The sequence below is a fragment of the Aegilops tauschii genome, chromosome 2, assembly GCF_002575655.3.
Source record: "Aegilops tauschii subsp. strangulata cultivar AL8/78 chromosome 2, Aet v6.0, whole genome shotgun sequence".
NCBI classification, from domain to species: Eukaryota; Viridiplantae; Streptophyta; class Magnoliopsida; order Poales; family Poaceae; genus Aegilops; species Aegilops tauschii.
Genome location: NC_053036.3, coordinates 12364064 through 12435042, shown reverse-complemented (window position 1 = coordinate 12435042; position 70979 = coordinate 12364064). Strand labels below are relative to the sequence as shown.

Here is a 70979-nt window from a genome sequence, read left to right as displayed (position 1 = left end):
TTTTTTGGAAAATATTAAAAATGTGTTAAAAAGCCGAAGAAAGAAGCAGAAAAAACCAAAAAAAACTATACAAAAGACGAAGAAAACCAATGTGAAACAGTGAAAACCCAATAAAAAGAACTACAGAAGAAAACTGGATGAGGGGCGGTTGAGGATATACCACAGCTTGGTGTCGATGAGGATGAGGGGGTGATTTCTCTTTTTTTTGGTGGGGGTGGGGGGGGGGGGGGGGGGGCATCAGCATTTTATTAATTATAAGCAACAAAGTTACATTGAGTCTCCTCGATACAATCCGGAGCAGAATGTAAAACACAAAGGTTAGTAGTATTCATGCATGATTTAGCTAAGACATGAGCTACACCGTTACGATGCAGTTGATTTCTCTAATGCAACATTCTATTTCTTTTTCCATGACAGTAGAAGCCATAACATGGACTTTGGTTGCATTTATTGAAAGAATTACAAATGGTTGATGGACATGGACTTTGGATGATTTGTGTGTAAGACCACAATCTTGAATTTACGCAAGTATCCGTACTTCCCCTACTCTGATTGTACACATCCAGTAGTTCTTTTGCCTACAAGTTTTGCAATGCATTTTTGGAATTAAATAAAAGCACTCCTGACATCAAATTTCGCATAAAACGAATATATCCAAGTAAATTTACCAGAAAGATCAATAAAACTGATAAAAAAAACATTTATCCTTCAACAGACTCGGTTTCAGAATACAAATTCTTTAGGCTGCGCTTTGATGGAGTGTAATCTAATACAGTCGTATCAATTTTACAAGTGTATCTTACCGGATTAGAGTGATTTCCGGCCGGAAACGATACAGACGTGCAGGGGCGTGTTTTTTTTTACAGGTGTATCCGAAGGAAACACGATAATCCAAGCACGGCCTTAGGTGACTTCATAATAGTACATGAGTAGAAATGGGGCAAACAGAGTCCTTCGCCAGTTGGCCTGCACAACCCCGACAGAAGCATCTGTCAAGCTGCATGGTGGAGATTTATTCAGAAACTGAATCGACTGGACAGCCTGAGAAGAGGGGTGTCCAGGGCGCCTGCGCCGCACCTCCTTATGTCGAACCTTACCAATTGTACTCATATGTTGGGCTGCTCAACGTCTGATGAATGCTATGGAGAGAGTCCAGTTTCACATCTAATGCGGTAAATTCTGTATCTTCGACATCTGAGGCCCTTGACAAGATAACAAAGATGGAATTCAGAAAATAGAAATATGATATTCTTCAGTCATGCAGAACATGAATAACGTTATTGAGAACTAAACCAACGACCGGCAACAATATGAGAAATGTGCAAACCTGGTCCACTGCAAACTTCAACTTGATCAAACAGAAAGCGAGGTGCTGGAGATTGCACGCGGGGAGCTGTGACTTGACAAGACCTCTGCAACCTCGTTTGCGGAGTGTCGGTGTAACAATTGTTGTAGACTTTGCGGGAGGCAACATATTTCCCCGACATAGTTTTTGTTGGATCAACCACCTTTTTTAGCAAGATAACCCTTGGCCTCTTGGGGTGCTTCCTCACTTCATTTTCCCAGAGCTGTATGGTTTGTTGATTGAGCATAGAATCCAGAGCGACTTCCTCAAGAGCTTCAAACCATTCCACTTTTATGTCATCACAAAGACCCACTAGATCTTTACAGAGCAACTGGAGTGAAACAAGACGCGGCAAAGCTCCATGCTCAATTATAGGGAACCTAGGTTTTTCCACCACAAGGCATAGCCGTTGCAGGCTTGGGAAATCCCCAATTTTTATATCTAAATCGGCGAGATCGACTTCAACCAGCTTGAGACAAACCAAGAGCTTTAGGTTGCCCAGACCTGCTAGAAGTTCAGCCCCCTTCAGATTAGTATATGTAAGGCACAACTCCTTCAGACCACGCAGGTACATAACAAACTGGGGGGACTGATTCAGGCTGCCTCGCAGTTTCAGTGAGCTAAGATAACCATGTTTTCTTGATGCTGCTATTGTGTTGTCGCCTTGATGGTGATGAAGCAAACCTTTGGAAAAATCATTCAGATGAAGTGATAGGGAACGGGCGCCTACTGCAGTAGCCATACCAGCCTGAGCAAACTTGTGAATGGCCTTTGAAAGTACGGCGTAATTGCTATCTGTGCTAGGGATCTCACACCATATCTTGACCTTTGTCAGTTTCTTCATATGAACCATCACTTCCGGGAATCCAGAGTTGCTGTCTACAACAACTCCTGCCAGAGTCTGCAAATTAGTTTTTCCTTGCAGGAATCCCGTAAGCTTCTTGCCACTAATCTTTTTTAGCTTAATCTTTCCATAAAGGTGTGCAAGGTGGGGCAGAGTAATGACTTCCATAGGCAGTGTCTCTATCTTTGTCTTCCTCAAGTCAAGTGTCTCTAAACAATGAAGCCTTTCCATTTCAACTGAAACATTGCTAACAGAGCATCCCAGTGTGAGATATTTGAGATGCAACAGCTTGTATATCTGCCCCAGATGTTCTTCACTCAGAACACTACATTCTTTTAGATCCAACACCCTCAGCAGCTCAAAACTCGTCAAGTCTGGAACAGCTTCTTCAACACTCCCAAAGACGGTTAGAGATCGGGGGCGCAACTGCTTGCTGGCCGATCCTGAAAATAAGTTATCAACCTTTTCTTTCAAAGAAGAAAATATGTTGTGCTGGCGGTCGCGGCCACGTCCAGCTGGACCGGTACCATGTCCCATGTTGCCTGTTGTACCATTTGTACGGTTATCAATAATGAGGTGACGGAAGTTACTTCGGTTCTTAGCACCAAAAGATGTATCAATGAAATTCGAAGCCATGGACTTGTGCAGCATGAACTGGTGCATGATACCGTGAGGTTCACATGTCTTGGCTTTCCCATTGTTGCTTGGATCGACAGGCCGAATGATATTCCTGTCGATTAGCTCATCCAATTTCTTATTGGCGATCTCTTGGTCACCATCAATGTATCCTTCTGCTAACCATCGGCTTGTAAGAGTTTTCCTGCTGACTGGGCGATCATTTGGGAATGCACTTGAGTATAGTAAGCAGGTCTTGAGAGAATTGCCAGGTAGACTGCTGTAATTATTCATAAGAACTTGCGCTAGTTTTGTGAAGTGACCATTCTCATTCTCGTCCATACGAAAACATAGGTTGTGGATCATTTTTTCACAGAGATCCCCTGTCAACTTGTGACCCTGTAAAGCTTTGGCAACACTAACAAGAGCAAGTGGGTGACCATCACATCCGTTCACGATTGCAGTTGAACCCTTATCCAAGTCAGGTGAGCATCCATTGACGAAAACCTTCTTGTCTAGATAATCCTTGGACTGTTCCGGGGTAAGAGATCTCATACTGTGAACATAACCGTCAGGCAAGCTGCAGGCATTAGCTACCGAGTTCACAGTTGTTGTCACAAGTATTCTGCTCTCTGTTTCATTTGGGAAGATAGGTTTTATTGTGTCCCAGATCTCCATCTTGATGTTATCAAGTACAATTAAACACCTGTTAGCCAAATTGACAAATGCAAAGTTAATATGCCTGTCATTTGGAATTGGTTTTGTTGTCAAGTAAGTCCCCTGTTTTGGTTTAAAAAGTCCCCTGTTTTGGTCCAAATTACCAAGCCAACCACTCAACATGAGGGTAACAGGAGAACAACAGAGTGGTTCAAGCATGGCTGCCTCTGGGTGACTACACCTACTGAGTTCTTGAGAGGATAAGTATCTTTGTTATGCAAGTACTCTACTGTAAAAAATGAACCAAAAACTTGATTGGCTAAGAATGTCTCATATTTGCAGGAAAATTCTTACTTATCATAATTTTTTTTAGCTTTTACTCCCTCTGTAAAGAAATATAAGAGCGTTTAGATCGCTAAATATATTTATTTAAAGAGGGAGTACAATTTATTAATTGTAGTACAACCAATTGAAAACTCTACGAATGTTAAGAGTTCTCTATTTTTAGTAAATTCCTTTGCAGATTATTTCGAAATTAATTTCCAGGGAAACTCATTGCGACCAATGCCGCCAGAAATAGCCCAAGGACAACGTCAATCAAGACGATTGATGGGTTTGATATTAGATAGAGTGATACTGCCAGTGAAAAACTGATACTTGTACACTTGCAAGACAAAAGGTACTGTACATGCTTAATCAGGAGCAAGATACAAACTGAATCTTAGAGTTGAGCAAATGTACCACACATTTTTAGGTGTACTGATTAGTTCATGAAGCTACTTTTAACTAGCTGATGCATTGGTTTTTGATTTGAGGCGGATAGTTGATGCATTCAACTTATGATACCATGGCCAAAAGATTCTTAAATTTATAAGATTTCGCAAAACCGGTGGGAAAATATCAGCAATAGTGATGATACTCAAATTACTGGCACAGTATGAAAACTACAAATGCATAATTGACGAATACATCCGTATCTAGAAAAATCTAAGACAAGTAATTTGGGACAGAGGGAGTATAATTGATGGATACAAATACCATCGCTGGGAACATTCGGATCGGCGCTCACCTCTTTGTCCGGAGAAGAAGACTGACATGCTGCTGGAGCTGTCGGAGTTTCAGTGGCACGGACTCCCGTGCTTCATCTCCGAGAAGCCCCTCAAGTATGGCCTTCAAGAGCGCCTCCTTGGCAGCGACATCGTGTTTGTGCTTGGACGCCAGAGTCACCCAGGCACGGCGACTGAATTGCTCGGCCACTTGAGGGCAGTTGTACACCTCCCATGCCAGTGCCGTTTTGCCGGAGCCCCCAAATCCGACGACGGAGACCACCTTCAGCTTCCTGCGGCTAGCTTGGCCACTGCCGCCGCCGCCGCCGCCGTCAACTAAGGACTTGCAAAGCTCCTGCTTTGCTTCCTCGATGCCCACCGCAGGAGAAGCCCCGTAGGCGCCCGGATTCTCTTGGTCAACGGGGTTGTCATCCAAGTTCGATTCGGCTGCGGCGGAGCAAAAGTCTGCATTGTATCTGACCTTTCGCTCATGCGCCGCATCCAGCTCCCGCTTGAGTCTCGCGATCTCATGGCAGAACTTTCTTGGATCGCGGATCTGGAGCTCCCCCTCGCACGCGGCGCAGGGAAGGAACCGGTCCAGGCAGTCCTCGATGTTATGTGCCAGAGCGCGGAACTCGTCCATGGACAAGATCTCTACCGCGCTGGGCTGCCCCTTGTGCGAGATCTGAACCTCCATGGATCCGCAGATCATGGCGAGCTCCCGATGCAAGAAACCGATGTCGCCCTCCAGGTCCTTCAACTCCTTGTATCTCTTCTCCATGACTGTGAGCTTCGACACCACGCTTTTCGTCACAGCGCTCACTACCGCCACCGCCACCTCCATGCCTAAGCTCGCCGGTGATCCGCTCGCTCCTCCAAACTTGTGGTGTGGTGACTATATGGCTCTGATTGTGGTGTGCTCACCAGGTTGATGCAGTGGCCACACAGGCACACCAAGTAGAGCCAAACCACTTCCACCCACCAACCCTCTCTCAAAATTGACCGCGCCTACTCAGGTCTTAAAATCGGAATTAGAGCATCTCTAGCATACCCCGATCAAACCCGTAAGAAAAAAGATGTTTACAGTTTCAATAAAAAAACGGCACCTCTATTGTCCCACACTGCCGAACGCCTCCACACCATGGCCAGCGCTGATCACCTCGTAAGGAGTCGCATCTTCCCCTTCGACATAAGTTCATCAATTCCCCATTGCAGGATCCGGTTGTGAATGATGCAACATGCAAGAATAAGCTTGAACTGGCTAGGGTAAGGGTGGAATGGCTTCTGACCCAGGATTTTAAACCTGTTCTTCAGAGCTTCAAAGGTCCTCTCAACAGTAACTCTAAGGCTGGAGTGTCTGAAATTGAACAGTTCTTTGGGAGTCCTAGGATAGTTCCTACTAGAGAACTCGTTCAGATGGTACCTGATTTTCCTGAAGGGTGGAAGAACACCTGGCCGACATGCATAGCCAGCATCTCCTAGGTGGAACTTGCCATCAAGGATGTTGATGCCATCATGACGACTCATGCTGTTACTGAGAATGCTAGCATCATGTGTTGATCCCTCCCAGCCAGCCAGCGCGTATGTGAACTTTAGATCAAAGTCAAGAACAACTAGCACATTCTGACTTACGTAGTGCTTCCTCCCTCTATATGCTGCAGCTTGTGACCTCGGCACTCTAGCAGTGACATGAGTACTATCTATTGTTCAAATGCAATCCTAGAATGGCATTACAAGATGCTGTTATGGCCACAATAAAACAATAACAACATATTACGGCATGAACTTCATATTGTTAGTGTTCACCTTGAAGTATAGATACCATCTCACTACTAGGGAAAACCCTAGCAGTAGCGCGTGTTTAAAGCCTATCAGTAGCGCGGGGAACAACGCTACTAGTAAGGCGCTACAGCTAAAGGTTAGTAGTAGCGTGGGTTGGACCACGCTACTGCTATATCGACTTAGTAGCAGCGCTTTCTACTATGAGCGCTACTGGTAATTAGTAGTAGCGCTTCTCCTAGCACGCGCTACTACTATTATTCCGTATTTCTTTTTTATTTCATGTTGTATTCATACACCTTTATACAAGTTTTCATACCACAACAATTTAGAGAATGTTTTTACATCATAATGAGTTATTACATCACTGGGAGAAAGAACCGTGGACTAGTTTCAAGTGGATGGACATCCACTTGAAACTAATCCGCGGTTTTTCACCCAATGATATAATAAATATCATCATCATCATATCATTGACAACTTATCATCATAATACATCATTGTCATATAACACCTCCTCATGATCATCGTTTTCATCAATGAGACATCACATACAAGTTGGTCACTATACATAATCACAACTACTCCTCATCATCAACTCTCATAAACATATTGTACCTCATAGGACCTACTACATTCTCTTAGGGCCTACTATATTATCTTAGGTAAAATAGCATAAAACAAGATAGTTGTCGGTGTCAAAACCGGCGGATCTCGGGTAGGGGGTCCCGAACTGTGCGTCTAAGGCTAATGATAACAATAGGCGGGGGACACGATGTTTACCCAGGTTCGGGCCCTCTCGATGGAGGTAATACCCTACTTCCTGCTTGATTGATCTTGATGATATGAGTATTATAAGAGTAGATCTACCACGAGATCGTAGAGGCTAAACCCTAGAAGCTAGCCTATGGTTATGATTGTTGTTGTCCTACGGACTAAACCCTCCGGTTTATATAGACACCGGAGGGGGCTAGGGTTACACAGAGTCGGTTACAGAGAAAGGAATCTTCATATCCGAATCGCCAAGCTTGCCTTCCACGCAAAGGAGAGTCCCATCCGGATACGGGACGAAGTCTTCTATCTTGTATCTTCATAGTCCCACAGTCCGGCATTCGCATATAGTCCTGCTGTCCGAGGACCCCTTAATCCAGGACTCCCTCAGTAGCCCCTGAACCAGGCTTCAATGACGACGAGTCCGGCGCGCAAATTGTCTTCGGCATTGCAAGGCGGGTTCCTTCTCCGAATACTTCAAAGTAGATCTTGAACATAAGAATCGTGTCCGGCTCTGCAAAACAAACCCCACATACCACTGTAGAGAGTATAACATCCCACGAGTCTAATCTGCTGAAATATCATAGCGTGACATCACGCCACGGCCCGATCTTTATTCGAACCGTGCCGCTTTGTCCCGACCGTGTGGTGGTCGGTTTTATCCTGCCCCTTCGTATTTCGAGGCGCGGTTTCATTGGCACGTCTTGTCGAAGTAGAGATCGTGTCCCCTTATCACGGGATTCTCATCAATACAGGCATGGGTAACCCAACCGTGCCATCAGCACGGCGCTTGGGAAATAAGCGAGTTTTAGGGCGAACGGGGAGGCGCACGATTTTTACTGCCTTTATAAAGGGATAAGGATTCCCCTCTTTCACCCACGCCCTCTTCTTCCTCTGCTCATTCATCCTCGAGCTCCAGCGCCCAAGCTCCCATCTCTTCCGCGCAAAAAAGCACTCCACTCATGTCCGGATCTGGAGCTGGAGGCAAGTGGATGGCCTCCTCCATCAAGAAGGAGGACATCAAGAAGCTCCGGGAGGCCGGGTATTTGTCAAAAGACATCGCTCATCGTCTTCTGGCGAAGGGGCAGATCATCCCCACCCCAGAGCCCCAAGAAAGGGTGGTATTTCTCTCCCACTTCGTCCGCGGGCTGGGGTTCCCCCTCCACCTGTTCGTCCGCGGACTGATGTTCTACTACGGGCTGGACTTCCACGACTTGGCGCCCAACTCCATCCTCAACATTTTGGCATTGATTGTTGTGTGTGAGGCCTTTCTCCGCATCCCACCTCACTTCGGCTTATGGCTGAAGACCTTCAATGTGAAGCCCAAGGTGGTGAGCGGCGAACAAGCGGAGTGCGGAGGCGCTATGGTGGGCAAAATGCCCAATGTCACCTGGCCCGAAGGCTCATTTGAGGAGACCGTAAAGGGGTGGCAATCGGGGTGGTTCTACATCACCGAGCCGCGCGGCGCCAACTGGGCGGCGACCCCCGAATTCCGATCCGGAGTCCCCATGCGGCTCAGCTCCTGGGGAGAGAAGGGTTTAGCCTGGGGCTCAGCGGAGGAAGTGACCGGGCTCCAGACATGCGTCCAGAACATGATTGACAAGAAAATCAAGCTTGTCAACGTGGTCCAGGTCATGCTCTTCCGCCGGATTCTTCCGTGCCAGATCCGGACTTGTAACCTATGGGAGTTCGACCCGGCCAAGCACCAGACGCTGCTGGAGCTCTTCGATACGACACACGAAGGCATCTGGAAGGTGCTTTTTAAGACCGGGGAGGTACCACCGCCCACGTCGGAAGATCGCGGGCTTAGCGTGAAACGCCGGGCTAATCCGGTAAGTTCCTTTATGTTTTGCAAGGCATATCCTTCGCCGGCATATCTGCGGGAGGAACCTAAGGCCCTATGCCAATCTTTCAAGCCTGGGTAGCGATGGTGGAGGAGATTGAATGTCCGGCTCCGATACCTGAAGATCCAGAAACGCCTCTTCTGACGAAGATGCTTTTTCCGGCACCTTATGAAGTGCCAGAGAAGAAAACCAAGAAGGCGGCCAAGGGGACCAGAGGTGGTCTCCGCCGTAAGGGCGCTTTCGGACATGACGTCTGAAGACGCCGAGACACACTCCTCCGCCGAAGACGAGGAGGAGGAGGAGGAGAAGGAGGAGGAGACCCGTTCCCCTCCCACTGGGGAGAAGAAGAAGAGGAAGGCCTCCACACATGGGGAGGCCAAGGCGCCCAAGAAGGGGAAAATCTCCCTTCCGGACTACTCCGCCGCAGCCACCAACAGCAGCGGGGAGTGGGGGCCCAGGGTCAAGCCCCTGGCCAAATCGTAAGTATCCGGACGTGGTAATATTTCCGGTTTTTTCACTTTATCGCTTCTTGATTTCTACCTTCGTCGATTTCAGCATCACGAAGAGCTTGGGAATCATTTCTGTTATCCCTTGCATATTATAGTTCATCACGAAGTTCTAGTAACTTGGTGATAGTGACTAGAGAACTCTGTCAATCACTATCTTATCTGGAAGATTAACTCCCACTTGATTCAAGTGATTGTAGTACTCAGACATTCTGAGCACATGCTCACTAGCTGAGTTATTCTCCTCCATCTTGTAGGCAAAGTACTTGTGAAAGGTCTCATACCTTTTGACACGGGAATGAGTATGAAATACCAATTTCAACTCTTGGAACATCTTATACGCTCCGTAGCATTCAAAACATTTTTGAAGTCCCGGTTCTAAGCCGTAAAGCATGGTGCACTAAACTATCAAGTAGTCTACCGAGCTTTGTCAAACGTTCATAACGTCTGCATCTGCTTCTACAATAGGTCTGTCACCTAGCGGTGCATCAAGGATGTAATTCTTCTGTGCAGCAATGAGGATAATCCTCAGATCACGGATCTAATCCGCATCATTGCTACTAACATCTTTCAACATAGTTTTTCTCTAGGAACATATCAAAATAAAACAGGGGAGCTAAACGCGAGCTATTGATCTACAACATAGATATGCTAATACTATCAGGACTAAGTTCATGATAAATTAAAGTTCAATTAATCATATTACTTAAGAACTCCCACTTAGATAGACATCTCTCTAATCATCTAAGTGATCACGTGATCCAAATCAACTAAACCATGTCCGATCATCACGTGAGATGGAGTAGTTTTCAATGGTGAACATCACTATGTTGATCATATCTACTATATGCTTCATGCTCGACCTTTCGGTCTCAGTGTTCCGAGGCCATATCTGCATATGCTAGGCTCGTCAAGTTTAACCTGAGTATTCCGCGTGTGCAAAACTGACTTGCAACCGTTGTATTTGAACGTAGAGCCTATCACACCCGATCATCACGTGGTGTCTCAGCACGAAGAACTTTCGCAACGGTGCATACTCAGGGAGAACACTTATACCTTGAAATTTAGTGAGAGATCATCTTATAATGCTACCGTCGATCTAAGCAAAATAAGATGCATAAAAGATAAACATCACATGCAATCAATATAAGTTAAAGCTGAATAAAACTGTTGCTTATTATTGATTTGGTGCGGCATACAAGAGTATATAAGAGGGTACAAACCGACTTGGGGTAGGGGTACAAAACTGACTTGGACTAGAAGTCGTATACCATAATGACTACTCTAACATCCCCCCGCAGTATCAACGGCAGGCTCGACGATGTTGAGACTGAAACAGATATCTTGAAACGGCTTAGTAGGCAGTGCCTTGGTGAAAATATCAGCAAACTGAGCCGTAGAGGGAACATGAAGCACCCGAACCTGACCAAGAGCAACCTTTTCACGAACAAAATGAATATCAATCTCAATATGCTTTGTGCGTCGGTGTTGAACTGGATTGCTGGTCATGTAGACTGCTGATATGTTGTCACAGTAGACAATAGTGGCCTACTCAATAGGCCTATGTAGATCGGAGAGTAACTGCCGAATCCAGATTGTATCTGCAACGGCATGTGCCACAGCGTGATACTCGGCCTCGGCCGACGAACGTGAGACTGTAACCTGTCTTTTCGAAGACCAAGAAATCAAATTGTTACCAAGAAAAACACAAAAACTGGAAGTGGACCTTCGAGTGTCAGGACAACCAGCCCAGTCTGCATCAGAGTATGCGGTAAGTGAGTTTGGAGAAGAATTATTGAGGTGGAGACCATGATTGAGAGTTCCTTTTAAATACCGAAGAATGCGTTTAACATGATTATAGTGAGGAACCCGGGGATCATGCATATAGAGACATGCTTGTTGAACAGCAAAAGAGATTTCAGGACGAGTAATGGTGAGATATTGGAGAGCACCTGTTAGGCTACGATAGAGAGTAGGATCGGAAAAGGGTTCACCGGTAGCCGAAAGTTTAAAACTAGTATCGACAGGAGTGCGAGATGATTGACAGTCAAGCATACCAGCACGATTAAGAAGATCAAGAATATACTGGCGTTGGGAAAGAAAAAGGCTGGAGGAATCTCGAACAACAGCAATGCCTAAGAAATGATGAAGGAGTCCTAGGTCAGTCATAGAAAATTCAGATCTAAGAAGAGAGACAATATGATCTAAGAACTTTTGAGAGGAGGCGGTAAGAATGATATCATCTACATAGAGAAGTAAATAGGCAGTGTCAGAAGTTTGATGATACACAAAAAGAGAGGTGTCGGAGAGAGATGGAGTGAAGCCTATTGTTCGAATGAAGGAGGAGAAGCGTTGAAACCAAGCTCGTGGGGCCTGTTTAAGACCGTAGAGAGATTTCTGAAGAAGACATACATGAGTTGGAAAGGATGGATTTTCAAAACCCAGAGGTTGCTGGCAGTAGACAGTTTCTTGAAGGGAACCATGGAGGAAAGCATTTTTCACATCAAGTTGGTGAATGGGCCATGAAGAGGAGACAACAACACTAAGAACGGTGCGAATGGTGCTAGGTTTAACAACAGGAGAGAAGGTTTCTTTGTAATCAATTCCTTGTTGCTGAGAAAAGCCACGACAAACCCACCTGGCTTTATATCGTGAGAGGCTCCCATCGGAGTGGAACTTTTGGCGAAAAATCCATTTGCCAGAAACAATATTTGTATTGGGAGGACGAGGAACAAGTTGCCAGGTGTTGTTTTGAAGTAAAGCATTATATTCTTCTTGCATGGCAGCGGCCCAATTGGGATCAAGTAGAGCAGTTTTGTAATTCTTTGGAAGAGAAGTGAAAGATACGGAGGTATGAAGGTTTAGGCGGTCTTGGGGTTGATGAAATCCTGATTTGGCCCTAGTACGCATGCGATGATCATTAATCGGGGCTGCTGTAGGAATAGCACGAGGGGGTAAGGTGGGTATTGGTGAGTCCGGCGCAGCGGAAGAGTCGGACGAAGGAGTAGGGCTGGGTGGTGGAGTGGGAGCAGGGTTGGGTGGTGGAGTGGGAGGAGGGGCCGGGAGTGTTGGGGAGGGAGCAGGGGTCGGGGGTGTTGGGGACGTCTCGGGTGGGGTGAGTGTATGGTTGGGATTGGCTATGGTGGGTGTTAATGGTGGTGGTGATAAGTTGTGTTCGGTAGGTAGGGGAGTATATAGTTGGAAAGGACGGGGAGAGGGGGTGTCTGCGGAGCTAGGGGTGTTGGATGGTGTAGTAGTGCGTTGTGAGAAAGGAAAAATGTGCTCAGCAAACGTGACATGACGAGAGACATGAACGTGTCCGGTGTGAAGGTCGAGACAGCGATAGCCTTTGTGCTCGTCAGAGAAGCCGAGAAAAGCACATGGGATAGAGCGTGGTGACAATTTATTTGCAGAAGTGGCGTAGGCATTGGGAAAACAGAGACAGCCGAAAACACGAACCGCGGAGTAGTCGGGGTGGGAAAGAAAGAGGGAATAATAGGGAGTAGTGTTGGGTTTAGTTTTAGAAGGTCGAATATTTAGAAGGAAGGTGGCCATGTGTAGGGCTTCAGCCCAAAACTTGGGAGGCATAGATGATTGAATGAGGAGAGTGCGAACTATATCATTGAGGGTGCGAAGAGAGCGTTCTGCTTTACCATTTTGAGGGGAGGTGTAGGGACATGAGAACCTAAGCAGGATGCCATGTTGTAAGAAGAAAGTACGATTTTTAATGTTATCAAACTCGCGACCATTGTCACATTGGATAAAGCGAATTGGGAGGAAGAAGTGAACAGACACATAGCGTTGAAAATTAAGGAAAAGAGAATGGACCTCGGATTTGTTGCGTAGAGGAAAAGTCCAGACAAAGTGGGTGAAATCATCTAGGATAACAAGGTAGTATTTAAAACCCGAAACACTTGCAATGGGAGAGGTCCATAAATCACAATGTATTAATTCAAAGGGATAAGTGCTACAAGAACTAGAGGAACTAAAGGGAAGACGCACATGTTTGCCTAATTGACAAGACTCGCAAAACACAGAATTATGAGAGTCCCTATTACATGGTATGGTAAATTCACTAAGCATAGAAGCTAAGACGGCGGGGTTGGGATGGCCCAAGCGACGATGCCAGAGATCGACGGAGGCCAGCATGGATGTTGGAGGGGTGGCGGCAGGAACTCCATTAAGAGAATAAAGATCACCGGAGCTATTGAAGCGAGCGATCTCGGCCTTGGTCAGGTAATCCTTCACAGATAGACCAAAAGGGTCAAATTCAGCCGAAACTAGATTGTCGCAAGTAATTTGGCGAACAGAGATAAGATTTTTAATGAGGGCGGGTGCAACTAGAACATCGCGAAGTAAAAGAGGTTTGGTGGAAGAGGGAAGTTGAGCCTGACCAACACAATATATAGGAATAGATGATCCATCTCCAAGGATAATGGAAGGGAAAGGAGATTTAGTGCAAGAAGATAACCAATTACTAGATGCAGACATATGACTAGAGGCCCCTGAATCAAAGATCCAACCCGTACCTGAGTTTCCTTGTGCAGCAAAGTTATTCATGGCCTGGAGAAAGGCAGCTTGATCCTAGCTCGGCGTCGCAGGTGAGGGTGGCGTCGGAAGCAGTGCCGGCGGATACGATGGTGAAGGCAGTAGGGCCGGCTGGGGAGTGTAGTAGGCATTGGCCGGCTGTGGTGGGGGTGGCGTCGGGAGCAGGGCCGGCTGAGGTGTGTAGTAGGCGCCGCCGTCGGTGCTGTAATGACCATAAGGAGCATACGTCGGGGCGGCGTGATAGGCATTGGCCGGCTGTCGGGGGTTGAGAACCCCGGGAGCACCAGTAGGCGGCCGAAGGCCGGGTTGCCAGGCACCTGAGTATGCCGGCGGAGCACCGAGGGTGGACGGAGCGGACCAGGGCATGGGCCATGCTTGAACAAGCCCCGTCCAAGGATCATGAGGAGGCCGCCATGCAACCGCGGATGGAGCACTGGTGGGTGGTGCAGGACTCGGTGCTGGTGATGTCGTAGGCGGAACCGAACGAGTCGGCGGCGGCCTGTAGATAGGGTTTTTACCGCGGTAGTTCGGACTAGGACGCCAGCCTGGGGGCGGTTCAACAGATGACGATGCGGACGGCCCGGCGGCAGGAGCCGGCCTGGAAGGCGGCGCTGGTGTAGACGACAGAGGAGGACGAGCCGCAGCATGAAAGACCTTGGGGCGAGAGTCCTTGCGAGCTTGTGTGTCCGCCGTGAGTTGTAGCAAGGAACGTACTTCAGCGAAGGTAGGTGGGGGCCGTATCATCGGTATGAACGAGGCTTGCTTGTCAAAGTCTTCGCTGAGGCCGACGATGACGATATTGATTAGCTGTGAGTCGCTAACTGTATCGCCGAGTTCGCGGAGCTCATCGCCAATGGTCTTAACGCGCTTGCAGAACAGGTTCACCGGGGCGTCTCCTTGCACCATATTACGAAGCTCGGTGTGGAGAGCGTTTTTCCGAGCGTCGGTGTTGCTTTGGAAGAGCTGACGGAGGAAGTGCCAGATGTTGGCAGCGGTGGCACCGTCGTGATCAAGCATTTTGAAGATCTCGGTGGTGATGCGGGTGTAGAACCACTGGACGATCGCGAGATCGTCTTTCAACCATTGCGGATCGTCGGGCGGGGAAGACAGTTGGCGGCGACATGCGAGCGCAGGTTGCAGCGGTCGAGGTGGAGATCGAAGAGATGTCTCCAATGGTAGTAGTTGTGGGCGGCGAGATCAAGAACTATGGGGATGTAGGGGCTGACGTCGGAGATTGTGTCAGCAAGAGATATTGGTGCGGCAAGGATGGGTGCAGGGTAGTTTTGTGGAGCTATGGTGAGGGCCGAGAGAGAAGCGGCCGCGGCGTTGGCAGCCTTGGCGATGAGTGCGGCCCGGCGCTCGAAGTAGCCGGGCGGCGGCGGCGGCGGTGGCGTTGGCGGAGCCATACCCTAAACCCTGGGACCGGTATCTGATACCATGAAAGCTGAATAAAACTGTTGCTTATTATTGATTTGGTGCGGCATACAAGAGTATATAAGAGGGTACAAACCGACTTGGGATAGGGGTACAAAACTGACTTGGACTAGAAGTCATATACCATAATGACTACTCTAACAATAAGTGATATGATATGGCCATCATCATCTTGTGCTTGTGATCTCCATCTCCGAAGCACCGTCATGATTACCATCGTCACCGGCGCGACACCTTGATCTCCATCGTAGCATTGTTGTCATCTCGCCAACTATTGCTTCTATGACTATCGCTATCGCTTAGTGATAAAGTAAAGCAATTATAGGGCGATTGCATTGCATACAATAAAGCGACAACCATATGGCTCCTGCCAGTTGCCGATAACTCGGTTACAAAACATGATCATCTCATACAATAAAATATAGCATCATGTCTTGACCATATCACATCACAACATGCCCTGCAAGAACAAGTTAGACGCCCTCTACTTTGTTGTTGCAAGTTTTACATGGCTGCTACGGGCTGAGCAAGAACCGTTCTTACCTACGCATCAAAACCACAACGATAGTTCGTCAAGTTTGTGCTGTTTTAACCTTCTCAAGGACCGGGCGTAGCCACACTCGGTTCAACTAAAGTTGGAGAAACTGACACCCGCCAGCCACCTGTGTGCAAAGCACGTCGGTAGAACCAGTCTCGCGTAAGCGTACGCGTAATGTCGGTCCAGGCCGCTTCATCCAACTGGCTCTGATACCACTGTATGACATGCTGGTAAGCAGTATGACTTGTATCGCCCACAACTCACTTGTGTTCTACTCGTGCATATAACATCTACGCATAAAAACTGGCTCTGATACCACTGTTGGGTAACGTAGTAATTTTAAAAAATTTCCTACGCACACACATGATCATGGTGATGCATAGCAACGAGAGGGGAGAGTGTGTCCACGTACCCTCGTAGACTGAAAGCGGAAGCGTTAGCACAACGCGGTTGATGTAGTCGTACGTCTTCACGATCCGACCGATCCAAGTACCGAACGTACGGCACCTCCGAGTTCAGCACACGTTCAGCTCGATGACGTCCCGCGAACTCCGATCCAGCAGAGCTTCACGGGAGAGTTCCGTCAGCACGACGGCATGGTGACGGTGATGATGTTGCTACCGACGCAGGGCTTCGCCTAAGCACCGCTACGATATGACCGAGGTGGAATATGGTGGAAGGGGCACCGCACACGGCTGGGAGGGATCAACAGATCAACTTGTCTGTCTAGAGGTGCCCCCTGCCCCCGTATATAAAGGATGGAGGAGGGGAGGCCAGCCAGCCCCTAGGGCGCGCCAGAAGTGTGGAGTCCTACTAGGACTCCCTAGTCCTAGTAGGATTCCTCCTCCCACATGGAATATGAAAAAGCGAAGGGAAAAGGAGAAGGAATGAAGGGGGCGCCCCGCTTCCCTAGTCCAATTCGGACCAGACCATGGGGAGGGGTGCGGCCACCTTTTGAGGCCTTTCTCTCCTTTCCCGTATGGCCCATTAAGGCCCAATACGAATTCCCGTAACTCCCCGGTACTCCGAAAATACCCGAATCACTCGGAACCTTTCCGATGTCCGAATATAGTCGTCCAATATATCGATCTTTACATCTCGACCATTTCGAGACTCCTCGTCAAGTCCCTGATCTCATCCGGGACTCCGAACTACCTTCGGTGCATCAAATCACATAATTCATAATACAAATCGTCATCGAACTTTAAGCGTGCGGACCCTACGGGTTCGAGAACTATGTAGACATGACCGAGACACGTCTCCGGTCAATAACCAATAGCGGAACCTGGATGCTCATATTGGCTCCTACATACTCTACGATGATCTTTATCGGTCAAACCGCATAACAACATATGTTGTTCCCTTTGTCATCGGTATGTTACTTGCCCGAGATTCGATCGTCGGTATCTCAATACCTAGTTCAATCTCGTTACCGGCAAGTCTCTTTACTCGTTCTGTAATACATCATCCCGTAACTAACTCATTAGTTACAATGCTTGCAAGGCTTATAGTGATGTGCATTACCGAGTGGGCCCAGAGATACCTCTCCGACAATCGGAGTGACAAATCCTAATCTCGAAATATGCCAACCCAACAAGTACCTTCGGAGACACCTGTAGAGCACCTTTATAATCACCCAGTTACGTTGTGACGTTTGGTAGCACACAAAGTGTTCCTCCGGTAAACGGGAGTTGCATAATCTCATAGTCATAGGAACATGTATAAGTCATGAAGAAAGCAATAGCAACATACTAAACGATCAATTGCTAAGCTAACGGAATGGGTCAAGTCAATCACATCATTCTCTAATGATGTGATGTAACGCCCACGATGCGGCTATATCTCCCACGTGTCGAGGCACGACTTAGAGGCATAACCGCATAGTGGTTTTGTCGCAAGAAGGGTCATCTTATTTTAACCCCCCCCCGGGCCAGTGCTCCTTCGAGTGTTGGTCCGAACTGAGCAGACTGCGGGGCCCCCTCCTGGAAACTCGAGGTCTGGTTTTACTCGTAGGATGTCTCATCCGGTGTGCCCTGAGAACGAGATATGTGCAGCTCCTATCGGGATTTGTCGGCACATTCGGGTGGCTTTGCTGGTCTTGTTTTACCATTGTCGAGATGTCTTGTAAACCGGGATTCCGAGACTGATCGGGTCTTTCCGGGAGAAGGTTTATCCTTCGTTGACCGTGAGAGCTTATGATGGGCTAAGTTGGGACACCCCTGCAGGGTATTATCTTTCGAAAGCCGTGCCCGCGGTTATGAGGCAGATGGGAATTTGTTAATGTCCGGTTGTAGATAACTTGTCACTTGACCCATTTAAAACTCATCGACTGCGTGTGTAGCCGTGATGGTCTCTTCTCGGCGGAGTCCGGGAAGTGAACACGGTCTGTGTTATGAATGACGTAAGTAGGTGTTCAGGATCACTTCTTGATCATTGCTAGATGACGTATGTTCCGTTGCTTCTCTTCTCGCTCTCATTTGCGCAAGTTAGCCACCATATATGCTTTTGCCGCTGCAGCTCCACCTCTTACACCTCCTTGTCCTATAAGCTTAAATAGTCTTGATCTCGCGGGTGTGAGATTGCTGAGTCCCCGTGACTCACAGATTCTACCAAAACAATTGCAGGTGCCGATGATGCCAGTGCAGATGACGGCGTCGATCTCAAGTGGGAGTTCGACGAGGAACGTGGTCGTTACTATGTGTCTTTTCCTGATGATCAGTAGTGGAGCCCAGTTGGGACGATCGGGGATCTAGCATTTGGGGTTGTCTTATTTTCATCTGGATTTTGACCGTAGTCGGTCTATATGTTTGTATTTTGGATGATGGATGATATTTATTTATGTATTGTGTGAAGTGGCGATTGTAAGCCAACTCTTTATCACATTCTTGTTCATTACATGGGATTGTGTGAAGATGACCCTTCTTGCGACAAAACCACTATGCGGTTATGCCTCTAAGTCGTGCCTCGACACGTGGGAGATATAGCCGCATCGTGGGCGTTACAAGTTGGTAATCAGAGCCTTCCCCGACTTAGGAGCCCCCTGCTTGATCGAATCGCTGGCGTTGTTGAGTCTAGAATAAAAATGTTTTGAGTCTTAGGATTATATATATCGGAGAGTAGGATTCTTTTTACTCCTCAGTCCCTTCGTCGCTCTGGTGAGGTCTCCTGACGTAGAAGTTTTGACTATTCTCTCCTCAAATTTCACTAAAAAAAATTTTAGGATCACGCGGGTATCTTGGAATCGTTCCGATCGATTTGTGACGAGAACATTGTTCTTGGTGCCTCCTGTCATTTAGGGGTTGTGGCAGTGTCCCGGGGAGTTGAGCTCCGAGGTGTTGTCGTCATAATTTTATCGTTGCAGTTCTGGAATACCTGAGTTTCGCCGACATCGAAATCTCTTTTATGCAGTTGTTGGTGAGATCACCTCGACGCCACCCAGTACTGGGGCGGGAGTTCGGGAGTATTGCCATAACTTGTATAATGGATGTTTTTCGAAGGTTGAGGTAAACGATTTCCGAAGATTTCTTGGTTATGTGTTGACGGATGGATACAGCTGGATCTAGGGATTGTTAGTTTGGGTGATATATTTTGTGTCCCCTGTATCCCCTACACCAGATTGCATAACCAGAAAGTTTCGGGAGTTTATAAGTGGGAATTCTAGTAGCCTTAGGATTTCTTTCCGACAGATGCATGATTTGAGATTGGGGTTCGACGTCTAGTGGTCCGCCTGTATACGGTTGATTTTACAGTGGTCTCGTTGTGTCTTAAAGAGTCCATGGCTTTGCCGACTCGGGGACGCTTCGTATGTCATGTGCACAGCCTTGTATGATGGTGCTGTACGATTGAGCCCGTGTGGGCCCCACCACGAAAACTTCGGACGAAATATCTATCATATGTTTGTTCCGGCTTATTCTGCAAGCCAATACTTTGTTGTGGTATTCGAGTTACTTCGAATTCATATGTTCATTCCATATCTTTTTCAAGTGGCTTCTCAACTTATGGAAGTGTGATGATTTACTACGGAATTCATTCGTTCATCTTCGTTCGAATGTTTATTGTGAGGACTATATGTTGCAATTTCTATCCGTTGATTCTACTTATCTTTTGTCTATCAAGATGCTAACGGATGTCACCCTCTTCAGGATGGCTCCGCCAACGCGTCAGAATCCGGATCGCAATGAAGGGAGTCAAGCGAACCCTCCGCCACCACCTCCACCTCCGGAGGCATGGCAAGCAATCATGGCAGCCACCAACGCCAATGCTCAGATGATTCTGCAACTCTTGCAAGAACGTACTCAAGGTCAAGGCAATCAAGGCAATCAAGGTCAAGGCAACAATCAGTTTCACTTTGCCACTCTCAACCAGTTTCTCGCAAATCAGCCCAAGTCTTTCAGCTACTGTGCCGAGGCCACGGATGCCGATGATTGGCTCGTGGACATCAACAAGCATTTTGAATGTAGCAATGTCAGGCCTGAGGACTTTGTCAAGTTCGCTTCTTTCCAGCTCAAGGACCAAGCTGCTGATTGGTTTCAGCAATACAAAGATTCCAGAGGAGGTCGTGTGATCACTTGGACTGACTTCTGTCGGGACTTCAAAGCGCACCACATTCCACAAAGTGTTGTTGAGAGCAAGCGTGAGGAAGTCCGCAATCTCAAGCAAGGAAACATGTCTGTGTATCAATACAACATTCAGTTTCAGAAACTTGCTCGCTTCGCTAAACAAGACGTTCCTGATGAAAAGAGCATGATCTATCACTTCAGAGGTGGCCTTAAAGAGGATCTGCAGTTAGCTCTCGTTCTTGTTGAGCCTGCTCAGTTTGATCAATTCTACAATATGGCACTGAAGCAAGAGGCTGCTCAGCTTAAGTGTGAGGCTTCTAAGAAAAGAGTCAGGGACGCAGTTCAGTCTTCTTCTTCCTCACTTGTGACAGCTAAGCAACAGAAGTTCTAGTTGCCTCCTCCTCCTCCGTTTCGTCAGCCTTACCAGCAGAAGAACAAAGGTGGCCATGGTTCTTCAAACTCTTCCAACTCTGGCTATCAGAACAAGTCTCAGAATCAAGCTCCAAAGTCCAATGCTCCTTATCACCGTCCACTCTCAGAGGTGACTTGCAACAAATGTCAGCAGAAAGGTCACTATGCTAACAAGTGCTTCAACCAGAGGCGTCTTCCTCCTCCTCCTCCTGTCAGATCTTCCAGCAATGCAGTGGTCAAGCATAATCCAAAGTTTGCAAAGGTGAACATGTTGAATGCAGCTCAAGCGGAGGAATCTACTGATGTGATAATGGGTAATCTCTCAGTTAATGATATTCCTGCAAAAGTTCTTTCTGATACTGGTGCATCGCATTCTTTCTTGCCATACCCATTTGCATCGAAGCACAATGTTGACACAGAGATTTTATCCAAAGTTATGCAAGTTGTTTCTCCGGGTAAGCTTTTGTCGTCTAGTTTGGTTGCTCCCGATGTTTCCATCAAGATGGGCGACTATAGATTCCAGTCTTCTCCAATTGTTCTTGGTGACTCGGATATTGATCTTATTCTCGGGATGGACTGGCTTTCTAAGCACAAGGCTCAACTTGATTGTGCTGCCAGGGAAATTCAATTGACACACTCGTCTGAGGATGTGATTATTTTTGCTGCTCGTGATGAAACCATTCGGTTTTTCTCTCTCAATGAGAGGGGCGAATTGGATGCCATCTCTCAAATTCCAGTCGTTTGCGAGTATCAAGATGTCTTTCCAGAAGAGCTTCCGGGTATGCCTCCGCACCGGCCAGTTGAGTTCGTTATCGAACTAGAGCCTGATACTGTACCCGTTTGCAAGCGTCCATACAAGCTTGGACCTAACGAGCTGAAGGAATTGAAGAAGCAGCTCGATGAACAAGAACGTCTGGGTTTGATCAGACCGAGTTCTTCTCCATGGGGTTGTGGTGTTCTTTTTGTCAAGAAGAAGGATGGCACGGACCGACTTTGTGTCGACTACCGTCCATTGAACAAGAAGACAATCAAGAACAAGTACCCACTTCCCAACATCAATGAGCTATTTGAGCAACTCAAAGGGGCTAAAGTATTCTTGAAGCTTGACCTTCGTATGGGTTATCATCAGATTCGCATTCGTGAAGAAGATATTCCCAAGACAGCATTCAGAACAAGCTTTGGTTCTTATGAATATATTGTCGTGTCTTTCGGCCTTGTCAATGCTCCTCCGGTGTTCTCTCGGATGATGAATTTCATCTTCAACCCCTATACCAATGAATTCGTTCTTGTGTATCTCGATGATATCTTGGTCTTCTCCAAGAATAAGCAGGATCATGCCAAACATTTGCGATTAGTGCTCGACAAGCTCAGAGAGTATCAATTCTATGCGAAGTTCTCCAAATGTGAGTTTTGGCTCGATGAAGTTCTTTTCCTTGGTAACATCATCTCTGCCAAAGGCATCGCTGTTAACCCCGAGAAGGTGTCCGCAGTTCTGGATTGGGAACCTCCTCAAAATGTCAAGCAGCTTCAAATTTTTCTGGGTCTTGCAAGCTATTGCCGAAGATTCGTTGAGAATTTCTCCAAGATTGCAAAACCTCTTTCCAACCTCCTACAGAAGCATGTGAAGTATGTCTGGTCTCCTGAGTGTGACGTTTCTTTCAACACTCTCAAACAGAAACTAGTCACAGCTCCTGTCTTGACTCCTCCTGATGAATCCAAGCCGTATGAAGTTTTCTGTGATGCTTCTCTCCAAGGTCTCGGTGCTGTGTTAATGCAAGAGAAGAAAGTTGTGGCTTATACCTCTCGGCAGTTGAAGCCCAACGAGAAGAACTACCCCACTCACGATCTTGAGTTGGCGGCAGTTGTCCATGCATTGATTACGTGGAGACATCTCTTGTTGGGAAGACAAGTGGACATTTTCACTGATCACAAGAGTCTCAAGTATATCTTCACTCAGCCCAACCTCAACCTCAGGCAGACTCGATGGGTCGAGATGATTCAAGAGTACAATCCGAGTATCGAATATACTCCAGGCAAGGCTAATGTCATTGCAGATGCTTTAAGCAGGAAAGCTTATTGCAACAGCTTAATTCTCAAGCCATTCCAACCGGATCTTTGTGAAGCTTTCCGCAAGCTGAATCTCCAAGTTGTTCCTCAAGGCGTTCTTGCCAACCTCATTGTATCTCCTACTTTGGAAGATCAAATTCGTGAGGCACAACTCCTTGATGCCATGGTGAAGAAGGTGAAACGTGGTATCGACAAGGGTCTTTCCAAATACAAGTGCTATCGCATTGATGACAGAGACACTTTGTTCTTCGAGGACCGGATTGTGGTTCCTAAAGGTGATCTAAGGAAAGTCATAATGAACGAGGCGCACAATTCTCTCCTTTCCATTCATCCTGGAATTACGAAGATGTATCATGACCTCAAGCAGTCGTATTGGTGGACTCGAATGAAGCGAGAAATTGCTCAATTCGTGAATGAATGTGATGTCTGCCGAAGAGTGAAAGCAGAACACCAACGACCAGCTGGTCTCCTCCAACCTCTTGCTATCCCAGAATGGAAGTTTGATCATATCGAAATGGACTTCGTGACTGGATTTCCCAAGTCCAAGCGCGGAAATGATACTATCTTTGTTGTCATCGACAAGCTCTCTAAAGTGGCTCATTTCCTTCCTATCAAAGAATCCATCACAGCAGCTCAGCTGGCAGAGCTCTACACCTCCAGAATTGTCTCCTTGCACGGCATTCCACAATTGATTTCTTCTGATCGTGGAAGCATCTTCACCTCTAAGTTCTGGGACTCCTTCCAGAAGGCCATGGGCACAAACATTCGCTTCAGCACAGCTTTCCATCCTCAAACTAGTGGCCAAGTCGAGCGAGTCAATCAAATTCTTGAAGATATGCTCAGGGCTTGTGTCATTTCCTTTGGCATGAAATGGGAAGATTGTCTTCCTTATGCTGAATTCTCCTACAACAACAGCTTCCAAGCGAGTTCGGGCAAGGCCCCATTTGAGATTCTCTATGGCAGAAAGTGCCGTACTCCTCTCAATTGGTCAGAGACTGGTGAACGCCAACTTCTTGGCAATGACTTAATCACTGAAGCTGAAGAAATGTGTAAAGTCATCCGTGATAATCTCAAAGCCGCGCAATCGCGCCAGAAGAGCTACTATGATAGTAAGCATCGTGATTTGGCATTCGAGATCGGAGACCATGTCTACCTCCGCGTCTCTCCAATGAAAGGCACTCGTCGCTTCGGTATCAAAGGGAAGCTTGCCCCAAGATACGTGGGTCCTTTCAAGATCATTGGCAAAAGAGGCGACCTAGCCTATCAACTTGAGCTTCCTTCCAACTTCGCGAACGTGCACGATGTGTTCCACGTGTCACAGCTCCGCAAGTGCTTCAAGACGCCTGAGCGCACTATCAACTTCGAAGAGATTGACCTCCAAGAAGATTTGTCTTATCATGAGCACCCCGTTGCTATTCTTGAAGAAACTGAGTGCAAGACTCGCAACAAGTCTATCAAATTCCTGAAAGTGAAGTGGTCGCACCATTCCGACCGGGAAGCCACCTGGGAACGCGAGGACCATCTCCGTTCCGAATATCCGGAGTTCTTTCAGTCCTAGATCTCGGGACGAGATCCTCTCGTAGTGGTGGAGTGTTGTAACACCCCGCATGTAACTTGCCATATTTGTAACTCCGACTCTTGCCATTTCCGGCTATGTGATATGTTTTTCCCTCCGTTGTCGGGTTTTGTCTTTCGTTTTGTATTTTGTCATGTCATGCATTTTCATATCAGGTCATCATGTGCATTGCATTCGCATACGTGTTCGTCTCATGCATCCGAACATTTTCCCCGTTGTCCGTTTTCCAATCCGGCGCTCCTATCTCCTCCGGTGCACCCCTCTAGTTTTCTTTCGTGTGCATGTGTCAAAATTTCTCGGAATGGACCGAGGCTTGTCAAGTGGCCTTAATATACCACCCGGAGACTACCGGTCAAGTTTCGTTCCATTCGGAGGTCGTTTGGTACTCCAACGGCTAACCGGGCATCCGCAAAGTCCATTTGAGTGTCCAGCAAAACCCCCCTCTAAAACCAGCCCAAAACCCACCAAACTCTCTTCCATGCTCTAGGTCGTTCGATCACGATCGTGTGGGCGAAAACCACACCTCATTTGGAGTCTCCTACCTCCCTCTACCTATTTATAAGTGGGCATCCCGAAAAACGAAATCTCAGACGAACCCTAACCCTCTCCCTCCGCGCCGCGCCGGACGCGTCCGTCCGCGCCGGACAACGTCCGCCGCCGCGCCCCGGCGAATCCGCCGCCGCCACGTCACCATCTCTCTCTCTCCTCCCGCGGCCCGCCGGAGCCCGCTCCCGGCCCTCCGGCCCGTCTCCACCGCCGCCGCCTCGCCTCCCGCGCCGCCGGGCGCCGCCGCCATCACCGCCGGCCGCCGCCGCCGCCGCCGGCCCCGCGCCGCCCGCGACCGCCGCCCTCGCCGGCGACCGCCGCCCCCGGGTCTCCTCCTCCTTCGGAGACCGGCGCCGCCTCGCCCTTCTCCTCCTCCGGCCGACGAGCTCGGGCTCGAGGAGCCAGCCCTGATCCAGATCCAATCTTACGTTGACTTTTCTCCTCGCCCCTTTTTTTTCTAAGTCCCAGAAATCTTCAGCATGTGCTCCTGTTCGAGATGCGATAACTTCTTGCATGTAGCTCCGATTCGCGCGTATAATATGTCAAATTGTTCGTCTCGTGATGCTCTTCATTTTGTTAAATTGCATCATGTTCATTAGACGTCATCTTGATGCCCAAATATTCGTTGGAAGAGGGCTAGTTGCTGTTATTCTCTGGTTCTTAGCAGAATTTGGAGATTTGTCATTTTTGTATCATTTATTCTGTGCATCTTTTGAGCATGAGCTCTACATGTGTTTTGAAGTATGTCATGCCATCTTTCCAGTGGTGTAGTACATGTATTTTTATGATCTTTGTGGTGACTAGCACAAGCATGCAAAGTAGGCCCCGTAATATGTCTGATTTCAGGGACAGTGATTTCTCTAAGTCCTCGTCTGCTGTAACTTTGTTGCCATGTAAACTTGATGCTACAGAGAGATCCATGCATATTTTGGAGATATTAAGTAAGGATGTTTTGTAGCTATAGTTGTAATTGATCCATTCCTGCAATTGTTTGCAATTTTAGAGTGCCATAGCATGACTCAATCTTGCTCTACGTTTGCTATAAAATATTTCTGGCAGATTCTTGACAAGATTTGCAATCTTGCCAAGCTTATTGTAGTTGATCCATACATGCTATGCTATTGTTCTTGCCATGGATAGCTTCATAAACATGCCATCTTGCTGTAGGTATGCTTGGTTTGTCATGCATTGCTCTTTAGTGAGTGCATCAAGCTCACAAAGAGGCGTACATATTAGTATTTCTGCCATGCTCTGTTTTCTGCTAAGTCTGAAACCTGATAACGAAACTTGCTATGTTTACATGCTTGCCATCATATCTTCTGGTCCTTTTTGGCTTATGGTCAGTAAGGGACTTTTGTCATGTGTATTTAGTAGAACACTACCATGCCTTGTTTTGCTATGTTAAGTTCCTTGTCATGCCTTGTTTTGCTACCTGATGCTGTTTTCTGCCATGTCCAGTTTTTCACCAAGTCTGTGAACCTGTAATCTTTTGCACTTTTGCCATGCTTGTTTGAGCTTGATATGTTGTGAACTAGCCGTAGCTCAGTGTTCATATTTTGTCAAGCATCTCCTGTAGATTACTACCATGTGCTTTGTTGCTATGTTGGGGTGCTGTAACATTGTTACTTGTTGTATTTTAAGTGCTATCTTGCTGTTTATCGCAGATTAGTGTCATTCTTATTTTGCTTGCCATTTGCAAACCGTGCATCCGATTCCGGTGATCTTTATATCGATTTCGACCGAAATCATCTCATCTTTCCAGTGGCATGCTTGGTTTGCTAAGTTACTGCCATGTTCATCTTTTTCCTTCCGGAGCTCGCATACGCATCGCATATCATATCTTGCATATCATACATGTTTTGCATCATGTTGCTTGCGCATTTCTCGTTGTTGATTGTGGTTCCGTTTGTTTGTGATCTTGTCTTGGGTAGAGCCGGGAGACGAGTTCGTGAACGAGGAACCTGTCGAGTACGCTTACGAGGATCAAGCTTTCGACAACTCTGAGAATCTTGCAGGCAAGATGACCACCCCTCGAAATCACTTCTATCTTTGCTATGCTAGTTGTTCGCTCTATTGCCATGCTCCGCTACCTATCTTTTGCTATATCATGTCTCCTAGTTTAGCCATGTCAGCCTCTAACCATCCTCTCCTAGCAAACCATTGTTTGGCTAAGTTACCGCTTTTGCTCAGCCCCTCTTATAGCGTTGCTAGTTGCAGGTGAAGTTGAAGTTTGTTCCATGTCGGAACATGGATATGTTGGGATATCACAATATCTCTTATTTAATTAATGCATCTATATACTTTGGTAAAGGGTGGAAGGCTCGGCCTTATGCCTGGTGTTTTGTTCCACTCTTGCCGCCCTAGTTACTGTTATACCGGGATTATGTTCCTTGAGTTTGCGTTCCTTACGCGGTCGGGTGATTTATGGGACCCCCTTGACAGTTCGCCTTGAATAAAACTCCTCCAGCAAGGCCCAACCTTGGTTTTACCATTTGCGACCCATACCTTTTTCCCCCGGGTTTTCGCGAGCCCGAGGGTCATCTTATTTTAACCCCCCCAGGCCAGTGCTCCTTCGAGTGTTGGTCCGAACTGAGCAGACTGCGGGGCCCCCTCCTGGAAACTCGAGGTCTGGTTTTACTCGTAGGATGTCTCATCCGGTGTGCCCTGAGAACGAGATATGTGCAGCTCCTATCGGGATTTGTCGGCACATTCGGGTGGCTTTGCTGGTCTTGTTTTACCATTGTCGAGATGTCTTGTAAACCGGGATTCCGAGACTGATCGGGTCTTTCCGGGAGAAGGTTTATCCTTCGTTGACCGTGAGAGCTTATGATGGGCTAAGTTGGGACACCCCTGCAGGGTATTATCTTTCGAAAGCCGTGCCCGCGGTTATGAGGCAGATGGGAATTTGTTAATGTCCGGTTGTAGATAACTTGTCACTTGACCCATTTAAAACTCATCAACTGCGTGTGTAGCCGTGATGGTCTCTTCTCGGCGGAGTCCGGGAAGTGAACACGGTCTGTGTTATGAATGACGTAAGTAGGTGTTCAGGATCACTTCTTGATCATTGCTAGATGACGTCCGTTCCGTTGCTTCTCTTCTCGCTCTCATTTGTGCAAGTTAGCCACCATATATGCTTTTGCCGCTGCAGCTCCACCTCTTACACCTCCTTGTCCTATAAGCTTAAATAGTCTTGATCTCGCGGGTGTGAGATTGCTGAGTCCCCGTGACTCACAGATTCTACCAAAACAGTTGCAGGTGCCGACGATGCCAGTGCAGATGACGGCGTCGATCTCAAGTGGGAGTTCGACGAGGAACGTGGTCGTTACTATGTGTATTTTCCTGATGATCAGTAGTGGAGCCCAGTTGGGACGATCGGGGATCTAGCATTTGGGGTTGTCTTATTTTCATCTGGATTTTGACCGTAGTCGGTCTATATGTTTGTATTTTGGATGATGGATGATATTTATTTATGTATTGTGTGAAGTGGCGATTGTAAGCCAACTCTTTATCCCATTCTTGTTCATTACATGGGATTGTGTGAAGATGACCCTTCTTGCGACAAAACCACTATGCGGTTATGCCTCTAAGTCGTGCCTCGACACGTGGGAGATATAGCCGCATCGTGGGCGTTACATGTGATCCCGTTAATCAAATGACAACTCATGTCTATGGTTAGGAAACACAACCATCTTTGATTCAACGAGCTAGTCAAGTAGAGGCATACTAGTGACATTGTGTTTGTCTATGTATTCACACATGTACTAAGTTTCCGGTTAATACAATTATAGCATGAATAATAAACATTTGTCATGAAATAAGGAAATAAATAATAACTTTATTATTGCCTTTAGGGCATATTTCCTTCACGTCACTCACTAGGCGACGGTTCCAAATGCCGTCGCGGAAAGGGGTTAAGAACCATTTGTATAGCACCGACGCGTACCAGTGATAGCAAAGCTCGCGGTACATCAAGATCGTGCCAAGTCAAGAACACGAGAGAGAGAGAGAGAGAGAAAGAGGGATCAAACACATAGCTACTGGTACATACCCTCAGACCCGAGGGTGAACTACTCCCTCCTCGTCATGGAGAGCGCCAGGATGATGAAGATGGCCACCGATGATGATTCCCCCCTCCGGCAGGGTGCCGGAACAGGGTCCCGATTGGTTTTTGGTGGCTACAGAGGCTTGCGGTGGCGGAACTCCCGATCTAGGTTTATTTCTGGAGGTTTCTATATTTATAGGAATTTTTGGCATCGAGAACAAGTCAGGAGGGGGGGTCCACGAGTCAATGACAAGACAGGGGGCGCGCCCTAGGGGGGCCCCTCCATCCTTGTGGTGACCTCGTGACTCTTCTGGCCCAACTCTTTTGCTTCGGGGGCTTCTTCTGGTCCATAAAAAATCACCGTAAATTTCCTGGTCATTTGGACTCCGTTTGGTATTCCTTTTTTGTAAAACTCAAAAACAAGGAAAAACCAGAAACTGGCACTGGGCTCTAGGTTAATAGGTTAGTCCCCAAAATCATATAAAATAGTATATAAATGCATATAAAACAGCAAGATGGATAATATAATAGCATGGAACAATTAAAAATTATAGATACGTTGGAGACGTATCAGTGTGATACGTTGGAGACGTATCAGTGTGGATGCTATCTTCTAGCAACCCCTGCTCCTAAACGCCTGCACAAACCTGGTGAAAGATGCTCTTTTTATTCGAAGCATCCACAGAGCCTTTGTGTCGTTGCAGTTGCAGATGTAGTTCAGATTCACTATCCTCTCCTTATCTCGGTTTAACATCGGACCTTACCGGATGAGAGGTTTGTCATTCCGGCGAACAACTCTCTTATGGACTAACAAGATCCAGGCCTGAACCACAGCTATCAGCGTTGCTGTCTGAACTAGAAGCTTCGTCCGTTCATCCACAACCTAAGCTACACCCATGATGCGGTCAGCAATGGTGCAATCGACCCTAAACGCTCCTACCAAATGACCTAATAGAGTAGAGGGAGGGGGTAGCTTACCAGCTTCGGGGTCAGGGGAGACATGGTGGAGACAAGGATGGCCGGACAGAGTCGAAGAAGATGGGGAGAAATAACTGCCGCTGCCGGGGAGTGTTGTTGCCGCCACCAACACCGCAGCCGTCGTCGTAGTCGCAGATCTGAGTCATCGCTGCCGCCGGTACCAATAAGAGAGGAGGGCTTGTCCTAGAGCCAGGGTGAGCGAGTGAAAGGGGTGATGAGGTTATATTTCGCGCCATCCCGCCTGGGCCGATTTTCCCTCCCCTGCCATCTCCGACCAGACCCCCCCTGCATCGCGCTCTATGCCACGTCTTCGTTTTCCGCCAGCCTCAGCCTGGCTCGCTGGAAACTGCCGATTCGAGTGCTTTAAGTTCCATGCCGATGCGAGTCAAGACTACTTGCAGGCAACCAAACAACCCATTTTCATCCCGCCCGGGCCCTGGTTGGATTGTATGCAGCCTATCCAACACGTTCTAAGTACTTCTATAAACTAAATTTTTTATTTCATCACTTATCATCATTTTGTTTTTTGCGGACGAGATTTGTAAATCGAGCCCAATCGAGTAGCATTGGGTGTGCCCACATGCACCACACGGGCACATTGTCAGGCAATCAATCCATCTGACGATGGGCCCCACCCCCGGTCTCCACGCTGTCCGTCACCGGTCACCACCACAGACGAAGTCAAGGTGGGGGTGCGCGCGACGACCCCGCATCTGCTCCCTCTTCTTTCTCCCCGTCCACTCCACCTAACACACAATATCCACCCCCCGCCCGGCCGCGCTCAATCCCCACCCCGGATTTTCTGCCCCGGATCCTTGCTCAGTTGCTCCGTCGATCACCATGGTAAGTAACAACTCTGATTCCGTCACATCAAAATCATCTTACTTGCTAAACTGTGTAATTGATTTTACATTTCTTGGCCTGTTCTATGGATCTCATGCCTGTCAATCCATCCGGTTGCTTTTGCACAAGATGCCGCTCTAGGTAGACATGATTCACATGCTCGCCGCGCACCGAGAGCGGGAGGCTGACAGGTCGTGGGCGTGGTGAGCGCGCTGCGGGAGGCCAAGTTCGTCAGAGTCGGATCGGATCAGGCCGAGAAGAATCCTGACCGCGTCGCCTCCGTCTGGTGATCCCTTTTCTAGTTTACCACCAGTAGCAACATCAGACCAGTACACTTTGTCATGCATATAGATTAATACTTGGTAGATAGATGCCCGATTTATTATCGATCTAATACATATTAATACTCTTTTGTTTCGGTTGCAGATCTGCTCTATTGTTCGTTCCGGTTGCAGAGAGGTTGAAATGGATCTGCTGCTACCGCCGATTAGTGCTTCTCTTGGTGCCATGGTCTCCCTTGCACAGAAGCTGGATGCGCTCCTCGATACAGAACACACGGATGAGATGAGGAAACTCGGAACCCGGCTACTGGAGCTCTCCAAGGCACGAGACCCTCCCGTTACAGCCAGGATCTGGATGAAGGATGTGCGTGAACTATCCTATGACATGGACAACTTTGTCGACACTGAAGAAGATTGGATCTACAACATGTCAGCATTCATGGGTCGTGTGAAGGAAGCAAATGCACGGTACGAGCGGTACAGGCTTGAGAGCGTCCCCAGCCACACAGATGTCTTTCCAATCATTAACCACTGTGGTCAGAAGACAGATCTGGTCGTCGGCCTTCATGACAAGGGTGGCGCGGTTGATAGGCTCTGCCATTTGCTGACCGATGGAGATGAGCAGCTCAAGGTGCTATCCATTGTCGGTGTTGGAGGAATCGGGAAGACCACGCTTGCCAAACAGCTATGGCGTGTGCACAAACTCAGGGACTACTTCCACTGCCGGGCTTTTGTGCGGACCGCCAAGAAACCAGACATGAGGAGGATCCTAAGGAGCATACTCGCACAAGTTCGTCCGCACCAACCACCTGATGCTAGCGAGATGGGCGACCTCATTCACGACCTCACTGAGCATCTACAGGATAAAAGGTACGGGTTTTGTTGGCCCTATGCACACTATATATTTCTATAACTCGCTTAATCTATTCATTGAAGTTTCATCATTCTGAGAAACATTACAATTCAACCTTTTAGATCAGAGTGTCTTAATGCCACGTTTCGAATTGTGGTGCATTATCATAATTCCGTTTTCTCAATCCCGTTTTTGCCATTTTAGGGTTTGTTTTACCCATTTTGGTTACTTCTGTTGTTTTTTCGCAGCTGAATATAGAATAAGCACAACACACAACACAATTCATCATCCTCAAACTAAAGCTTAATCATTTACCGTTGAAGTATTTCCTAATACACTTTGTTTTCATTAAAAGTACCGTTTACTGATTCTCATTGTCGAATCAAGCTGATAAAACACCACAAAAATTCAACTCCCTGCCTATGATTACAATTTACGAAGATGCACACAGGCAAAGCATACAAAGTTTACTCTCAAACATAGCTATCAAAATATAAGAAAATAGGACTGGTGGATGAGTGAGGATCCAACATCTACCCCATCATCCATGGTGGATATTCACCTCTCTAGGCCACCCGCCAAATTGTGCACATGCAGCCGCCATGAACAGTTGGTCTAGAGATGGAAGTTGCTCATGATACATTTGATTAGGTACCAAACTGAACTTGTGGTTTTGTCTAGGTCTGTAATGCCACACCGAACAAAGGAAACAATGATTGTCAGTAGAGAAAGCCAGAAGAGCTGGATACAAATGGCGTTTCAGCAGCTTAAAATGAGCAAATGAAAGGAAAATTGTAAACCGCACAAGCTAACTAAGAAATACAATGAATTAAACTTCAACTAGGATTATCAGTGTACGCCATCCCTACACTTGCTGCAGTTGTTTTTGTTTTGGCCCCAAGGCAAGCTTCGTCCACCATTTTCAAGCCAACCTGAGCCAGCCAACAGAACACTCTTCAAAATTCTTATTACAGCAAAGAACAATGGCAGTACAACGAATGCTAAAGGCAAAACAAGGTTAGGAAGAAAATACCAGATAATATACAAGTGCCATGCTCATTTAGTGCATTGACAGTGAATCGACCACATAACCACTTAATATATGGTAGACAATCTCTTGCTCTTAGTACTTAATCAGGAAACTCTTATGTACTTCCTCCGTCCGGAATTAGTTAACGCTCAAACGGATGTATCTAGTACTAAAATACGTCTAGATACATCCATTTGAGCGTCAACTAAGTCCGGGCGAGGGAGTAGCACTTATCCATTAATTTAGCTCTTTTTGACTGAAGAGTTGAAGGGTATCCCGAGGGTGGCACCCATATATGCAGGATAGGTACCCGAAAGTACGCCGGTAGTACCCAATTGGTTGGTCTAAGTGTGCTTGGGATATTTACGGTGTTCCATGTACTTCTAATTATACCTTTTTTATCAGGTATGTTATTATAATTGATGACATATGGGATACATCAGTATGGGATGTTGCTACATGTGCTTTCCCAGAGGGTAATCATGGAAGCAGGATAATAACAACAACAGAAATTGAGGATGTTGCTCTTGCATGCTGTAGTTACCAGTCCAAGTACATATTTAAGATGGAGCCACTCAGTGTCAGTCAATCAAAAGAATTGTTCACCAATGCAGTTTTTTGCTCTGGAAAAGAGAAATCTCCCCAATTGGATGAAGTGTCAGATGAGATTATAAGAAGATGTGATGGTTTACCACAGGCAATTATCAGCATTTCAAGTGTTCTAGGAAGCCAAAGGGAAGCAAATGCAGTAGAGAGCTGGGAGCAAGTACAACATTTTTTGCTAACAAGTACAACTTCTGTCGAGATACTGAACTTTTGCTACAATAGTCTTCCCAGTTGTGTTCAGACATGTCTGTTGTATCTTGGCATATACCCAGAGAACTATATAATCTTGAAGGAAGATATAATGAAGCAATGGGTAGCTGAATGCTTTATCCGTGCACCAACAGAGAAAGAAAAAATGGAGGTTGCTGGGAGCTATTTTGATATTCTTGTCAATATGGGCATGATCCAACATATAGACGTAGACTATAGCAGTGAGGTATTGTACTATGCAGTGCATCACATGGTACATGATCTTATTACTTCTAAGTCCATAGAAGATAATTTTATCACTGTGATAGATTATTCTCAGAGGCAAGTGCGGCTTTCTAATAAGGTTAGTCGTTTGTCCCTCCAGTTTGGCGGTGCAACATTTGCAAGTACACCAGCAAGTACTGGACTATCACAAATTCGGTCGCTTACTTTTATTGGACTGATGAGCTGCTTTCCTTCAGTTGTGGAGTTTAAGCTTCTTCGATTTCTGAACCTTCATATTTGGAGTGATCAACCAAGCACATACTTCGACCTCAGGGTTATCTGTGAATTTGTTCTGTTGAGATATTTGCAGGTCACCTGCAGTGACACCGTATATCTTCCAGATCAGATGCAAGGTCTGAAACACTTGGAAACACTTGAAATAAATGCAAGAGTAATAGTTATTCCATCGGATATTGTTCATCTTCAGAGCTTGTTGCATCTCCGTCTCGGAGGTGGGACAGAACTGCCCGATGTGACTGGTATACCCAGAAATGTTACTGTGCCTAGTGTTGCCAATTTATTGGATGAGTCAAGCAGTCCTCCAAAATCAGTGATGACAATCGAGTTGTTGCCACCCATTTGTAGAATCCCCGAGTGGATTGGACAGCTTAACAACCTCTGCATTCTGAAAGTTGTCGTCGGTGAACTGCTAAGGGATGATATCCATATCCTGGGAGGATTGCCAGCCCTGACTGTTCTCACATTGCATGTCCAGCGACGAACTACAGAACTAATTGGCTTCGCACCTGGAACATTTAATGCTCTAGAATATTTTGAGTTCAGGTGTGGCGTACTGCGCCTGATGTTTGAGGAAGGAGCAATGCCCAATCTTCAGAGGATTAAGCTAGGTTTCAATTCTCACAGAGGAGAACAGTATGATCGTTTGCTTGTGGGCATTGAGCACCTGTCAAACGTCCAGGAGATTTCGGGAATAATTGGGTCAACTGTCCGTGCAGAGGAATATGACTTGCAGGCTGCAGAGTCTGCATTCAAGGATGCCACTGGCAAACATCCTAGCAACGTCAACATAAAAAGAACAGATATTGCTGTAGAAGAGTATAGTCCTCTAGAAAAACAGCATTTGGTCCGAGGGAAACACCCATCGACATCAAGTGAACAACGTGGAAGTCAAAAACAAGAGTCCCAGCAAGCTATAAAGCAAAACGCCCATAGCAATTCTCAGTTAATTAATAGGTACGGTTTCTTATCCTAGTTCAGCACTTTCTTTCTTTCTTGATTATGCAAAAAGTGCATATAGCCTGCAGCATTATTAGCAGAATGACAGACAAACAAGGATTAATTAGCCATCTGCCTAAACTAACCGATTGCACTTCTTGAATCACATCTCGGCTGTATGGCACAATAATAGCCAGAAAGGTTCCATCAAAACTTCCATCTTTTATTGTAACCGTTTTAGTGTTTTCACACATGAATTTGACTGGTAGTGGAGGTCAAGGAGCAGAGCAATTAAAATGTCAGGAATCTTTAGTATTTATTTGAGCTGTAAAAGTATAAAAATAAAAGATCTCCTGCAAAAGTCTGACTTTTCTTTCTACCAGGATACGTGATGACAAGAAACATGCAAGTGTGGAGCTACAGAATGACCCGCCGGCATCGACGCAGAAGGTGTGATCCCTAATGTCATAAGCTTAATTTCTTCCAAATAAATATGTGAACCTTTTATGTTCAATCATGACTTTATCTGTCCTTTTCTATCATCATAAAAGGTAGGTGCATCACTTACAAGTACAAGTCCCCAAATCATTGGAAAGGACTCTGAGGAAATGAAAAGTACAAAGTGAATATAGAAAAAAAGACAAACAAAAACCACCTGACAAGTAAAATGATGCTATCTTAGCCATGCCACGTATTTTGATTGCTAAGTTGGAAAAAACAGGTCGTCGCTTAAGCTAAGAGATGATTTGTTAGTAAGAAAGTTAAGCTATTTTCTCTCCACTGTAAAACAAGTTTTCTCTTAGTCATGTGTTTTTTAGTTTAATTTTAATAAATTTATAATTTTTGAAGTATACAAAGGTTTTTTTTTCAAAATGGGGACCGGATTATCCTGGTCAAGCTGGTAGTTGGGGACTTAGTTCTCAATGTTATCCTGGTCAAGCTGGTAGTTGGGGACTTAGTTCTCAATGTTATCAGCACGTATACCTCGCAAGTAGGCCACAATGAGAACACCAAGAGGGAGTTCACCTCTAGCCTACCCCAACTTGTTTGGGACTAAAGGCTTTGTTGTTGTCTGTTGTTGTTAGCTGACATAGTGTATAAGACTGAGTTATCAAACATGTATGTGCCTGCAAATCCACGGTCATATCTGAAGTACTCTGTCTATCTAGAAATATATGGTGGTTTATTTGCTTTTTAGACAACTGATCTTTAAAGAGCTGCTTCTCACACGTTAGAAAATGTTATGATTTTTGGTGGACATTAATGGTCGAGACTAATACCTATTCTCTTATGTATTTTGGCCAAAAACATGCTCCAGAAGAGCACCTCTAAGCGTTTCTTTACTGTGTGATTAATTCAACATGTCGTCCTGTCGATCTCATCCCTATCCAACCTGTGCATCCGGTCCCTTTTGCAGAGGATCGTGTTCAAGATAGCGGACACTATAGATGACCGGGGGAAGTCCCGTGCCTTTAAAGCCCTTTCGAAGCTCCATGGTACGTGCGGAAAGATAAACATTTTGTCACTTGATGATTAATTTCCATGTGAGGTATATTGATAGCTTGGTGCTTTTGGTGTTTCCAGGGATAGATCAGCTGGTGGTGGACATGAAGGAAGGGAAGCTAACGGTGGTCGGAGGCGTGGACCCGGTGCTTGTAGTGAGCGCGTTGAGGGCCAAGTTCAAAGGTGCGCATCTCATCAGCGTTGGGCCTTCCACCCAGGTGATCAAGCCTGAGGGACGAGCAAGTGTGGAGCTACCGAATGACCCGCGATCATCGGTGCAGAAGGTGTGATCCCTAATGTCATAAGTTTAATTTCTTCCAAATAAATTCATGAAATTTTTATGTTCATTCATGTTATAATCTTTCCTTTTGTACCATCATAGAAGGTAAGTGCATGACTTACAAGTACAAATCTCCAAATTATGAGAAAGGACTCTGAGGAAATGAAAAGTACAAAGTGAATCTAAAAAAGACAAACAAAATCCACCTAACGAGAAGTACAACGATGCTATCTTCAATGCCACAAATTGTGATTCCTAAGCTGGAAAAAACAGAAACGGAAATCTAAGCTTGGAGATGATCTATTAGTAAGAAAGTTAAGCCATTTTTCTCCACTGTAAAAGAAGTTTTCTCTTAGTCATGTGTTTTTTGTTTTATTTTATTAACCTTGTAATTTTAGAAGTATACAAAGGTTTTTTCCAAAATGGGAAGCCCTTGTCCTATACATCGATTGATGCACACAGCTAACTTTATTATGGAGTTCTAATCCATCCGTAGAAATAAAGTAAATAACTTGCTGATGGGCTAGAACAACCACCAAAAAATTACATGTTGCACTTATGCATCATAAATCTTATTTCTAGACTCGTTGAAAAATAGTGTGCGCTACTATCTCCAAGTTTTTTCACTCAGAGGGCAGAGACTCCTGTGATTCCGCATGCTGCAATAAGCACCACATACCAGTGGGTAGGCTAAGTTACAAACTCTAATTTTGTTTAAAACATAATCACTGCACCAATTTCAAATAGTCCAACATAAAGCGTACCCCCCTCCCCCTCTGTGTTTGAGCATTAATTAAGTTGTGCGCTAACTCCTGCCAACCATTTTCCGAACATATCCGAGAAAAAGCCATGTGTCCGCCACAAACGTTGAGAAAAGGGACATAGGAAAGAGAAATTGATATTGAATGGTTTCTTTCTCGTCACAAAACAGCACTTCTTACTCTCATTCCACTTGCTCCTTGGACTTTGCTCTTAGTTTCGGTTACACTAGCACCTATGAGGTACCAACGAAGTGTTTGATCTTCGGCAGTACTTTTAGTTCATAATAAACTTTTGGCAAAAGTGGCGAGTGTCGTTCACCGTCTCAGAATACATCGATTTGATCAAAGAAGACTTCATTGGACCAAATGTAGCAAGGCCATCCATTTATCACCTGTGATTACTAGAGATAACACTAAGATATAATCCAGTATATCACATAAATTTTGTCTTCTTTAGCTGACATAGTGTATAAGAAAAGACTGAGCTATAAACCATGTACGCGCATGCAAACCCACGGTCATATCTAATGTACTCTGTCCATCTGGAAATGTATGGCGTTTTTGTTTTGTTTTGTTTAGAAAATTTTGATCAACATTAAAATGTTAAAGAGTTACTTCTCACACCTTAGAAAAGATTGTGATTCTTGGTGGACATTAATGGTTTCGGAAATGGAAGAACATTAGGACTCCTTAGTAAATTACCACTAACATCCTTACATCAACACCCAAAAATACAGACAAAAAGGCAACGGACTAGGTAGATCCAACATATATCTCCTAGCCTAGCCTCGTCAATAGCAAAACGCTTCATCACAACGGCTTCTAAGCGTTTGCTTCCTCTCTGATTAATTCAACATTGTTGGGTCATCCTATCGATCTCAATATCTCATCCCTACCCAATCCGTTTGGTTCCTTTCGCAGAAGATCGTAATCAAGATAGTGGACATTACAGACAAGCGGTGGAAGTCCAGTGCCTTCAAAGTCCTTTCGAAGTTCCATGGTAAGTTTGGAAAGATAATCATATCATATTTTTTCACTCGATCATTAACGGTAATGTTAAAAATATGACGTCAGATTTTTCACCATGGTAAATGCAAGGTTTTTCATGGCAATTATATTTATCGTGATGATGGCAGTTTCCTTTAGCAAGCAAATCCTTTCACGCCAACTATAATTGCCATGAAAAACGTTTGATTTGACTGTAACCCACTCCTCCCCGCCGCCACCGTTCCCTTCCCCCGTCCAGATCCACCTCACGCCGCCTCCCCGGGAGGTGGCTGGGGTGGAGCCCGAGCTCCTCTCCCGTGGGCTCTCTCCTCCCTCGTCTCCCCCTGCCGCCGCCGGCGGACGCCCCCGGCGCTGGCCCGGGTGGTGCCGGCGGCGGCGGGCCTTCTTGTCCCCGCGCGCGCGTGCTCCCTTCCCGGGGCAGGGAGGCGGCGGCGGTGCACCTCGGTTTGGCTTCGGTCCGGCGGCCCTGCGGCAGCTGCCGGCGGCAGGCGTGGTGTCGGAGCCGCTCCTTGGCGGCGGGGCGGCGTGGTGGAGCTGGGTGGCCGGCGTCGCGCCCCGGGCCCAGATCTTGGTCCGGCGGGCCCCATCTGGGTCCTAGCGGGCCGGCCCCCCAGGGTGGCCTCGTTGTCTGCGGCGCAGTGAGGAGGTGCGGCTCGGATGTGGGGCGGCGGCGCCACGGCGTGCCGGCAGCAGCGCGAGGGCGGGAGCTTTACGGGCCTACGAGGGCTCGGCCGGGCCTGTGGGCCCACGGGCCGGGTGTGCTCCTGCTATTACGTCCGGACGGCTATCGTCGCTGACGGTGGAGGTGGAGCCCTCCCGCGTGCCGACGGTGCTGTTGCCCTAGTCCCGGCTCTGATTCCTTGCCGTGCTGTCCTTGCTTCGCGGTGCCATGGTGAGACGACGTGGGGGCCTCTAAGACCGTGTTGGCGCAGGGTGGTGGTTGGTTTGGTGGCAGGCTCCGGAGCGCCTGGGGTGCGGGTTGGGATCAGGGGAAACCCCTGTCGGCATGGCCGACTTCGGCGCGGTGGCGCCTGTGGGTGCCACCTGACCTTCCGGGAGGGCGTCGGGGGCTACCCTTCCTCTCGCCTCGTCGTGTACCGGGGAAAACCCTTGGCAGCAGCGTCGTCATCGTCGCGATCCTTCTTGGAGGTGTTGATAGGTGCCGGCGCTTCGGAGCCTTGGAGCCTAGTGGAAGATCCCGGTGGGCGCAGCGATCGCGAGGCTTCTTCATTTTTTTGATCCGCCGTTGTCGGCATTTGTTTCTTTTGCTCTTTCTCTGTCGTTTCTTTTGAGCGTGTTTGTGCTGCTTCCGCCCCAGCACCTATCCCTGTATGGTTCGGTTGGTTGCTTTGTAATACAAAGCGGGGGAAACTCTTTTTTTTGCAAAACGTTTGATTTACCATGGTATAAAAATCTGACGTTTGTTTTGTAGTAGGGAAGCCCATGATTAATTTGCCATGTGAATTTTATAGCAAGCTTGATAGTTGATGCTTTGTTTGTTTTGTTTTTTTGCCAGGGACCAATTCGGTAGCGGCAAACGAGGAGGAGGGGACGCTAACTGTGGTGGGGGACCTGGACCCGGAGGTCGTAGTGCTGGCATTACAGAAGGCCAGACTCAATGTGCAGATCGTCAGCACGGGGCCGCATATCTTCTCAATGGGCGAGGGGTTGATGAACAAACCCGAGGGACGCAAAATGCCTGGACGTAACCCGCCCGAGGGACAACAGAAGCCTGAATCTAACCCACCCCAGCTGCCGCACAGTCTCATCCCCCCGTACTCCCCTCCCTACCGGCCACCCCCCTACCGTCAACACCGCCACGAGGTCCACCAGTCCCGGGAGGACCCCAACTCATGTGTCATCCAGTGATTTTTTTGCATGGGTATTGTGGATTGTATTCATCATAAATAATGTTAGAGCATCTACAGCCGGACCTCTCAAACCCGCCTCATACGTCCGGACATGCTGCCTGGTCACGTTTTTTCGACCCAGACGGTCCCCTCAAATGGCCCTCAAACGCCCGGGTTGACAGCACCCCTCGTATCCAACCTAAATATGGCGCGGATATGGGGGCACCCGGGCACGCCCGCCACATGGGTCCCGGTCCACGTTGGCCCACTCGACCCCACATAAATTCCTCTTCATCCGCTCGCCGGACTAAACCCTAGCCACTTCACTTCCTCTCGCCACCCAAGCTCGTCTAGAGTCCTGTGAGCCAGCTCGTGTCCCATGCCCCTACTCTACCTTGCCAGCGGCCGGACCAACATTTTAAGGAGCGCAGCCGGCCATCGGACATGGCCACGGCAGAGACAGGCGAGCGGGGAGCGGAACCGGGTGAGCTCCGCTTAGATCTGGTTTCACGTTGCATGTAATAATATGGATTTGAGGTTTCTAATTTGAGGTATCCGGATGTGGAATACATTTTTTTGAGGCGTGGCCGGTCACTATCCGCGGACACGCCGGGGCGCGTCTGCAGGCGTTTGAGGGGTCGGATTTGCCAAGTCCGGCTGTAGATGCTCTTACACACGTACACCAGAGCACAATTTGGAAGACTGCGCAACCAACAAGCCGTGCTACCTCCGGAGTGACCAAGATTAGCTAGAGTGTACTCCCTCCGTCCACCAATAAAGTATATGCTTGGCATTTAAAATTTATGAAAAAAAAAATGTACTTCTATCTTCTCAATGCATTTTAAAATAGAAAATAGATTCTTCTCACTCATCACAGGTAATCAAGACCAAGAACATTTGACACCTGATCTCCTCATTTTCTACACGCGCTTAGCTAATTGGGGTGAGGTAATTAAAGAGGAGAGAGATGGTGGCACTTTCCAGTGCATTTTCTACCCCACCTTATAATTTTTCCTAAAAATTTTATTTCCTCCGTCTAGGTGTATAAGTCATCTTAGGTTGTGCATCGCAACCAAGGCGGAGGGTACAACAAGAAAATTTAATGTTTATTTGCTAATTACTTCCTCTGTTTCTTTTTAGTCCGCATATAAGGTTTGGTCAAAGTCAAACTTTGTAGAGTTTGACTAACTTTATATTAAAAAATATAAACATTCACAATATGAAATCAATATTATCAGATGCACCATGAAACGTATTTTCATACTATATAGTTTTAGTATTGTAGATGTTCATATTTTTTTATATAAAATTGGTCAAACTTTGCGTAATTTGACTTTGACCAAATCTTATATGCGGAGTAAAAAGAAACGGAGGGAGTAATAGCATTGCACGCAATGAACTAACCACTGCATGTCGTGTTTGATAGTCTCAAGTCATTGGAAGCATACACGTACCACATATCTTATTGGTTGATTCCTTTATTTATGTCAAAAAACAATAAACGAGGTAAGAGTTAATGCACCGCGCCTAAGTTTTGAAATTATTTGGTTTTCATAAGGTGACTTATACACCTAAACGGAGGGAGTATATGTAAACTTATTCATGGACGAAGCGAGTGTGAGCAACCCTAGTTTGATTGGCTTATAGTTCTCAATGCAATAAACCCACGCAGTTCCGAGAGCTTTTTAATCTCGAGCATCAAATAACCCATGGAAAAGGTTCTCGAGGGAAAAATGCCCACAGCGAACTCCCCTCTCCACACGCACGTCTGTGAGCCCCAGTTGGGCCAAATAAAGCCCATTTTTCTGATTATGTTTTGTCACACTTAAAAACTGATATGGACCTCATGCTAATAGTAAAAAACAGCACAAAAATGACATGATGTACATAAATACAAATGCCATCAGGTTCCCCCAGAAAAACAAATTACAGAAAATTTTGAGAAAAGAATTTCACATGGTAATTTTTTAAAAAAAAAGAGAATCTGGATATTGCCATCCCACTACCTCATTATCGAAAAAAGAACAAAAACTTTGAAAAATGCTATGTTACCATCAATATGTATAGGGTAAAACGGTAAAAGAAATGCCATGTCTTCCAATATAACATGATCAAAAGAAAAGGAAAAAAAAAAGTAAAGTTGTCATCTGATCAAGACCAAAAAATTATAAAAACTACGATGTCTTACAAATTTCCTAAAATTTGCCATGTTGTGTACATGTGTCAAGTTATATGTACAACCATATGTAACTGTTCCACCCTTATTAATGAAAAAGAGTTGCAGTGGGGGTTTTCCCCACTGTTTTCTTATAAAAAAAAGTGCTAAGTTATGAAAATGCCAAAAAAATCCTATAAGTTGCCATGAGAACAATGCAAAAAATCATTCTCATGTTTGCTTATAATCAAACTGCCACAGTAGTTTATTGATGAAACTACCATAGTCTAATTAAAAAAATTGACATGTTGCTTATATTAAAACTGCAATGTATAGTAACTAAAATTGTCAAGGTCTAATTTATAAAAATGTCATGCTATATATAATAAAACTACCCTGGCCTATTTAAAACTACCATAGACAACTTACATAGAAACTGCCATGGTCTAATCAAAATATAATTGCCATGGACCAAATAATAAAAATGACATGGTACATACAATGAAACTACCATGGCCTATTTAAATAAAAATGTCGCGCTATCCATAAATAGAATTACCATATTCTCACTTATAAAAATGTCATGCTACCTATAAATAAAACAACTATGGCCTAATGAAAACTACCATGGTCTAATAGATATAGGAAAATGTGATGGTATGATTAATTTTTTTTGCCATGGCACAAAAAAAATGCCATGTGGAAAATTTAAAAATTGCCATGATATGTATTTCATTTTTTGGAAAAATCTCTCTCTCTCTCTCTCTCTCTCTCTCTCACACACACACACACACACACACACACACACACAAATTGCCTTGGTAGAAAAATATGTCATGTAGCAAATTTTCAAATTTCCATGATATGTATTTTCTTTTTCGAAAAAAGTGTCTCACACACACACACACACACAAATTGCCTTGCCACAAAAATAAAAAATGCCATGTCATTAAAAATAAATTTACCGTGCTATATATGAAAAAAAAAATGTCATTCTCTTGATTTAAATTTTTTTAGATTGCCATGGTCTTACTAATTAAAAAATGCCATCCTCTCGATAATAGAAACACCATGCTCTTGATAATATAAATGGCATGCTCTTAGTAATAAAAATGTCATAATCTTAATAGTAAAAAAATGTTATGCTCTTAATAATAAAAATGTCATGCTCTTGATAAGAAAAATGTCATGTTGTTTCACGGCTATGGTGGAGAAGATCATCCACGGCTGCCCTTGCCCTTCTTGGCGCCTTTGTTGTCCTTATCACAGAAGTACCGGTCGAAGACGTAGTAGGGATCGAGCCGGATCTTCTCATCCCGGGGCTGTCCTCACTGTCGCTGTCCTCCTTCTCCTCCTTTGATGGCAGTTCGGTCGCGGCACAGACCGCCTGATTCCGCTCTTGGGCGAGGGCGCGCGTGTTCCTCCGCTGTCGCTTCTTCACAACGCCGGCGCGGATGACCTCCTCCTCTGCGGCTGCCCGCTTCGTCGCATGAGCCGCCCCCGTGGCCGCCATGTCGGCAGTGAGACGAGCATCGGCGACCCTTATCCCCTCCTTCCCACGGCGGGCACACCGGTCCAGGTGGGACTCATAGTCCACCCGACAGGTGATGGGGAACTTGTCAGGGTTTGGTCCGACGAGCGGATGTGGAGGAATATATGTGGGTTCGGGTGGGCCAGCGTGGGCTGGGTGCGAGTGACGGGCGCGCCCGGGCGCCCCCATATCTATCCAACTTTATCCTAGTTTTGCCGAAGGAGCAACCCCTTTTTTCACTTTAAATTGGTCCAAATACGCAGAATTTCTGACTTTTCGCGGAGGACTAGATCCAGTAACCGGTGGTCTCTGGCTGACCGATATTGCGCACCATCATTTAGCTATTGCTATTCTTTTCCTAATCGCAGGTCATATGTATAGGACCAATTGGGGTATTGGCCATGGACTTAAAGATATTTTGGAGGCTCACAAGGGCCCATTTACAGGACAAGGCCATAAGGGTCTTTATGAAATCTTAACAACGTCATGGCATGCTCAATTATCTCTTAACCTAGCTATGCTAGGCTCTACAACCATTGTTGTAGCTCATCATATGTATTCTATGCCTCCCTATCCATACCTAGCTACTGACTATGGTACACAACTTTCCTTGTTCACACACCACATGTGGATTGGCGGATTTCTAATAGTCGGTGCTGCTGCACATGCAGCAATTTTTATGGTCAGCCCGAGCGTTTGAGACGCCGTTTGGGTCGAGTTTTCGTCACCGGTTAGTGACCGAGCAGTCCGTCCGAGCGTATAGAGCGGGTTTGGGACATCCAGTTGTAGATGCTTTAAAGCCAACCGGTCGATGCCCCGGCCTCTCATCCCTAATTATGAGCATCATACTACTATAGATTTTTTTTCTTTCATCGATACTAGTAGTATAGAATTTGCCCCATCCAATATGGGGGCTGCTAAGCGTCGCGAGCCATCGGATAATTACAAAATCAAGCGGCTGAACGTTTTTCTCTTCTTTGCAACAATGATCTTTTTGCGGAAACACTTAAGATTGTGTTGAGAATTTTTTTTTTGCAGTATAGGTTGGGTTGCGGGATTATTATTTTCGCAACATAGGTCGTGTTGCGGTTTTTTCTGTCTTCACTTTTTTTGCAACAAAGGTACTGCTGCAGAATTTTTTTGCAAGATGTTGCAATTTTTTTTCTTTATCTTCACCTTTATATGTTGCTACGGAAGAAAGTTTTGCAACATAACTGATGTTGCAGAAATCTTTCTTGCGACAGATTAGATGTTGCAAAAGAAAACACCACCATCGTTCACCGCGAGCCTGCCGGATGGTGGTGCGGGAGGAGCGGCCCTGCCCGCCCCCGCCCCGCGCCGCCACCGGCATGCGCCGGACCTCCAACCAGGTGGCCTCGCTGCCATCTTCCTCTCTGACAAGGTGGACGCCATTGATGAGCACTTGTGTACAGGAGAGAGGTTGGAGAAGAGATGAGACGAGGGAGAGAGATGTGTGGTCCAATAAACCACGTGTCGATCAACGGAGGAGGCGGATGCCCTTACTAGATCCGCCGGTTGAGCGATAGCCTTTTCCATGTAAATATTGGCATCCTTTTCCAACAACAAAAAAGTAGTACTCCTACATGTGTATACATACCTCGGGCTACACATCGTCGATCTGGGGGACACATAATCAACCCGCACGTGAACTGATGATCAAAAGAAACGAAGAACCATGCAAACGTCGCACCAACAGATGCAGTTGCCTCACTAAACTGCTCAACTTCGCGCGCCAACCCACGTACTCGTACCATCGAGCTCACCATTCCCAACCCCAATCTTCCTCCGTCATCATCGACGCTAGCACTACTAGTAGCAAAGGAATTCACCACCATAGCTCCATGTCCACCGCCGCTGCATCTGCATGCCACCCATGTCTCCTCCGCCGCCACCCTTCCTACACCTCCTCCTCCTCCTCACCGTCTCCGTCGGAGCCATCTCCGGCGCTGAACCAACCGGCGGCAGCTGCGGTGGCGGGGCCGAAAGCTGCGGCGACCTCGTGCTCCCGTTCCCGTTCCACCTCAACTCCTCCGCCGCCTGCACTGCCGCGGATGGCAATTCATCATCTCTCTTCCACCTCTCCTGCGACGGCGGCGGCGGCCACAATGCCACGCTTACACTCACCCTCGGCGCCGCGGCCTTCCGGGTCCTGGAGTTCCTCCCCACGGGCGCGTCCCTCCTCCTCGACTACGCCGCGCCCGCGGCCCCGCCGTGCGACCCGGCGTACGCCGCGTTCTCGCGCCCGTCCTCCCCGGCGGCCGCGCTCGACGGCGCCGCGTCCTTCCTCGCCGTCGCGCCCGCCAACGTGCTCCGCCTCTACGCCTGCGAGGACTCCTCGCTCTGCCGCGCCGGCTGCGACGACGTGGCCGCGCCGGCCTGCGCCGGGAAGAAGCCCGCGGCCGCCGGGTGCTGCTACCCGCTCTCCGACGGCAGCGTGTGGAAGCCCGGGGACGGGCTCGGCGTGTTCGCCGGCTTCGGGTGCCGGGGCTTCTCCAGCTGGGTCAAGAACCGGTCGTCGGCGACGGCGGGCGTGACGAGGGCGATCGAGGTGGAGTGGGCCGTGCCGAGGGGCAGCGCGCTCGCTGCGTGCGCCGACGGCGCCAGGCTCGTGAACTCTACGACGGTGCGCGGCGGCGTGCGGTGCGCATGCACGTCCGGACTCGTCGGCGACGGCTTCGCGCAGGGCACCGGCTGCTCCAAGCGGCTCGAGTGCGGCGATGGCGACGGCGCTGCTTGTTGCCAGGGAAGGTTCTGCTCCAAGAAGGCGGTGGCGCTCGCCGGGTTCTTCGTTTCGGTGTTCTTCCTCGCGGCGGCGGTGTCGTTCTGGCTGTTCCTCCGGCAGCCTTCCGGTGACGTGAACCAGCGGTGGGACCTTGACCCGGCGTGCATCCCCAAGATCCTCGGGGGCGTGTGCAACGCGAGGCAGTTCACGTACGAGCAGCTGGACGCGGCGACGAGGCGGTTCGAGGACGGCGGCCAGAAGCCCGTCGACGCGGAGGGCGCGGTCCACGTCGGCGTGCTCGACGACGGCACCGTGGTGGCGGTGCAGAGGATCGGGTACGAGACGCAGGACAAGCTGCGGGCGGCCCTGGACGCGGTCTCGCTCCTGCCCGAGGTCTCGCACCGGAACATCGCCCGCGTCGTCGGCTTCTGCCTCCCGGAGGACCCCGGCGCGCGCGCGCTGCTGCTGGTGCACGAGCACTTCGCCGGCGGCACGCTGGAGGACCACCTGCGGCGGACGGTCGGCGGCAGCCGCGCCACCCTCGGCTGGCACCACCGCGTCAACATCGCCATCGAGCTCGCCAGCGCGCTGGCGTACCTGCAGGCGCACGAGACGGCGCCGACCTTCCTCCACGACCTCCGCTCCAGCGACGTCTTCCTCGACGCCGACCTCACCGCCAAGATCGCCGGCCACAAGCTCGTCTCCTCCTCCACCCCGGCGGCCGCCAGCTACCACCACCACTACTACGGCTCCTCGTCATCCTCAACGGCCGGGGCGCAGGAGCAGGACGTGGTGTGCAACTTCGGGCTGCTGCTGATCGAGCTGCTGACCGGGCTGCGGCACCAGAACCCGTTCGACTCGGTGGCGCCCAAGGTGAGGGACGACAGGCTCCACGAGGTCATCGACCCCACGCTGCTCCTGGCGTCGTCGTCCGGGAAGAAGAGCCAGGGGCAGCTGCCGGCGGCGGCGGAGGAGGTGCGCAAGGTGCTGGAGCTGGCGGTGCGGTGCCTGCTGAGCGCGGACAACGGGACGGGGATGGTGGCGGTGGCGCGGGAGCTGATGCACCTCGTCCAGATGGTGGACAACATGGGGAGCAGCAGCAGCAAGATCGAGATCTCCCTGGAGGAGACCTTCTCCAGCTCCAGCCTCCTCCAGATGATCTCCATGTCGCCCGACACCCTCCACCGCCACCTCCCATTATAGACGAGGACGATGATCATCCGTACGTATGCAAATGGGCTTGTTAATATTCAGTGTAGAGTGAAGCTCGTCTGTATATTCCCAGCTGAATTTGGTGCGCACCTGTTCTTAGTCAGGTTGGGACTTGGGAGGAGAGCATGCCTCAGGGCACTCTGCTCACAAGAATTTCGCTGAAAACATCTCAAATAAAAAAAATGGTTCCATTATTGTCATGATAGTAAGGGCATCTTCGGCGGCAACCCCTGAATTTCCTCTCGTATCCGTTCCCGGACAGAGAGGGACCAGTCCGCGGACACGGATGCGGGAGGACGCCATCCAACCGTAGCCGCATACATTTTCACAACAACTCGAACAACCGGACCGAATTCGATCAAACCGGACGAATTTTGATATAAACACGGCTGATTTCGTTGGAAGTAGGATAACTTGTACATAAACCGGACGATATTTCGTTTGGTGAACTAAAAACCTAAAACTAAAACCGTAAACTATCATATACTCCACAGTGACCTCGTAAGTCATGCCGGGCTGGCCGGCGGCTCCTCCTCCGTCATCGTTGCCCGACCCGTCGTCGGAGTCGGGCTTGGGGTTGTGGTAGGTGGCGGCGTCGCGACAGGGCTTCCCGGAGGCCGCCCGACGCTCGCGGATGATCCTCTCCGCCTCTTCCTGCGTCGTGTGCAGTGCGACCGCGACCATGGAGGACGTGGGCTGGGAAGAGGGCGGCGGTCGTGTGAGGCGTCGTCATTGGCAGCGGCGGCGATCTCGGTGAGGGACCATTCCTCGCCGTACCTCGCCATCTCCCCGTCGAGGCGGCGGAGACGACGCTTGGATGGCTTCATAACGTCGAGGAGGCGGCGGAGATGACGTAATAATAACGTTGCAGTCGTTATTATTACATCACTGAACTTTCTCGTCTCATTCTCACACATAATTATTATTGAGTTGATGTAATTTCCGTGTTCATACAATGGGTTCGGCTCAAAAAAAAATTCTCTCAATTTTCCCTTGTATTTTGTTCTTTTTGTGTCAAATGGGTAAATAATGTTATCCAAAGAACAGATATGCTCAAGATATTCCTCTTCTTTTGCCCCACAACTAATGGCCATATGTGGTTTTGTGATGCAGATCCCTGGACTGTTCATAAAATCGGCAAGCTGCTAGATACAATTACAGAGGTGCACTATTGAATCCGTGATGCCTACTTGCCTTGGGAGATGTCTTGAGATGCAGTTTTAGCATGATATAATTATGTGAATCCCAATAACGTCCCTTGGAATTGATAAGCGAGACCCTAATGATGCTCATAGAGTAGAGCAATGCATTTCTTGGAGAAGGCAGCTGTTGCAACAACCGCAAACAACAAGTACACGCACTAGCAATATTCATCAAGGCAAAAGGCGGGGGACAACCATGCACAAGTATTCAGAACATAGGGACCAGTTAATCTAAAGCTCATCCAGGGAACTTGCGATAGGTTCGATAACTTGGAATAACTCGAGGTATTCATAATAGCAAGTACGATGTGGAATGTGAAAAAGAGAGAAACAGAAAAATGAGGGGGAGTATGCAGTCACGTAAGAGTCGACCTCTATACATGCCCCCAAAAAAAGGAGAGCTGGCATCTATATGTTCTTCTAGGCAAACATAATAAATATGTAGAAGAGAGAACATAAGGTGAAAAAAGTCTAATATAATATTCAACCTCATGAGAGATTATAAATGATATTTCCTGCAAATAAGAATAATATATATATGATATCTCTAAACGACATGATAGCAACATATGGCCATCAACTGCCTAATACTATTAGTCATGCTCTAAGAACTCACATGTTTTGTAATCATTTTATTTCCTTATAGGTGTTTGATAATCGTAGATTTCTGGTTCTCTACCATCGATTTTATTCGAAAACCCACTCTTAATGCACCGTCCACATCAAGCCACATCACTCTGAAAGAATTGTCATTGTATTATATCGAGGATCAGTCAAGTACATTAGACCTTAGTAGTTGGGGCATACGGTTAGTCATGTCCATTGGTTAAAATACACATCTCTGAGAAAGGAAGTGCCTTTGTAAAAAAGACATATCCCATGGTGAAAATATGACTCTTCAGCCCTTGTTGAAATTGATCTGTCTTCATGAAAAGACATATTTGGAAAAAACAATGAAGAAAAGCACAATAATTACTAGACTAACACGTTACTAGTGTGCTGCTTTTTCCAGCTCGTAACTTCCCGAAAGACGCGACCATTGAAATCACCTGAACTATGCCAGAAAAAATAGAAAAAATATATTTCAATTGATTTTCTACAACTTGGCAATATTTGAAATTTGCAAGTATATGCTTAAGCATTCAATTATATATAACAATATTTCAAAATAATTGCACTCACTAAAAACATCAAATAATACTTGCCGTAGATCGTGGACGGGCCGACGTTACTCCCGTAGTAATGGCAGCAGCCTCGGGAGATGATGGGGGCCTCGTGAATCAACGCCACGCGGGCTGATGGGGTAGGTAGGCGGACGGGTGGCCAACCGCCGGCGTTACTGCAGGACTAATGGCGGCGGCATCGAGAGCCGACGGTGGCCTCGGGAAACGACGCTACGTGGCTGACCACCCGACGCGCTTTGATGCCACACGTCACACCGGCTGATGCGGCGTACGTGCCGTACGTGTACCACGCCCGGGCATGCGTCCATACATGTACGTCACCCGGGGCGACAGCGTATGCCGTTGAGCTGACACGGGTACACCGGGGTGGGTGGTCTTTTTAGTGGTAGGATGATCTTGCCCTTTTTTATGAAAGGTACAGAGCGATTTGAGCCGTTGTTGTGTTTAGGGGTTGAAGAAGTGATATATAGAAAACAAGGTGGGAAGAGGATTCAAATACAAAGCAAGCCATTGTTCGTTTGAACCAAATTTATTTATCTCTATCTCTGAGGGTAACAAACTTTTTTACATGTGTGTACCGGTGGATGGAGAGGCCGAATGCAGTAAAAAAAAGATCCCAAAGAAAACTAACCTATAGCTATGTTCCATCTAGAAGGTGGACGTCAGAATGATCGACAGTACTATAAGAGAAAGGGTAATTGGATTCTGGTTCTCTGCCCTTAACTCACGTATCACACGAGCTATGTATGCGTGGATGTCAATTAGCGAGCAATATGTATGTGTAATAACTCGTCAACAGTGATCTTCCGCACGCTCATGGAAGCAGTACTGAGACTAGCTATAGACCGGACACAGGGACACTCGTGCATCATGTGCCACCTGCAGCTAGTGCGTGTGTGTGTGGAGGAGAATGGCTTCGGACAGTGAACGTTATGGTCGACTGTCACCCACAGCAACCCGGCCAGCCTCAGTGCAAGATTCCAAAGCAAGAGACGCCAACCAGGAGCCATGAATAACACATTTTAGGGCATTTTCACTGTTACCCAGTCAACTTCGAGGACTACGAGCATGCAGCACTGCTGTTACCAGGGCAAATATAATTGACAGTCAAACAGGAGACGTCTGTGTGCATCAACCGATATAGAGGCCGGGGGTGTTCCCTCATTTTTGCAAAAAAGGAAAATCTACGAGAGGAGTTTATATGCCTGGGACATTCTGAACTGAGAAGAATTTCCATAAAACTTGCAAGATTCTTTCTGGTCAGAGGCTGCCAAAGGCGGAAGGAAATACTTTACTCCATATGAGCTAGCTCAGCAAAGGCCTTCTCTCACAATGGCATTTGAAAGAGCTCATGAAGATGTCCTTTTTTTTAGAGAAGGAGGTTAACCCCTGGCCTCTGCATCAATCGATGCATGTAATCATCTTTATTAATTATTTCATACATCAATCCACCTGAAATCACCACTCACACCTTCAGACTCAATAACGTGGAGTGCTCTCATTTCCCGTATCTAAAACCGGTATCGTCGCCAAAACAACACATAACGTATCGGGAGCAACATCCGGTGCAGCCTACCTAAAGCGCACATCACATGCACACATTTTAGGAGCTGCCATCATTATCGGACCACTGATCCATCTTCAGTAGAGAGATCCGCATCATCCTTGCCAACCCGGACATCCGTTGACGCCACCAAGGCGCCCAACGGCGCCACCGCCCTGCTCGTCCGTCCAGACGCGAAGAATCTGGAAGATCTGTCGTGCGTAGCACCTGCCAACCATGCATGACTCAGTATAGCATCTGTCGGCCAGGCATGACTTGACAGCTCCACCGAAGCTCCATGCCAGAGGAACCCGCTCCACCTCCTGCCTCTGTCTTCCAGCGCTGCTCCACAAACGATGCTCCCAAGAGAGAAATGGCACTGTAGTGCCGCCATCGTCCGATCTGAAAGACCAGATCCTAGGGTTTCCCCCGAAGCAGCACGAGTGGGTCGACAACAGTTACACGACGATGCCTTCATCAAGGTAACGGCGCAAAACGCCGCCATCGCCCGCCAACGACTCGGTTTTCACCGGCAATTATGTCTCCCCGACTCGTAGCCGGGACTAGATGACGAATCTCAAGATCCGATCACCCAGCCGCGGGCCGACCATCTCTGACGGAAGAGATGACGACCACCGCCGACTGCACCGGCCAGAACAGATCTGACTCGAGGTGCCACCAACGCTACCACCAGGCCCTCCACGCCGCCGTCGCCGATCCAAAGGCAGATGACGCGCCGCCGCCGCCGCGTCCGCGGCCCGCGCCGCCTCCGCGCCACAGATCGGATCGAGCGCGTCTCCATATGAATCGGGACTCCGCACAACCCCAGAGACGCGGGAGAGAGGTGATGTCCTCCACCACCGCCGTCGGCCCCCCGGGCTTAGACCGGCGGCGTCCCCCGGCGGCGACGGAGGGAGGGGAAGAGGGAGTGCGGGCTGGCGGCGGCTAGGTTTTTGGGTGCCGCCCGAGTCGCCCTAGCGGGTGGCGATGCGGGGGCTTCGGCTCGCTCATGAAGATGTCTAACTGAGAGCTGCATATTTTTTGCCAACATTCACTTGATTTGCTCTCTATCAATTAATTTTCCTACTAACCAAATTACCAAAAGAAGGTGGACTGTTCAGAATGCATTGAAAATGCACGAGGCATGATCCTTCTAGACATGAATGGTATATGTGGCCACGTGTGGTAATGGAAGGAGTCTCTAACTGATAAAACAATTATATGTACGTCAGGGATGCAGGCTCCCCGGCTGTCCTATAAATACCCGGAGAACTAACAAACTTAGATGCACCAAGCAAGACTGTCCTCAAGCACAAGTCTTAAAATATCTGTCTATTACCGATCCGTTCCACAAATTGCCTTCTATCCTACTCCATATAACATCCTTCCCAGCTCATCCAAAGATGACTCTTGGTACTCTTGTTATCATGGTGACTTTGCTGGTGTATTTTGTCTTGAAGAATAAAAGAGTGCTATTGTCCCAGCAGCAACGGGGGCGACGAGGCAGGCTGCCCCCAGGGCCTGCCACGCTGCCCATCATCGGTAACATGCACCAGCTGATTCTGAACAAGCCAGCGTTATTCCGGTGGATCCATGGCCTGCTCAAGGAGATGAACACAGACATCATGTGCCTCCGTCTTGGGGCTACTCATGTCATTGTTGTCGCATGCCCACAGATAGCCTGTGAGGTACTGCGAAAAAAAGATGAAGTTTTCGCCTCCCGTCCCACCACCTTCGCCTCAGGCTTATTCAGCTTCGGGTACAAGGGCTCCATCTTCTCACCACACGGAGAGCAGTGGAAGAAGATGAGGCGTGTCCTCACTGTTGAGATCCTCGCCTCGTCCATGGAGCGAAAGCTCTACCACCTCAGGAAAGAGGAGTACGACCACCTTGTGAGGTACATTAATAAAACTTATTGCAGCGACATGGCATGTCTAGGCAACATTGTCAACGTCCGTCATGTAACTCAACACTTCGTTGGTAACATGATAAGAAGGCTTGTGTTCGGTAAAAGATACTTCAGTGACCTACCAGCTTCATCCACTAGTGGGCCTGGACATGATGAGGTGGCACATGTTGCCGCTCTCTTCACGGCCCTCAACCATCTCTACAGCTTTTGCGTGTCCGACTACTTCCCAGCCCTTATAGGCCTTGACATGGATGGCCAAGAAAAGGTTTCGAAGGATGCCATGCAAACACTCAACCGGTTGCATGATCCCATTATAGAGGAGCGGATCCACGAAAGGTCATCCACTCTTGAGAAATGTGGTGAAAAGAAAGAGGCGAGAGACTTTTTGGACGTCCTAGTTCATCTACAAGATGCAGAGGGACAACCATTGCTGTCCCTACAAGAAATTAGAGCACAAACAGCGGTTAGTATGTCTCCTTAAGCTCGATAGAAAGTTCATTAATTGTTCTTTGAGCCATATTATACATGTATTGACCTTTTCTGTTGCGTTGTACTAATTACTTTATTTATTCTCACATCTATGGATGTAGGAAATGATGTTTGCAGCAGTCGATAACCCATCTAATGCGGTTGAGTGGGCACTTGCTGAGATGATGAACGTGCCAGAGATCATGCAAAAAGCAACTGAGGAACTCGACATTGTTGTCGGTAAAGATAGACTAGTCGAAGAGTCTGACATTCCTCGGCTAAACTATCTCAAATCGTGCATCCGGGAGGCCTTCCGCATACACCCATACCATGCTCTTAATGTACCCCATGTCGCCATGGCGGACACAACTGTTGCTGGCTACACAATCCCCAAGGATAGCCACATACTTTTAAGCCGGCTTGGACTTGGCCGCAATCCCAAGATCTGGACTGAACCACTGGAGTTTCAACCTGAGAGGCATTTGAACACTGCGAATGTACTTCTCACTGATCCAGGCCTACGTTTCATTTCATTTAGCAGTGGGAGGAGGGGTTGTCCTGGGATGTCACTTGGTACCTCTATGACAATGATGTTGTTCGCAAGGATGTTGCAGGGATTCACTTGGACAAAGCTTCCCGGCGTTAAGAGTATCAGTCTCCAAGAACGCAATGCGGGCCTTGCACTAGCTGAACCCCTTGTTCTGCAAGCTACACCACGATTGGCTGCACATCTCTATATATGATCCAATTAAATAGATTTAATACGTGTTTTCTCATTTAGTTATCAATAAAATGTATCTGGAACTAGTGTATGTTACATGTTTCTGGCGCAACGATCGGTTCTCTAGTAATGTTATGACACTGCATGTGTGCAGAAACAAAGAAGCAATCGATGGTTGCATCACTAATGTAACGTGTGTACATGTAATGTGTGTACTTATCATTATGTAAAACAAAACCTCTGTATTTTCCATTATGGTGTACCATGCAAATAATCCTTGGAATTGCACAGAACTTTTATGTTTATGTTGTATAAATGCCTGGCTGTACAATTGTGTGCCCAGCTTTGACCCCGTCTTACCATTATGTCATTCATGCATTAATATGTTCTGTATTGCCAACTTGTTGTTCTATGAACGAAGTTTTTTTTTTGTTCTATTAACTAGGGTTTCTTTTGTTGTGAGAAATCCTTTCTTCTGAGATATAAAAGCTGTATCACGATGCATTTTTGTAGAAAGAAACTTATACACAATGATTAACGAGCCGGGCAGGTTCGCCATCACCGAAAAGGCGAAAAAAAGGAAAATGCTCATCCTAATCAGGCTCAAGGCCCGGTTCATTTCCCTTTGAAACAACCACAATTCTGAAGAACTAGGCTGCGGCAGATTCTGCTTAATAATCAAGTGAAACATGTTGTCCAAAGAGATGGCTTGGTACTTGAAAACGATGCGAGAATTCTTATTTTGGAAGTAATTTTCTAGTTTTCATATGTTTAATGAATTGTATTTTGCAGGACAGTGTATTGCCAGGCTAGTGGTTATTGTTGATAATGCTACGAGTAAGTTCTTGTTGTTTGGTTTGTACTGTCAGCTTTTCGTTTATTGCTGTAGGTTCTTCATTTCAATAATTTCGCTTCATTTCATCTGTGCAACAACAAAGACAGAAAGAAAAATTTATTGCTGAATTACACGGGCAAAGTTGCTATAGTAATTACACTTTTCGGCATAAACTGCAAATTAGTCTAAAGAACAGAATCTTCGTAATCCACAGGTATTTATGGAATAGACTATCTACCTGTGGCATAGATCATATCATACATCGTACAAGTTGCATCCATGCAATGAATTCTATATCTAGTATTGCAAAAGGAAAAACAAGATCAGTTTTAAGTAGACTAAAATAGGTGGGGATAGAGTTTCCAAGTTTATATTGTACCAATCTGCTCGTTTTTCTTTTAGGTAGCATGATATTCATTGCTTTACTAACTAGGGAATTAAAAAAGTGATTGTTCCTAAAGTATTTTCTTTTTTTCTTAATTTTCTTAGATTAATTGTCATTTTGTTGAATTTTATTTTTCTTTTAATCATTAATTTCATATTATAAAAATGTGATAAGTTTTAATTTTGCTGGAAATTATAATCTAATATATTTTTATTGTTTTCTAAACACTTATGGCCTTTCGGTTTATGTCTGTCTCTTTCTGTTTAAATTTTTGTCCGGCAGACAGTCAGACCTGCAAATCCGTTGGCATGCAATTTTTATCACTTGTTGACTTATTTTATGTGTTTTCAAGAATTTGGTTATTTATATATTTCATTATGCCTGATGATCTGCCATGTGTTCTGCTGACGATCTAGTCGATGGTGAATTATGAATTCCTAATCCAATTGTGCAGCCATGTTAACACCAAATAAAAATAGTACATGTCTCCGGAGAATGGGGCAGGTCATAGACTGGGACTAGCAGCTACATTATTTAAGAATAACTCCAATCGAGTTTTGAGCTAGCCAAGCTCGAGTTTTATTTGTTTTACAACTTCTCTTTATTACTTTCATCAACTTTAAAAATATGCAGAGACGATGTTTATAAATCATATGCATATATGTATCTCAAAATGTACTTTTGAAATATGTAATTTTGTTGATATGAGAAATATGCTATTATAGAAGTTTGCTGGCTGATATAGTTGATGGTGGATTTATTAATTCCTGTTTATAGCCTGCAGGCATGGAGAATGGATAGTCATGCACTTTTGCTAGATTTAATTTCCACAATACTCTTTCGGGTTCCGATAAGAAAAGTCGTCGTGTTCGATACTAACACGGTCTCCTATGTTAAATTACATACTCCCTTCGTACCGGTGTATAAGTCATCTTACGTTGTGCACCGCAACCAAGGAGGAGGGGAAAACGAGAGAACTTAATGTTTATTTGCTAATTAATATCATTGCGTGCTTTGAACTGACCACTGCATGCCGTGGTAGACAGTCTCAAGTCATTAAAAACATACACGCCCAACGTATCTTATTGGTTGATTGCTTTATTCATGTCAAGAAACAAGAAACGAAATGAGAGTCAATGCACCGTGCCTAAGTGTTCTCGGATTATTTGGTTTTCGTAAGATGACTTGTGCACTAGCACATAGGGAGTACCATCATGCTATCCTGGAGTAGTTTTGCATAAAGGGCGCCTTTATTGACTCATAATATGGCATCTAGAAGATACATATGATGAGTACACACCAGGTCTCTGCTTGGTTAAGATGTACCTCACGGCAATCGACGTCTTCTGGTCTATATCGATGACCTTCTGGTCATTGCTTTTACATGTTCCCTGGTTTAAACAAGTTTGATCCGTTGCGACAACGAGCTTTGTTCATCACGTGTGGCCGGTGGGTGCATGACGAAGAAGACTTTGGTACCCTGAAGAGTTGGATGTAGTTTTCGATTTTATGAGTATTCTCGTAAGGGTTTCTGCTACTTAATATATGTGGCCTTTTCGGAAAAGAAAAGGATGCACACGGTCAACACCCGGTTCCAGTAGGCTTATTTGTTTTTTCGTACTTGTTACTGGTTGTATCGGTGATGTTGCTTTACCAAGAAAGCTGGACGAAACCCTAGTTTCTGAAAAATACCTATTCCTTTTAACACCAAATAGAATATAATACTGTACATGTCTCCAGGGTGACAGGGCAATTCCGAGACTGGGACTCACAACCAACCTTAGCTTGTCTTCTAGCTGTGACACTAGCCGGTCCTCCCTGACACGGTGTGTACCAAAAGCGAAGAGAGGAGCCAAGGTAGCCACAGCCCGAACGATCGCACGGGCGAAACGCGCGGGGTTGAATTGTCATCGGGAGCACGTACCTACGTACTGTCCGTCCGAGGTGGTCACATCTGCTGCAGCTGACATATGTGACACCAGTACGTGACGCACATCTGAAAAACGAGCAAGTTAATCATGTACCGTGTTAAGTGGCTCTGCGCTCGCGGATGAGAACGTCCACAAGACAATCTAGCTTGCCCACAAGATTAGCCTCACAAGGCGATTCGGTGTCCGTCGTACGTAACTTGTCCATCATTGGTAGTGCTGCAGATTGGACTGGAGAGAAGGCTTCAGGACCTTAACGTGCGACCCAGAACACGACAATGAAGAGACAGACGACGGCGATGGCAGTACGAGCCTGTGCACATTCGAACGGTCAGACAAATGGAATTTCTCTTGGCTGTTCCGGATGCATATGCCCTTGCCAATTTCAAATCGTTAAGAATAAGTTTTTTTCCAAGACATCTATTACCTCTCTCTTATGTAGAGGCGGGGAGTTGTTGCTCTCTCTTATGTTTTCTAATTAAACTCCCCTCCTGGGCGCTCCGGCGGCGGAAGGGTGAGGGATCTGGCTGTCCAGTGTGGAAATAGGGTGTGGGCTTGCGTGTAAGGCAGTGCCGTGGTCGGGGCAGCAGTCTCGACGCGTATGGAAGTAATGTCCTCCCAATCCTTGCTCCACATCAATGACGGCGCACCGTGCTTCAGGACTCTTTTTTTTTTACTAAATGGCCCCTAGAGCATCTTATGTTGTCCACTGATCCCCCACCCACCCAAACACATCTTATGGTGTATCCAACCATTGCCCGGAACATCCATCTTTTACGTGAGAAGTGCTTTGTGGCCTTCCTCTCCCTCGCCCACCCCTGTGCCCCATGCCGCCATTGTCGGCCATACCCTCCACCACCAGCCGCCGGCTAGGCGCCCTCCTACACCGCCGAAGCTCTTCCGCCTACCGCCAGCCTCCTTCATCGTCAGAGCTCCTCCGCCCAGCGCCTGCCTATCAGCTCCAGTTCTCATGCCACCCGCGCCTCGACCAGCAAGACACCGGCCCCGTCCTCGCAGGCCGCCGCTGGCGCAAACGTGCCCGTGCGGGTGGATCTAACTTTCACAGTACTAAGAGAAGTCCTCGTGTTTGATATTGACATGGTCTCCTATGTTAAATTACATACGATCTTGCTATCCCAGAGTAGTTTTTCATAAAGGGCGCCTTTATTGAGTCATAATATGGCATCTAGGAGATATGTACAATGAGTACACACTCGGTCTCTGCATGGTTAAGATTTACATCACGGCCATCGATGTCTGCGGGTCTAGATCAACGACCTCCCAGTCACTGCTTTTACATTTTACCTAGTTTAAACAAGTTTGATCCAGTGCGGTAACAACCTCTGTTCGTGATGTGTGGCCGGTTGGTGCATGGGGAAGAAGACTTTGGTACCTCAAGGGTCGGATGTATTTTATAATTTCAGTAAGAGTGCACTTGTAAGGGTTTGTGCTGCTTAATATATGACATGTGGCCTTTTCAGAAAAAAGATGCACACGGCCAACACCAGGTTCCAGCAGGCTTATTTATTTTTCCATACTTGTTTAGACTTGGATTTGTGGTTGTATCGGTGATGTTGCTTTTACCAACAAAGCTTGACAAAACCCTAGTTTCTGAAAAATACTGATCCCTTTTAACACCAAATAGAATATAGTAGTACATGTCTCCAGGTGACAGGGCAATTCTGAGACTGAGACTCGGAACCAACCTTAGCTTGTCTTCTACTCCCTCCGTTTTCAAATATAAGTCTTTCTAGAGATTCCAACAAATGACTACGTATGAAGTAAAATAAATGAATCTACACTCTAAAATATGTATGTATACATCCGCGTATGTCGTAGTCCATTTGAAATGTCTAAAAAGACTTATATTTAGGAATGGAGGGAGTAGCTGTGACTTGTGATTATCATAATCACTGACACTTGGCCGGTCCTCCATGGCTACTTACACACATCATTATGTGCTGCAGACACAAGTGTGTACAAGAAGAGAAGAGTCAAGGCAGCCACAGCACGCACGTACGATCGCACGGGCCAAACGCGCGGGGTTGAATCGTCATCGGGAGCACGTACCTACGGAGGTCGTCACATCTGCAGCAACTGTCATATGTGACACCAGTACGTACGTACATTTGAAAAACGAGCAAGTTAATCATGTATCGTGTTAGGTGGCTCTGCGTTCGCGGATGAGAACGTCCACAAGACAAGCTAGCTAGGCCACAAGATTAGTCTCAATGGGAGTCGCTGTCCGTCGTAAGTAACGACCCAGAACCCGACAGTGACGACGGCGATGACAGTACGAGCCAGTGCACATTCGAACGGTCGGCAAATGGAATTTCTCTTGGCTGTTCCTGATGCATACGCACTTGCTAATATGAAATCGTTAAGAGTTGTTTCTTTTTTCTAAGACACTTATTAGCTCGCCTGTGCGTTTTGAATGTAGAGGCGGCGAGTTGTTGCTCCTCCTTATGTTTTCTAATTAAACTCCTCTCTCCGGGCACTCCGGCGGCGGAAGGGTGGGGGAGGGGTAACCTCAGATCTGGCTGTCCGGTGTGGAAATAGGGTGTGGGCTTGCGTGTAACCGTGGTCGGGGCAGCAGTCTCGACGCATATGGAAATAATGTCCTCCTGATCCGTGCTCCACCTCAACGACGGCGCACTGGGCTATAGCGCTGAAGGACAAGTGGATTCTGAGCCTTGTGTTGCTGTGGAGGCGACGGCGGCAGCAGTACCATTGGCCGTTTTGTCCTTGAGCTTCATCTCTGTCGTGGCAGTGGCTTAGAGCAACTCCAACTCGGGCTGACCTAAACGGATGACGATTTCGTCCGCTTTTTGTCCGTTTGGGTCCGTCGCCCGCCCGGCGTCCGCCCTGTTTTTGATATGGGTCGGCAGCGCGCTTAACGCGCCGACCCATATGTGCAGGCGTGGCCGGCTGGCCGCCCAATTTTACATTGATTTTGCATTCAAACATATTGTGAAATGAAAATGTTTAACAAGCCAAATAGTCTGGCCGCCCAAATAAATAGTATAGTTTTACAAGCCAAATACAAATAAAAATGTTTCACATAGTTTTGCAAACGAATAAAAGAAGATACATCTATTGGTTGCCAACATGAGTCCACATATACTCAACCAAATCATTTTGCAGTTGCACGTGAGTTTCCCAATCACGCATGTCTTCATGAAACTGAGTGAACTGCTCAAATGTTGCCGCTACTCCATGCTCAGGCAGAACATTCTCACCCTGAAACTGAAAGACTTGATCGTACAGACGTTCCGGGCGCTCGTCTTCTATGATCATATTGTGCATGATCACACAAGCAATCATCACCTCCCATAGTTTCCGCGTGCTCCAAGCATTAGCAGGGTACCAAACGATGCCCCATCGAGATTGCAAAACACCAAAGGCACGCTCGACATCCTTCCTAGCACTCTCTTGCTCTTGGAAAAATCTTTTCCTTTTTTCTCCGACAGGGTTGGGTATTGTCTTGACAATAGTGGTCCACTGAGGATAGATACCGTCACCCAAATAGTACCGTTTGTCGTAGTTGTGGCCGTTGACAGTAAAGTTCACCGGTGGGCTGTTGCCTTCGGCAAGCTTAGCAAACACCGGCGAGCGCTGAAGCACGTTGATATCATTGTGTGATCCAGCCATGCCAAAGAAAGAGTGTCAGATCCAGAGATCTTGAGACGCCACGGCCTCTAGTATGACAGTGCAAGCCCTGACATGTCCCTTATACTGCCCTTGCCAAGCAAAAGGGCAGTTCTTCCACTCCCAGTGCATGCAGTCTATGTTGCCAAGTATCCCCGGGAAGCCCCTGCTGGCATTCATCGCCAACAAACGGGCTGTATCTTCAGCTGTCGGCTCTCTCAAGTACTCAGGGCCAAACACAGCAATCACAGCCTTGCAGAACTTATACAGGGACTCTAGGCATGTAGACTCGCTCATACGGACATACTCGTCAATGAGATCACCGGGCACTCCGTATGCAAGCATTCGGATGGCGGCAGTGCATTTCTGATAAGAGGAGAAACCAATCTTGCCGACGACATCCTCTTTGCACTCGAAGTAGTCATCATAGGCGACCACTCCCTCTCTAATACGGTTGAAAACATGCCTACTCATACGGAACCGGCGGCGGAAGTTGTGATGTTTGAACAACGGGTTTGTTGTATCAAAGTAGTCCTTCCAGAGAAGGAAATGCCCGCTTTCTTGGTTGCGATTCAACGCTGGAAGGTGGCCCGGAATGGAGCCACGAAACAACGGACGCTGGCTGTTGAGGTGGTGATGGACCAACATGGCAGCCAATATCTCCTCCTCGTCGTCGGACGACGAATCGTCGGAGTCGCAAAGAAAATTGTGAAAAAAGAACTCGTCGGCGGAGTCCATTTCGTACCTTGGCAAACTGTCGAACAACTTGCGGGCGTCGACGAAGGAGACGGCCGGCGAGGGGAGTCGCGGCGCCCACAGACCAGCTAGCTGCCCTGCCGGCGTCCGACGAGTGTGCCGGCGTCCGACGAGCATGCCGGTCGGATGTGGCAGGGGCGGCGAGGCGGCTTCTTGGAGACGGGCGGCTATGCGGTGGGGGAAGCGGCGGCGGGAAGCAGTTTGCTCCCCGGCGGCAAAACGGCGGCGGAGGGCGACGGGGGGGGGGGGGGGGGGGAGGGGGCGGCATTGCTTGGCGGATGTGGAGGCGGCGGCAGCTGGAAGAGTCGCCGGAAAAAAATGGGCGGCGGCGGCGGCGACGGAGGAGGCGGGAGCGTTGCTTTGTTGGCCGCAGGGTGAGACGGGAGGCCAATGTGCCACCGACCAGCAGGCCCGGGACAGGAGTAGGCGAGCGCGCGCGCGTCCGTCGCGTGTCCGCGCCGACGCAAATCAGGCTAAAAAATGGGCCGGGAATGGGTCGCCCGCGGACGAAAAACGGATGCGCGTCCGTTTGGGTCGGCGCATTGGGCCGCCTTTTATATCCGCGCCGACCCAAACGGACGGCCGCGGACGAAAAAATGGGTCGCCCCATTGGAAGTTGCTCTTATGCATCACCACTTGGAAGCTTCGAGAGTTTGTGCAAGCTTTGGGTGGCTGGCTTTTTTGTTTTCGTCCTACGGAGCAGTGAGGGTGTGCCATCTTCTGGTGCTTCTACGTCGGCTTGGTCAGCGTCGAGGCTCTCAACTCTTGGACTTCGAATCTGGCGACTACGACTTCATCTCCGAAATGTTTGACAGTGTGCGTTAGAGTACAACGCTCGCCCGAATTTAGCAGTGGGGAGGCTACCGGAGCGGCTGCGGCGGCGCACCATCGGCCCATCCAGGAGATTGGAGGAGTGAGGCACCCTAGGGACTTGGTTGTAACATCTATCTTTTTTTACGGGTGTCTTACTGTTTGATTTGTGGCTAATAGATCTGACGGTCTTTTCGACTTTTCTTCAAAAATAAATCATATCATGCAACCTTGTCTTTTATAAACATAATGTTTTCTAATAGTTTCTAGCTCATACTAATTTCCCAAAATTTATGATCTTTTATGTTTGTCTCTTTTGTTTGCACCGGATGGTCTGTATGGCGTGCAATTCTTGTCAGGGTACCAAGACGTAGCCCGGGAATTGATAGTCAGGTTGGAAAATCACTTGCTTGGCTGATCAAACCACTTTGATGAGGATCAATGACGATGATCAACCGTGCAAATAATTTCATGATGTTTTTTTATGCATGAGAAACCATGCAACCAAGTCGGGTGTGCCTGGCAGTACAAAGAATACCAGAGGTAATGCAAATTACAACAAACCCATGGACCACCTAGCAGTTGCATGGTTTCTCACGCATAAAAAAACATCATGAAATTATTTGCACCGAGACAGGGGCCTAGAGGCGGCAACGAGCTTTGCTCACGGAGCGCTAGCAGTGGATGCAAGAGGAGAAAGACTTTGGTACCCTCAAAGATTTGAATGGTTTTTTCAAATTTTGAAAGGGTGTTTTTATAAGGGTATGTGCTACTGAACTTTTTGGCCTTTTCGCAAAGAAAGAAGATTCACACAGCCAACACCCAGTTCCAACGGATCTATTTATTTTCACTAGGACAATGCCCATGTGTTGCAATGGGATATAAATATTCTAGTTCGTTATGTTGTGATTTAACTGCCCGTATGAATGCGATTGTGTAAATAAATATTTATTACATCCTGACCGTGATTTACCTAGGCCTTATATTTTGATGAGAAGTTTGGCAAGTAAATTAGAGTGGAATTGGTTCAGAAAGTAAGTAAATTAAGATGATTGATTATCGTATGAGGATGGTTGAATAAAGGGGTGGTGAGAAGGAAAGTAAATATGAAACCTTATATTGTTTTTAAGTAGTGTATATAACGATAGAGATTTTTTTTTTTTGCAGAAAAACTTTCGGTTTATTCATCTTCAATCACGGCAGCACGATGAACACCAGAAATAACTAAGCTTTTTACACAGAGATTACTTGGTTAAACTTGGATTCGTGGTTGTATCGGTGATGTTTCTTTATCTGGAAAGCTGGATGAAATCCTAGTTTCTGAAAATTATCAATCCGTTTTAAAACCAATAAAAAATACTTCATCAAATTTGAACTACAACCAGGACCTTTATTTTGGATCGGAGGGAGCAGTACATGTCTCCAGGGGACAGGGCAATTCTGAGAGTGGGACTCACAACCAACCTTAATTAGCTTGTCTTCTTGCTGTGGCCCATGATTATCACAGTCACGAACACTGGCCTGTCCTCCATGTCTATGTACGCATCATCATGTGGTGCAGACAAACAGCGTGTGCGTACGAGAAGAGAAGAGAAGAGAAGAGTCAAGGCAACGAAACCCGCACGATCCCACGCGCGTTGTCATCGGGACCATGTACGTACGTCCGAAAAACGAGCAAGTTAATCATGTATCATGTCATGTGGCTCTGCGTTCGTGGACGAGAACGCCCACAAGATTAGTCTCAAGGCGATTCGTTGTCCGTCGTATGTAACCTGTCCATCATCAGTTGTGTAGGCATAGTGCTGCAGACAGCGTGTGGGTTCGGAGAGAAGGGCCTCAGGACCTTAACGTAGTACGATCTGGACTGCTGCTCTGTCTCCAGAGCACGACAGTGAAGAGACAGACGACGGCGACGACAGTACGAACCTTCAGCGAACCGTCGACAAATGGAATTTCTCCTGGCAAATTTTTGTCGAAAAGGACTACCTGCGCAAACGAATTGCCAAAAAAGATCACCTGCGGAATAATTTGACAAAAAAGACCCCCTCGGCCGTGACGGCAGACGCGGCAGGCGACACGTGGCACCTGCCGCCACGGCGCGAGGCGGCCAAGGGCGGAGCCAGGATTTTGGTATACGGGAGGCCAAGTCAAGTTCATAAAAGTTCATAACTTTCTTTCTAGACCGTAAAAAAAGAGGGGGCACTACACGCTACAAAACATGGATACAGTTGTATGAGTTTAAATTTACCTCTACAATTGTCAATAATAAACTAACAACACTTAATAGTTTCACTGGAAGAGAACATACCTGCTAATTTGTTTTGACGGATATGATCATGCAATGCCGAAGTAAGTCTACCGTTTGGTGCTTAAAAGATAGAGGGGGCACTTCCCACCTGATATGGCCCATCAGATATATAAAAATGTCGAGCTTTATCTTTCTTGTCCGGTGGCAGCTCCCAATTTAACATGTTTTTCCTTGTTTTGCAACATTTACCATGTCCGTTGTATGCTGATTGTGAGTGTCAATTCGACCGAGGTTTGTAACTTGCACATCAGCCTCATTAACAATTTTAGTAGGTTGAGAACTTGAACCAATCATCTTAAAAAATGAATCAATCTTAACGGCGTTTGGTGGCGCTTTTCTTTTCATAGTTGCCGAAATGCAATCTCGCAATTAGCTATGTTGGACAAGTTGGACATAGGAAAGTTTTGCATCAGAAATAAGAATTCATATAAGATATTTGCATCACGATCACGATACAAGATAGGAATTCTTATTTTGGACACATACAAGATAGGAATTCTTCATAGAATCATAGCATCACAAATCATACAACCGAAACAAGTGAATGAAAAAAAAACTGATGTATAAGTTCAACAATGATACAAGATGAGGATTGAGATCAGTAGATGCATGGTGTGATGTACTGATGTGTTGGATTCTTGGCTACTTTCCACTGGTTGGATCCGGAAGATTTGACAAGTGAAAAAGGCTGTGTCGCGCCGTAGCCGTACGAATAGGATCGGCAACAGCAGGGTGGTGAGAGCGAGCAGAGGGGGCCGGGCGTGCGAGGGCATGGAACGGCGGCTAGTAATTTCGCGTACTAATCAACGAATAGGCTAATCGCACGGGAGATACTAAAAAAAGGCTAATCGCACGAGAACGCAACTCCCAGGCCAGGAGACCAGTGCCAATCGCCCATCCTGGCCGCTAGTGGGCTTCACATGGGCCTTTTCTCTCTGCCTGCAACGGGATTCTGGCCGAGCGACGGAACGGGACCGGCCCCCTCGCCCATGGCGGCAGTACTGTTCCCGCGCTGTGTCGTTTTCCCGCGGGCTCCTTCTCCCATTTCATAGAGCAACGCAGCAGCGAGCCTGCGATTGATGAGACGTCAAGTGGGCCCACCCAACACCCACGACGTGTCCAGAGGGGTCTCATGCATGGCAGCCGACGATGGGCACATGCATGAACCTACCATTGTCAATGCAATGGGCTTCATTGCTTTGCAGAAGCTTGACATATGCACACACACACGCGTACCTTTGGCAGTCAAAAGCTAGATCGCTAGCTCCCGCGTGGCTAGCTTGTGCACACTACTGTACTACTGTACTACTGATGCCAGCTATCCCACGAATTTTTGTCGAAAACGACACAACGCGGGAACTGTACTGCCTCCATGGGGCGAGGCGGCCGGTCCCAGCGGCTAGAGTACTGCCGCCACGCCACGCCAGCCTGTTCCGTCGCTCGGCCAGAATCCCGTTGCAGGCAGCCTGCCGCCTGGCCCGGTGGCGGCAGTGTGCCACATGTCACCTACCGGGCCTGCTGCTACGGCGGAGGGGGTCCTTTTTGTCAAATTCATTTGCAAGTGGTCCTTTTTGCCAATTCGTTCGCCCAGGTGGTCCTTTTCGACAAAATTCTCCTGGCTGTCCCGGATGCATATGCCCTTGAACAATTTCAAATCTTTAAGAAAAAGTATTTTTTTCCAAGCCACCTATTAGCTCGCCTGTGCATTTTCTAATGTAGAGCCCGGGAGTGTTGCTCTCTCTTCTGTTGTCTACATAAACTTAAAAAAGAAATCATACTATGCAGCCTTATCTTTTAGTAACATAATGTTTTCTAATAGTTTCTAGCTTATATGTATTATCCAAAATTTAGGATATTCTTTTATGTATGTCTCCTTTTTCTTTTCTGCATCAGATGGGCCATAGGGCGTGCAATTCCTGTCAGGTTACCGAAGAGGTAGTAGGGGAATTGATAGACAGGGTTACGACATCTCCATGGCGGACCCACAATCGTCCGGACCGCGCTGTTCGGACCGTGGAAGCCATCCAACGTGGTCCTGTATCGGTCCATGGAGCGGTTCGGACGCGATTTCTCCCGCAAACAGGAGACAAACATTGGGGGGGGGGGGGGGGCTTGGCTGGAGCCCGGACCAATCCCAAGCCCGCTTCTGACAATCCGGGCGCACCAAAACCCCTCCCCCTCTCCCGCGCGCGTTCTTGCCTGGCGCCATCTATCCACATTCATGTCGCTGTAGAGCACGGCACTCAACATTGAAGACGGTCCAGGGTGGACGCGACCTCTCACTGCCCCCGCCATTGAAGCAGCGCGCCAGCTGAGGGCGCTGCCCGCGACACGTCTCAGGTTTACGAGCCTGTTCAATGCCGGAGATGCGTGACTTGACAGGACGGGACAGATATCTACTACGCCTGTTCAATGCCGATGTTCGTCCGTATGCTGGCATTAACCAGGCTCGCCGGCCGAGAAATCCAGTCCAGCCCCGCGCATTGACGCACCCGAACGCATCGCCTCACTGGAATCTGCTATATAAAGGAGGCCCCACCCGGTTAACTCCACACCACAACACAAGCCCCTCCTCATCCTTCCTCCCTTGCACTGCATCCTTCTTGACTGCAGGTGGCGAAGCTCTGTGGGACAACCTTTCCATGGAGATGAAGCGCACCGTGGCCGCCCTTGTCGCTGTTGGAAATATGCCCTAGAGGCAATAATAAATGGTTATTATTATATTTCTTTGTTCATGGTAATTGTCTATTGTTCATGCTATAATTGTGTTATCCGGAAATCGTAATACATGTGTGAATACATAGACCACAACGTGTCCCTAGTAAGCCTCTAGTTGACTAGCTCGTTGATCAACAGATAGTCATGGTTTCCTGACTATGGACATTGGATGTCATTGATAACGGGATCACATCATTAGGAGAATGATGTGATGGACAAGACCCAATCCTAAGCATAGCTCAAAGATCGTGTAGTTCGTTTGCTAGAGCTTTTCCAATGTCAAGTATCTTTTCCTTAGACCATGAGATCGTGCAACTCCCGGATACCGTAGGATTACTTTGGGTGTGCCAAACGTCACAACGTAACTGGGTGACTATAAAGGTACACTACGGGTATCTCCAAAAGTGTCTGTTGGGTTGGCACGGATCGAGACTGGAATTTGTCACTCCGTATGACGGAGAGGTATCTCTGGGCCCACTCGGTAATGCATCATCATAATGAGCTCAATGTGACTAAGGAGTTAGTCACGGGATCATGCATTGCGGTACGAGTAAAGAGACTTGCCGGTAACGAGATTGAACAAAGTATTGGGATACCGACGACCGAATCTCGGGCAAGTAACATACCAATTGACAAAGGGAATTGTATACGGGATTGATTGAGATCATCGTGGAACATGTGGGAGCCAACATGGGTATCCAGATCCCGCTGTTGGTTATTGACCGGAGAGGCGTCTCGGTCATGTCTGCATGTCTCCCGAACCCGTAGGGTCTACACACTTAAGGTTCGGTGACACTAGGGTTGTAGAGATATGAGTATGCGGAAACCCGAAAGTTGTTCGGAGTCCCGGATGAGATCCCGGACGTCACGAGGAGTTCCGGAATGGTCCGGAGGTGAAGAATTATGTATAGGAAGTCAAGTTTCGGCCACCGGGAAAGTTTCGGGTTCACCGATATTGTACTGGGACCACCGGAAGGGTCCCGGGGGTCCACCGGGTGGGGCCACCTATCCCGGAGGGCCCAATGGGCTGAAGTGGGAAGGGAACCAGCCCTTAGTGGGCTGGGGCACCCCCCATGGGCCTTCCCCCTGCGCCTAGGGTTGGAAACCCTAGGGTGGGGGGGGGGGGGGCGGCCCACTTGCCTTGGGGGGCAAGTCTCCCCCCTGGCTGCCGCCCCCCATGCAGATGGGTCTTGGCCGGCGCCCCCCCTCCCAGGGGGCCTATATAAAGGGGGGGGGGAGGGAGGGCAGTAGCATTACAGCCTTGGGCGCCTCCCTCCTCCCCTGCTACACCTCTCCCTCTCGCAGAAGCTCGGCGAAGCCCTGCCGAGATCCCGCTACATCCACCACCACGCCGTCGTGCTGCTGGATCTCCATCAACCTCTCCTTCCCCCTTGCTGGATCAAGAAGGAGGAGACGTCGCTGCACCGTACGTGTGTTGAACGCGGAGGTGCCGTCCGTTCGGCACTCGGTCATCGGTGATTTGGATCACGGCGAGTACGACTCCATCAACCACGTTCATTGGAACGCTTTCGCTCGCGATCTACAAGGGTATGTAGATGCACTCCTTTCCCCTCGCTGCTAGTATACTCCATAGATGGATCTTGGTGATGCGTTTTTTAAAATTCTGCTACGATCCCCAACAGTGTCATCATGAGCCAGGCCTATGCGTAGTTACTATGCACGAGTAGAACACAAAGTAGTTGTGGGCGTTGATGTTGCCAATTCTTCTTGCCGCTACTAGTCTTATCTTGTTTCGGCGGTATTGTGGGATGAAGCGGCCGGGACCGACCTTACACGTACGCTTACGTGAGACAGGTTCCACCGACTGACATGCACTAGTTGCATAAGGTGGCTAGCGGGTGTCTGTCTCTCCCACTTTAGTCGGAACGGATTCGATGAAAAGGGTCCTTATGAAGGGTAAATAGAAATGGGCATATCACGTTGTGGTTTTACGTAGGTAAGAAACGTTCTTGCTAGAAACCTATTCAAGCCACGTAAAAACTTGCAACAACAATTAGAGGACGTCTAACTTGTTTTTGTTGCATGTGCTATGTGATGTGATATGGCCAGAAGATGTGATGAATGATATATGTGATGTATGAGATTGATCATATTCTTGTAATAGGAATCACGACTTGCATGTCGATGAGTA

The 70979-nt window shown here is 47.5% G+C and overlaps 4 protein-coding genes across 10 annotated transcripts; 3 read left to right on the top strand and 1 right to left on the bottom strand.

Annotated features, from left to right (window-relative positions):
• Positions 1-686: 686 nt before the first annotated feature.
• LOC109773750 (disease resistance protein RGA4) lies at positions 687-5497 on the bottom strand. 5 transcript variants are annotated; one of them, XR_002235408.4, is made up of 4 exons: positions 4531-5497; positions 1328-3510; positions 1098-1202; positions 687-997 (listed from the first exon to the last, which is right to left on the bottom strand). XR_002235408.4 is itself a non-coding variant. In XM_020332463.4 (4 exons), the coding sequence occupies exons 1-4, from the start codon at positions 5349-5351 to the stop codon at positions 904-906; spliced, it is 3195 nt and encodes a 1064-aa protein (XP_020188052.1). In that variant the 5' UTR covers positions 5352-5496; the 3' UTR covers positions 687-903. The 5 variants fall into 5 exon arrangements, 3 of the variants coding, with proteins under 3 accessions (XP_020188052.1, XP_020188051.1, XP_020188053.1); XR_002235409.4 differs by having other exon boundaries at positions 687-966; XM_020332463.4 differs by having other exon boundaries at positions 1098-1194; positions 4531-5496.
• Positions 5498-30811: 25314 nt separating this feature from the next.
• LOC109773754 (disease resistance protein RGA5) lies at positions 30812-40863 on the top strand. Of its 3 annotated transcripts, none has more exons than XM_020332467.4 (9): positions 30812-30949; positions 31079-31235; positions 31376-32100; positions 33519-35387; positions 35753-35819; positions 36787-36865; positions 36954-37156; positions 38835-38913; positions 40438-40863. In XM_020332467.4, the coding sequence occupies exons 3-9, from the start codon at positions 31415-31417 to the stop codon at positions 40788-40790; spliced, it is 3336 nt and encodes a 1111-aa protein (XP_020188056.1). In that variant the 5' UTR covers positions 30812-30949; positions 31079-31235; positions 31376-31414; the 3' UTR covers positions 40791-40863. The 3 variants fall into 3 exon arrangements, with proteins under 3 accessions (XP_020188056.1, XP_040257253.1, XP_020188058.1); XM_020332469.4 differs by having other exon boundaries at positions 30815-30949; positions 31091-31235; XM_040401319.3 differs by lacking the exon at positions 38835-38913.
• A 5045-nt stretch (positions 40864-45908) lies between these two features.
• On the top strand, positions 45909-48606 carry LOC109773755 (probably inactive receptor-like protein kinase At2g46850). Its single transcript, XM_020332471.4, has one exon. The coding sequence runs from the start codon at positions 46343-46345 to the stop codon at positions 48401-48403; it is 2061 nt and encodes a 686-aa protein (XP_020188060.1). The 5' UTR covers positions 45909-46342; the 3' UTR covers positions 48404-48606.
• A 4762-nt stretch (positions 48607-53368) lies between these two features.
• Positions 53369-55461, top strand: LOC109773762 (tyrosine N-monooxygenase-like). Its single transcript, XM_073509486.1, has 3 exons — positions 53369-54238; positions 54356-54713; positions 54841-55461. Exons 1-3 carry the CDS (start codon positions 53745-53747, stop codon positions 55459-55461), a joined length of 1473 nt encoding a protein of 490 aa, XP_073365587.1. The 5' UTR covers positions 53369-53744.
• The last annotated feature ends 15518 nt before the right edge of the window (positions 55462-70979 follow it).

Coding starts and splice junctions, on each gene's coding strand:
- LOC109773750 (XM_020332462.4), bottom strand. CDS start 5,351: ATGGAGGTGGCGGTGGCGGTAGTGAGCGCTGTGACGAAAAGCGTGGTG. Junction 1,195..1,327: donor TGAAGTTTGCAGTGGACCAG/GTTTGCACATTT, acceptor CAAGGGCCTCAG/ATGTCGAAGATACAGAATTT. Junction 967..1,097: donor CCAACATATGAGTACAATTG/GTAAGGTTCGAC, acceptor GGGGTTGTGCAG/GCCAACTGGCGAAGGACTCT.
- LOC109773762 (XM_073509486.1), top strand. CDS start 53,745: ATGACTCTTGGTACTCTTGTTATCATGGTGACTTTGCTGGTGTATTTT. Junction 54,239..54,355: donor GAGTACGACCACCTTGTGAG/GTACATTAATAA, acceptor GTTCGGTAAAAG/ATACTTCAGTGACCTACCAG. Junction 54,714..54,840: donor AAATTAGAGCACAAACAGCG/GTTAGTATGTCT, acceptor CTATGGATGTAG/GAAATGATGTTTGCAGCAGT.
- LOC109773755 (XM_020332471.4), top strand. CDS start 46,343: ATGCCACCCATGTCTCCTCCGCCGCCACCCTTCCTACACCTCCTCCTC.
- LOC109773754 (XM_020332467.4), top strand. CDS start 31,415: ATGGATCTGCTGCTACCGCCGATTAGTGCTTCTCTTGGTGCCATGGTC. Junction 35,388..35,752: donor AATTCTCAGTTAATTAATAG/GTACGGTTTCTT, acceptor TCTTTCTACCAG/GATACGTGATGACAAGAAAC. Junction 38,914..40,437: donor AGTCCTTTCGAAGTTCCATG/GTAAGTTTGGAA, acceptor TTTTTTTGCCAG/GGACCAATTCGGTAGCGGCA.